General features: G+C 46.5%; 2 protein-coding genes across 3 annotated transcripts in view; both read right to left on the reverse strand.

Annotated features, from left to right (window-relative positions):
- FBXO41 (F-box protein 41) overlaps positions 1 to 6,268 on the reverse strand; it is a 12,630-nt gene extending 6,362 nt beyond the window's left edge. The window contains exons 1-8 of the mRNA XM_081833691.1: positions 5,364 to 6,268; positions 3,476 to 3,701; positions 2,924 to 2,997; positions 2,299 to 2,657; positions 1,212 to 1,453; positions 900 to 1,015; positions 619 to 771; positions 365 to 460 (exon numbers count right to left, since the gene is read on the reverse strand). Coding sequence (XP_081689817.1) covers positions 365 to 460; positions 619 to 771; positions 900 to 1,015; positions 1,212 to 1,453; positions 2,299 to 2,657; positions 2,924 to 2,997; positions 3,476 to 3,701; positions 5,364 to 6,268 — 2,171 coding nt within the window. The remainder of the gene's footprint in view (positions 1 to 364; positions 461 to 618; positions 772 to 899; positions 1,016 to 1,211; positions 1,454 to 2,298; positions 2,658 to 2,923; positions 2,998 to 3,475; positions 3,702 to 5,363) is intronic.
- A 19,625-nt stretch (positions 6,269 to 25,893) lies between these two features.
- On the reverse strand, positions 25,894 to 28,690 carry EGR4 (early growth response 4). 2 transcript variants are annotated; one of them, XM_081833693.1, is made up of 2 exons: positions 28,141 to 28,690; positions 25,894 to 27,740 (listed from the first exon to the last, which is right to left on the reverse strand). In XM_081833693.1, exons 1-2 carry the CDS (start codon positions 28,583 to 28,585, stop codon positions 26,422 to 26,424), a joined length of 1,764 nt encoding a protein of 587 aa, XP_081689819.1. In that variant the 5' UTR covers positions 28,586 to 28,690; the 3' UTR covers positions 25,894 to 26,421. The 2 variants fall into 2 exon arrangements, with proteins under 2 accessions (XP_081689819.1, XP_081689820.1); XM_081833694.1 differs by having other exon boundaries at positions 25,894 to 27,737; positions 28,141 to 28,342.
- Positions 28,691 to 71,349: the final 42,659 nt, after the last annotated feature.

Consider the following 71,349-nt stretch of genomic DNA (forward strand, 5'->3'; position numbering starts at 1 on the left):
TTTCATGTGCCAAACGAACGTGGCTATTTCTAACTAGTGTTGACTGAACACTTATATATACTCTTTATAGACACATCTCATCTGAGCCAGCTACGGTCCCACTAAGGCTGAAAGATCTCGAATATCACCTTCACTTTGCAGTAGAGAAACTGAGGCATGACTGGATTGCCCTCCGTCACACTGCCAGTGAGCCAGGACGTCACCCCAGGCCTGATTTTGAAGCTCTGCTCCCAACAGCTAAATACACAGACTGATGAATGTGAATCTGTCTCCCCAGCCAGCTTTTGGAATGGCCCAGATCTGCTCAGTCCTCAGCCAGCCCCGGCTCAACCCCCTGCCCCTCCCAACCCCTGCTGGGGCTCACCAAGGGTGAAGTGGCGCCACCTGGAGGGAGACAATCTCTCTGCAGCCTGCGCCCAGGGCCCAAATGACCTCATGGCCCACGGGGTCTGTGGCGCTCCTGTTGAAAAGACAGAGCTGGGACCGCCCACCCTGGTGGCTTCTGCTCCCTGCCCTTGGACCAGAGGACTCTCCGGTCCCCTTGCATGAAAGCCCTGGGGGAAGAGTATGCAGACCCCAGGGACCCGCTCGGCCAGAGGTCCGAAGGGTGTGGACTACCTGTAGGTGACGGCCTGCAGGGCGCGGCAGTAGCAGCTGGCCAGCCAGAGGGAGCGGTCAGTGAGGATGTTGGGACAGTGGGAGATGCGCAGGATCAGCAGATTCCCCCCCGCCGCCTTCAACAGGGACTCCAGCCCCGCCTCCAGGCAGCCCCTGGGGATGGCCAAGAGGTCAGGGCACCGCTTGTGGCCACTCCTTCCCCGGGGAAGCACCGCCCCCCCAAAACTCCAGGTGTGCACGCAGTAACACCCCCCCCCCCCGCCCACCCACCACCGCCTCACCGGGTGCTCCGCGCGTACTCTTCCTTGCTCTCCTTCTTGCCCCGCTGCCGGGGCTTCAAGTTCTGCAGGGTCAGCGAGTGCGCCTGGGTGCACCACTGAGCCAGCATGGCCAGGAACTGCAGGGAGAGAGGGGTTGCCTGCCGATGAAGGGGCCCGAGCTTGGCTGCCTGGAGGGAGACCCCATGAGAGCATTTGGGGGAGCGAGGCTGAAGCTAGGGTGCTGGAAGGGTCGCAAGGGCCAGACCTCGAGGGCCCAGATTCTGCTGGGAGAAAGGTGGGTTCACAGCAGGGGCGGTGGGCGGGGACAGGCACCTTGGAACAGACGCGGGCGTTCTCGAGCAGCACCCGTGTCCAGACCGCGGGGTGGCGAGCCACGAAGCGCCAGTCTCGGCAGACCTCGGCCGCGTGCAGCAGCGTGCGCGTGTCCAGGTAGGTGAAGATGCAGAACAGGGCGGCTCGCATCTTGAGGATCTCCGGGCTGATGACCTCGTTGGAGCGGGAGGGGCTGCCCCTCTCCGCTCGCCGACCCCGCCCACTGCCTCCCTCAGGGCGGGCTGCACGGTACCAGAGGGTCAGAGATCAGTGTGGAGGGTCAAAGGCCAATGTGGGGGTGTGGGTGGGGAGGTGGGGTGGGGTAGGAGCTACAGAAGGGACAAGCATGAAAGACCCATGCTGGGGGACTGGTGACTTGGGAGGAAGGCAAGGGGCCTCTGCTTCCCCCTCCTCTGCACACCCCATCTCTAATAATACACATTAGGAAAAGGTGTGGCTTCCTCAAGTAAACTGTCTTTTTAAGATCATACATCCTCACATTGTTCAAACTCAGCCCCTAGGCAAAGCAACTGAGTCAAGTCTAGGAAAGGCAAGGGTTTGGAGAGTGAGGGTACAGATGGACAGAAACCCAGCCTCTGTGAACAGAAGGCCAGGGCGAGGCTGCCCAGAACAGTCACTCAAGAGCAGCCATGCACCCGACCTGAGCCCTCTAACCTCCTGACCCTGACCCTGACCCTGACCCACCCACATATGCACATGGCCTTGTGCATATATAGAAGGGGGCTCTCCCTGCTGTTCCAGGGACTTCAGTCTGCAGTTAACACTCAGCTACTCTCCCGTAAATGTCAACAACGAGCCATGTGAATGGACCCCCTGAGATGTGGCATCCTTGTGCAGTCCCCAACATGAGCACCCCTGTGCTGCTGCACTGCTCTGTCTCATGAGTTCCTTGCCCAGGCTCCCAGGGCACTTGTAGGAGAGTTTGTCATCCTCATTGCAGGAAGTCTGGGACAAGGGGAAACACGTGCGGGAGCCCAAGAGATCTACTGCCTCAGCCCTGTGTCCCCTTAGAGGGCCCAGCGCCAAAGAAAGACTGGCCCCTCTGGCCTACCCTTCCAGGACTCACCTGAGAGCCGGCAGCTGCTCAGTGGCCCAGCCAGAGCAGGCCCAGGACGGGGGGCATCTGAGGGGCCCTCAGCCTCTGACTCCGTGGTTCGGGAGCCCACATCCGAGACATCACCCTCCTCCCCCTCCGTGCTGTGTCGGCGGGGTCTGCGCTGCCAGTTCTGGATGGCCTGGCGCCGCAGGCCTGAGCTGCGAGGGGCCTGGGTGCGCTCCGAGCCGCCGTTGGCAGCCTGGGCCCGTGTGCCCAAGCCCCCAGGGCCACTGTCCTCGGGGGCCCCCTCTTCTGGCCGGGGTAGCTCCAGACTGTCACTGTCATAGCAGCCTGAGCTCTGGGATGCAGCGGGGACACGGCTGGAGGCCCTGGGGTGGGGTGGACCAGACGGTGAGGAGTGAGGGGCACCAGGTCTGCCCAAAGTCTCCATGCCACTCCTACCGAGGGCAACCCCCCCCGCCCTACTTTCCAAGAGCCCCCTTCCAAGAGTGTGGAAAGGCAGACGGAGGTGACCCAAGGAGTATGGGGAAAGGAGAAGGAGCCAAGGCCCCAGATGGGCCAGCCATCCAGGGGGCCGGTGGATCTTTCCAGGGTGAGGGTGGGCTGTGTGGGACGGGCCAGGCCCGAGGCTTACCCTGTGCTGGGAGAGGAGCCATGCCTCGACACGGCGTATGTGCTAGGCATGGCCGGGCCCGCGTGGTGTTCTCGCTGTGGGCCCCCAGAGCGGGAGGGAAAGGCGGGGGATGGGGGGGGAGCAGAGGAGTTAAGAGGATGAGAAGGAGCAGGAGAAACAGGGCACAAGATGGAGAGAAGAGAGGAGGGAGAGGAGAGAGAAGGAAAAAAGTTGGGAAAGATGGACAAATAGACAGACAGACGGCCCAGAAAGGCAGGCTCACCACCCCCCTCCCCACACCCACCCAGCACCCCAGACCCCGGCTCGTGGTTCCTGGGCTCTCAGTTGGGCAGAGAAGGGCCCCCGAGCACCAGGGCGGCTGGATCGCACCTCACTGGCTCACAGCCTCAGGGGCCCTTCTGCCCAACCGGAGGGGCACCCCTGTTCCTGGACCCCTCCTTCAGGCCTGGAGTCTGCTCGTGGGGAAGAGCCCAAGAAGGGAAGCATGGAGCATAACAGGGGGACGCCAGGCCGTGTGCGCGGTGGGACTGGAGGGGGCAGGTGGGCGCTCACCATTCTGCCAGGGCCCCGGGTACCGGGCCCAGCGCCACTTCCTCCCCCTCCGCGGCCCAGGCTGGCGCTCGGGGTGCTGCCACAGCTGCTGCTGATGACCTGCAGCTGCCGCTCGGCGCGGTCCGCGCGCTCCAGCAGCTCCTCGATGAACTGCTGCAGCCGCAGCTTGGCGCTGGCCTCCCGCGCCGCCGTCTCCTTCAGGAACTGGTCGATCTGCACCACCTCCCTGGGCCCGGAGCAGTCTCTCAGCCCCGTGCCTCGGCCTGGCTGCCCGCCCACCCTCTGGAGGAGACCCCGAGCGGGAGGGAGAGACACGGGCACAGCTGCCCGCGCTGTCTGCTCACGCTCACGCGGCTGCCCGCTGATGTACAGGCCTGGGCACAAGGCCCCCTCCGCCAAGGCACACACAGAAATGCAACCATATACCCACCCCGAGTCACATACTCATGCCCCACTGACCCAGCCCCGACGCTCCTGCCAGGCGCCCCTACTCCCCACGGAAACACTCTGTCATACGCAGTCACACTCAGAGCCGCCTCCTCCGTCCGGATACACTCTTGGGCACACAGCCACACACACTCACGTACACGTGCTCCTGTCATGTTCACTTGCAGGCATACACGCAGTGTGAGCCAGGTACAGTACCGCTCACACATTCCAACACACACACACTTTCAGAAACATTCTCAGATGCAGAAGGCTCGGGCAAGTACACACAGCACACTTCAGAGTCACTTGAGCATTTACTCCCAAGTGTATTCACATTCAACATTCACTGAGCACCTTCCAGGTGTCAGGCACTGTTCTAGGTATTTAGGGATACAGCTGTGGACAGACTGAGAAGAGCTCCTGCCCCCATGGGGCTTATATCACAATGGGGGGTAGATAAATACCATCCATATATTTTACCATTCTACATTTAAAGACAAGGGAAATAGGAAGCCAGCAAAGAACACTGAGAAGGAGCAGACAAAAAGGAGAGTATCCTGGAAGCCCAGTGAAGAAAGTGTTTCAGGGATCAGCTGTGTCAAATGCTGCTGATAGGCTGAGGTGTTGATGAGTGGGCCTCGGCGACATGAAGATCGTTGGTGACGCGGAGGACAGTGGTGGTGGTGGACATCTATCTGATCAGAGGGAATTCAAGAGAGAAAGTGGAGAAGGAAATTGGAGACAAGGAGTATACATTTTCAAGGAGTTGTTCTGAAAGGAGAGAAAAGGGGCAGTAGCCCAAGGGGGCACTGGGGTTACGGTGGATGGGAGAAACGCCCTCCTGTTTGGTCGCTTTCAGGAATGATACAGTTGGGGCACCTGGGTGGCTCAGTTGTTAAGCATCTGCCTTCTGCTCAGGTCAGGGTCCTGGGATCGAGCCCCACATCCGGCTTCCTGCTCAGCGGGAAGCCTGCTTCTCCCTCTCCCACTCCCCCTGCTTGTGTTCCCTCTCTCGCTGTGTCTCTGTCAAATAAACAAATAAAATCTTAAAAAAAAAAAAAAAAAGGAATGATACAGCTGACAAGGAAAATCTGATGATGGCAAAGGGAGAGAGCAGAATTGTGCCACGTCTTTGAGTAGGCAAAAGAGAAGAGGATCTGCTGCCACAATGCAGGGGCTGGCCTTGGCTAGGGACATAGAAAAGGAAGAGAAAGAGTTTTCACGGGCAGGCATGCGGGCATACTTGCATGTCCTCACAGTCCCAAACACATACCGTCATGACGCTCTTGGCCCCACACACACCACCGTCACATGCTTGTGGCCACAGATGCCACAGTACAAAGCCACGGCCACACAGACACACACACTCAAGGTGGGGGAAGCGGCAGCGACACACAGGGTCACTCAATCGGGAACATTCACCGGCACACCCGCCCACAGGGCCCTGCGGGCCACTCACTGCTGCTTGCGGCTCAGCTCCTGTTCCTTGTGCACCAGGTCCTGCTTGAGCGACGCCAGCAGCTCCACGCTCACGTCCACCTGGCGCGAGAGCTCGGACGCCCGCTCCTCCAGCTCCTCCTTCTCGCGCCCCAGCCGCGCGCTCTCCTGCCGCGCCGTCTCCAGCTCGGCCGCCTTGCGCTCCAGCTCGGCCTGCAGCCGACCCACCTGGCCCGCGATCTTCTGCTCCACCTCCTCGCTCAGCCGCTCCAGCCGCCGGTCCACCTCCAGCTTCTCCAGCGCGCGGATCTTGAGGCGCGCCAGGCCCTCCTCGTAAGCCACATCGGCGGGCGAGGGGGACGCGGGCGAGGCGGAGGCGGGCCCGGGGCCCGGCCCTGGCGGCGGCGTCGAGCACGCCGAGGAGGCCACGGACTTGCGGGCGAACAGCTCCCCCAGCGGGATCTCGATCTCGCGCAGCGCGTAGCGCGCGGCGGCGGCGGCGGCGGCGGGCACGAGGCCCGGCTCGGCCAGCTCCTCGCACGGCAGGCTGGCGGGCACCAGGTCGCCGGCGAAGTGGGCGAGGGGCGCGTGGTGGTGATGGTGGTGCAGCAGGTGCGGCGCGGCGGGCGACGGCCCGGCCGCCTGCTCCTTGCCCTGGAAGGACGTACTCTCGAAGACCTCGCGCCGGGCGCCGGGCACGGCCAGCAGGGCGGCGGGCTCGGGCGTCAGCGGGAAGCCCGAGGCGGCGGCGGCGGCGGCGGCAGCCGCGGCCGCGGCGCCGTCGCAGATGCTGTTGGTCTTGGAGAGGATGTAGAGCGTCTCGTACGTGTGGCTGTACTCCAGGTGAGCACGCAGTGACGACAGGCTCCGGAAGCGCTTGTGCTCCCCGCAGCGGGGGCAGCGGTACGGCAGGTCCAGCGAGGCCATGGCCCCGCCGCCCCCGCGGCGCCCGGGCTCCACCGCGGCCGCCCCCACCGGTTAGCCGGGCGCGCTCATGGGGGGCCGCGGGCGAGCCCCCCTGCGCGGTCAGGAAGGCTCAGGGCGCCAGCGGCCAGGGGCGAGGAGTCTGGAAGAGAGGGAGTAAGCCTTAGGAGGGTGGTCTCCCCCACGCGTGAGGAAACTGACTTCCCCAGGAAACACGCGCCCATAATGGAGGGGCGAGGGAATCCCAATGGCTTGACGTCCCAGAGGGGGCTGGCCTGCTCTGGTACCTGCGGGAGGGCCTGTACATGTACGACAGTGAGAAAGAATGAGAGTTCTTTAAGGGGGGGGGGGGGGAAGGCATTCGTTATAATACTTCCAACCTATATTCCAACTAGACATAACCCAAGTGCCCATCACCAGTAGACTGGATGAATTGTGATATGTCTGTAGTGGAATTTTATCCAGCAATAGGGAAAGGAAGCACTGGGACATGCAACAACATGGATGAATCCATTCAATATTACGCTGCATAAAAGAAGCCAGAGCAGAGTGCACACTGTAGCATTCCATACATAGGGAGTCCAAGAACAGACGAAATTGGTCATGACAGAAGTCAGAATAGAGGTTACCCCCTGGAGACTATAAACTGAGAAGGGACAGGAGGGAACCTTATGTGATGCTGAAAATGTTCTAGATCTTGATATGAGTGGTGGTTATACATGTGAATACATATGTAAACAATCAAGCTATATACTTAAGGCTAGTGCACCATATGTATTTGGCTGTATGTATCTTACATCTGAAAAAAATCCTTAAAGGAAGATGCTTATTTCCAGATCATGCAAACCATACCCATCAGACAGGCTGGACTGTTGGTACCATGTTGCAGTGACTGAGTTGTCACCTCACCTGACGATACTTGTGTGCATGTCACCGTTTATTCCTGTCCTGCTTCTGTACCCTCCCATCACTGCCACTCTAGGCAGATAGGTCCTTTTTTAGAGTCCTTTGCTAGGTCGGTCTCCAAAAAGTGCCCTGCCCTGCCCTTTGTTCCAAGGGCCACCATATTTGTCCTCTTCAGGCCCATTCTAGCACAAACCACCACCCTTCCTGACATCCTACTCCCGGTCACCCTCAACTCCCACTGCCCCTCCTCCCTCATCTCTGGCTTCTGGTCACACCTCCTCTGCCTCGTGGAATCTCTACCCCATTCATCACTACCCTCCTCGTCCTAACTGCCAGCCACCCTCCGATGTCACTGTGCTCCTCTGGGTCACAGACCACCTGCTTATCAATCCAGTTGTCGTCAAGGATCTTCATCCACTTGGTCGCTTGGCTGATACTGCTGACCACTCCATCTTCCCAGGCTGCCATGAAGCCGCCCGTTTGGGTTCTCCAACCTCCTCTTCCTACTGCCTTCTGAATCTTCCTGATGAGAGGTCCACCTTCACACCCTCTTTGCATCTGCCCTCTCCCCGGCAGTCTGGTTTGCTCCCACATGTTCACTCCCAGCTTTAAGCCGTTGACTCTCAGCTCTGCCTCCCCATCCTGACCTGCTCTGGAGTTTCCTTTGCCTTCAGGCATTTCCACGTGGAGGTATGGGTGACTATTTGTTCCCTTTACCAGCCCAGCACCCAGTCCTTCTCCTGGTAAAATCACTCTGCTTTGACCTTGGAGATCCATTCTTCCTTCCCCACTTTCTCAGTCCACATGGTCTGAGTGGGGGTTGATGGTCCACCCCGGCTCCAGGGGTAAGAAAGTGATATAGATCTGGCCAAACAGAGTCCCGGGATGGGCAGAGATCGCCCAAGTTGAGTCCTTGAGGCATTCCTCCCTCCAGGACTTCTCTGAACCACTGGGGAAAAGCATCCTCTTTGGGCTCAGGTTTCTAAGCTAATGGGGAAGGCTAGAGCTGCAAGGGCTATCTTTGCCTCTTTGGGGAGGAACCTCCTGGGAATGAAGCCAACGCAGAGAAGCAGAACTGATATGGAGACAGAGATTTCTCACAGACACTGTTTGAGATCCTGGTCGGTTGGGTGAACCAATTTGTTCCCTTCATTGCTTAAGCCATTTGGAGTTGGGTCTATGGTACCTGCACTAGAAAAAAGTCCTAACCCAGAAATTAGAATAAGAAATGGACTTTTTTAAAGGACTAGACCCTAAGGAGGAATAAGCTGAACTAAGAGGGGAAGTAAGATGGTACCACCTCCCCCCTCAGAAGTTGGTGACCCCTGCTACCCAGCAGCAAAGCAGCCGATGAAACTCTCCCCCGGTCTCTGGAGCTCAGATGATGTTCCTACCTGGAACTTTAGGGGGCCTGTAGAAAAATGTCACCATGTTGGGGTGTGGCCTCTCCCATGGTCTCAGTAAGGCCCAACAAGAAAGAGACACACTCCGGCTGAAAGGGGCACCTCTGAAAGCAGAGAGGAAGAAAATGCTGCTTGGCTTAGAGAGGCGCTTTCTGCCTGAGGCCAGTAATCCAATATGGCTGAGAGTCAGATAATTAAGAGCCAGTTCTCTGCTTCTAGCTAAAAGTCAGCTCAAGCAAAGACAGGGAGGCTGGAAACACAGAGAGAGACAAACCTGGGCCCTGACAGGCTCTTGAGTCCTCAGGCCCTTCAGGAACCCCTCCTGCTATGCTAGCCCTCCCAGCTCGACAGAAGCTTTCACCAAAACAGCCTTCCACTGGGGTGCAGCTTGAGTGGGAAGGGGCAATGAACTCTGCCTCCCGCCCTAGATGAGGGGTTTGCATTGCCGTGCGGCAGAGGCCTAGCCAGAAGCAACAGAACCGTGCGCTCCTGGGATGGGCAGAGCACCAAGGGCTGTTGCTAAGAGACAACCCCTGCTCCTCCCCTAACACTATCACCAGGGACTTGATTCAAGAATTACAACTTCCAGTGAGGTCTCTAGTTTGGTTAATGGCTCTGGGGACAACTGAACGTAAATTGACTGAAAGCTTCCTAATGATTAAGGGGATTGTATTGCCAGAAAAACCAACGAACCTAGAAAACAAAGGCCAGGGATTACTCAGCTCCTAATGTTCCCCACCCCTTAAACTTGCACCAGTGGGAGGTGAGCCCCCAGTGCCCCTTTTCTGCGTGGCACAGAGCATGAAAGACAAGGGAGGCTCTTGGAAATGGCAGAACCAAAGCAGCCAAAAACAGGAGTCAGGGAACCCCGTCCTCACCAACTGGTCAAGCATGTGGACCACATATGGGTCTGTGACCACTGACTGTTTTTCCTCATCTCCCCTCTTCAGCTGGGAGGGTTTTGTACTTTCAGCTATCCGATCCTTCCTCCATCATAGTCTGGCCATAAGCTGAAAGACCATGAGGGACTGGCTCAGTACCCTGCCAAAGAGACAGCCCATCACCAAGATCTTGAATTGGGGCTGGACGTGCTAAGTGGATGAGCAGTTGGAACATCTCCTTCCGGAGATGGGACAAGTGTATTTTAAGTTTTGTGAGGGACAGTTGTGTTAGTACAAACAGAAACATTTTAAAAATTGTATAAGGAGCAGGATCTGTGTAGATCTTGTTCAGAGGTGGGAGGCAGTAGACATTTATTCTTTTTTGCTGTTCAGCTCCAGTCCCCCTTTGTGGCTAGACTCTGTTTTCCTTTGAAGAACCATTCCCCCCACTTTGGGTTGGGCTCGGACGGGAGTGTCTATAACCTTAGCCTGTTCATCAGTCACAGCGATCATTCATCCTGGGCACGTTTCCTACTCCAGGCCAAAACAGCCACTCCCAGGACCTGGGCCCAGCTGGTAGAAGGTGAGCCTGGGCCTCCTTGTGGCCATTTCTGTCCTCCTCCATGGGCCTTACTGAGACCGTGGGAGAGGCCACACCCCAACATGGTGACATTTTTCTACAGGCCCCCTAAAGAACACAGACTCCTGATGACCTCCCTTGAGCATCCAGATCCAGATGTGCCTGACACTTTAATCCAGGACTTGTCACTTGTGAGAGGCAGCAAATTCTTTTTGTAGCCCAAGTCGTTTGACTCGGGTGCCAGTCACTAGTATTGAAACTCTAGCCTAACACAATGACCCCCGATGTCAAAAAGCAAATCTTGGACTTCCCCTCACCCACTCCCCAGGATCCATCCCTGTTTCCTTCAATGGTGCCACTGTCCTCCCAGTCACACCACACCACCGGCCATCCTGACTTTGCTCTCTGCTCACCATCAAGACCTGTTGATTTTTTTCTTCAGCGGTTCTCTTCTCCTGCTCTGTGCTCTTCCTCACAACCAGACAGCTGGCCCAGGCTTCAGCTCGGGGCCCTCTTCTGTCCCCTATTAGGCACCAGACTCCTCTGTCTACAGACAACTCCTGTTCATGCTCTTTCAGTGGCTCTCAGCATCTACCAACTGCAGCCAAACTCAGCTTCACCTTTGGCCTCACTGTACTCTTGCCAAGTTGAGAGTAAAAAGTGTCCTGGCTGTTTTACTGGCCTTTCTCTGATTACTATAGCTGGATATATTTTTTACACATTTAGCAGTCGTTTACATTTCTTTGGTGACTTTGCCTATGCACTATTTTGCTCATTTTTATACTGAACATTCATATTTTCTTATTGACTTTCAAAGGCTTTTCCTAATATTGATCCCTTGTCCTCTATATACTACAAATGGTTTTCTCCAGTGTGTTGATTGCCTTGTTTATGGTCTTTACTGGTATAATAAAGCTGATAATTTGCTTCAGTAAAAATCTTTAGGATTTCTGATTTTGTTATCATGCTTAGTAAGTCCAGCCCTACCTGAAGACTATATAAACGGTTATATATGTATTCTTTTTGTACCTTGCAATTACCTTTTTTAAAAAGTCTAGAACAATTTTTTAAATTAAGGGCCTTAAACAAATAACCATAACACCATAAAGTGGCAGTGACTTGGTAGCATGCAAATACTTCAAGCTGTATGGTTTCCTTTTATACGGTGGAGTCTTAAAATCCAAAAATTTTTGGTATGCATGCAGACAAGGATTTAAAAAACATAACTTTTTGTTATGGACATTTTCACACATACTCAAAAATGCAATATGATGCTAAACTCCTATGTACCCATCATCCAACTTCAACAGTGACCAACTTACGACAATTCTGTTTCATCTGTACACCTGCCGCCCTGCCTTGCACTTCCCCCACCCCCACCACTGGATAATTTTGAGCAAATCCAAAATTTTATATTATTTTACCCAAAAAGTACTTTAATACCTATAAGAAAGGACTTAAATTTCTTTTTTAAAAAATAGTCACTATTTTAACATCACCATCATTTAGGTATATTAAAACCAAAAAGTAGCCTCAAGAGGTAAATCCAGAAGACAGTTCTCTGAAAAGACCAACAAAAAACAGTCTTCTGGCAAATCTATTCAAAGTGCAAAAAAAAAAAACAAGAAAGAAAGAAAGAAAACAAATACATAACACTATGAATGAGAAAAGGGATACAACCACTCACAGAGATTTTTTTTTTAATTACTAGAATGTGACCAGATACAACTCTTGGCCCAAATTTTTGAAAATCTGGATGAACTGAATATTTTTCTAGGAAAATGTGAATTATCAAAATTGACTCAAGAAGAAATGGAAAACCTGAATAGATTAATAACTATAGATAAAATTGAAGAAGTTGGCAAAGTGGCCAGAGATGTTACAAATAGAATTCCGCTCACACACACATAACTGTTCGGGAACTGTTCTGTAACGTATGGTCAGCCTGGTATCAGGGCACCCGTGTGTACCTGCCCATTCCAACTAAGTGCTGGTCCCTTTTGTGGGGGCACTTTCAGGGCATCAGAACCGGCCAGCTTTCCCCCTCCCCTCCCCATAATACTTTTGAAGCATCCTTTTCCTGCACAGCACCCTGCTAGCCAGGCTCTGAGAAAGAGGAAAGTCTGAGGGTGAGGCCTGTGTGTAGATGTGCAAGGTAGAAGAAGGAAGGGGCTTCTCAGGTCCAGGTGGCTCTTCACCTGAGGCCAGCCTGCCCCACAGTTTCCCTCCATAGGCTGGAGCAGAGGAATGACTATGATTCATTCTTAGGAATATTTTTGCCTAGATGTATACACTTACTCAGCATGAGCATAAGCATTGCCCGAATGCAGGCAAGAAGGTGATAGAGGGAAGGGGAGGCAGAAGAGGAAGAAAAAGAAAAATAGAAGTGTTGCCTGTTCAAATTCGATCACAGTCCTGTATTATTAGTATCATGATAGAACAGTTGGTGATTTTCCTTTGCATTCTAGTCTCCCCAAATCAGCAACCTCTAAGACCAGCCCTAAGACCAGCTTCCTTTTTCAGCCAGGACCTTCCCCCTTCTGAAATGCCTATCTCAAGTCTCCTTTCGTCTAAGTCCAGCTGAAGGTTTTCATTGGGTAGAAGGATTCTCCAGGCTGAACCAGAGGTATTGACTTTTTTTTTTTTTTTTAAGGTTTTCAGGTGTGTGAGTCTCATCTCCTCAAACAAGGCCAACCATCCCAAGATGTGTGTCTTCTCTGGCTCCTGTCTACTGTCACATTCTGATGGACTCTGCCAGAAACACAGAGAATCTTGCACTTTCATGGTTTCCACTACCACATAGGCCCTGAGAATTCCTGCAGTGGACATTCGTATTTTTATCTGCTCGGCAAGCCTTCTTCACCTTCCGGTGATACAATATCTCGTTCTTTCTCTGGTAAGCTGCCCCTCCCCACTCCCTGTTTCTGACAGGGCTGCATGACCCAAGCCTGGCCAATCCTGGCGCCCCCATCTCTTTGGCCACAATGAATGACCCCGGAAGGGACACATTCCTCAAGCTGAGCCAACAGAGTCCTTCCCTGGGAATGTAAGTGAAAGATTGAGGAGTCTCTTGTTCCTCTGGGATCACATGCTAGGATGATGAAGCTGTCTATGGCTTTGTGTAACCTCCATCTACCACATGGAGAAAGCCCATGCATGGTGGGGGAGAAATTATGGCAACAGAGTGAAGCTGAGCCAAGAGCTAGAAAGAGTCCTCACCACATTTTTGAGAACCCAGGTACGGTCATGTCCCCAACCCACGCATCCCCCTTCTTTCCAGTTATTTGAGTTGGTATACATCCCTTTTTGCATGAAGTAATTTGGGATTTCTGTCCCTTGTGATCAAAAGTCCTAACATTCTCGCAAATTGGTATTTCTAGCCTAGAATTCTCCCCTGAGCTTTATTAAAGCATGAATTCATTCATGTTCTATTTATTGAGTCCCTGATCTGTGCCATGAACTGTATCAGGTGCCATGCTGGGTATGTTGAGGACACCCAGACCAACAAGATCCAGATCTTGCCTTCAAACAGCTTGTGGTCTCCCGGGACAGACTGAGGTATCAGATGATACAGTCATGAAATTAATGCTATGTAAGAACATGGGATTCGACGCTCAGCTTGAGGAATTGGGGGACTGGGGAACCCCCAGAGGTGGTAGCATCTAGGATGACTCTGGAAGAGCAAAGTAGAGTCAGGTGAGGAAGTGTAATTATGAGGTTGGGGGAGGGGAAGAAAGGCATTCTGAGCATGGAGAACAGGATCCACAAAGACAAAAAAGCATGCCTCCCTCTGGGAACTAAAACGTAAGCTCTGTCCCAGTCACTGCTACTTTCCCAGCATTTCCAACACTGTGTGGCATGGGGTAGCTGCTCAGGTAAGTGTTTGTGGAATGAAGGAACGGCCAGGACTTAATCAGAGGTACAGTTGAGAGAACGGCCTACCGAGGGTCAACGTCAGGAAGAAGGCTGTTGGAAATAGAAACTGTTAGCCAAGGCAGTAGGAGCACAATGAGGAGAAGGACGGACATGGGAGCAGCATAGGAAGGAGAGTCGAGAAGGCTTGGTGACAGAATGATTGTGGCTGGTATTAAGTGGAGTGAGGATCAAACTCAGGTTTGGGTTTTGAGCATCTAAGTAAATGGGGCTGTGGTTCAGTTAGGAGGGAAAGTGAAGCAAGGCAAGTTTGGGGGAGAGATCAATTTGGTTGTAGATTCCATGAGTTTGAGGTTCCAGTGGGCCCTGGAAGTAGAGACAGTCAGTACATAGTTTGTGACACGGAGCCAAAAATACAGTTTTGGCACCTTAAGCATAAAAGTGGATGAGTAGGATCAGGGAGAGGGTGCAGAGAAAGGAGAGCAGGGGAGAGGTGAATCCTCAGAGAGGTGGAAGAAGAAGAACCAATAAGTTCCTAAGAACCAGCAGAAGCAATGGCAATTGTGGTGGGAAACCTTTGGGAAGAGGGATGTCAAGGAGGGAAGGAGTGGGCCGTAGTGTAAACAACAGGAGTTGACAACACAAGTCAGAGAAGAGGAGCAAAGAATCCACTGGGGACTTCAGGGAGCCCCGCTTTGATGAGCCTGGCCGATGGGGTTGAGGGGAGAGTGAGGTAGAGACAGTGAGTGGACACAGGAAGCTCAATTGTGAAGTGGGAAGAGGCAGCGTGAGAGATTCCAAAAGGAGCTTTCAAGATGAGAGACACCTGCACATATTTAAATGCTTCTTAGAGATAACCTAATTCTAATCTATACCATCACTTCCGCTAGCTCGAGGCACACATAACCCAATGCCTTAGACCTGACATTTAGAGCAATTCTTTTTTTTTTTTTTTAAGTGCTCCTAACAAGCAGCCTGTAGAGAGGGAGAGGATGAAAAGGTTGATATTTTAATGTAGGTGGCTCAGAGCTTAATATGGCTAATAATGAACTCACAATACCACGATATTCACCTTCAAGCCTGCTTCTTTCTCCTGTTTCCCATCTTGACCAACATCTTCATTATCTACTCTGCACTTCGGATGCAACCCCCCACGGCATCTCTGAATTCTCAAAGTCCCCCTCAGACTTCATCAATCACTAGTTTTTGTAATACTACCTTCTAAATATTTGATTCTATTTCCTCTAGTCCCTGCCCCAGACCATAATTACCCCCTTCTATCTGGTCTGCTGATATTATTGCTAACTGTAGTTTCTAACTCCGCCAGCTTTCAATTCTCATGTTTTCTGCAAATACAGATCCAGTTTATCACTCTTCTCCTCAAATAAATCTCTGAGGGCAGGCCATGTTCAGGGAGGTAAAGTCCACCGTGCTTTGACTGCCTCCAAGGTGGGCCAGGACCCAACCACCACTCGGCCTTGCCAGCCTAGCGTTTGCATCTGCTTCCCATGTGCGTCCTTAATGGGCCCTGTGGGGCTTAGCTTCCCTGAGAAGTGCCATGTGCTGTCACACCCTTAAGTCTTGGCTCATGCTGGTCCCTCTTACTGGGATTCCCTTCTCCGAACGGTGAATTCTGCAGGCCCAGCTCAAATGCTAGCCATTCCATGAAGCCTTCTTCTACTCCCTCCTTCAGCTCAAATCACATCCCAGCATGAATCACTCCTTACCATAGCTCTTCACATATGGTAACAGGTGTCACATGCTGGATGGTCGTGGACCTGTTTGCACATCAGATCCCACCCTATGCAGACACTGGAGGGCAAGGACAATGCAAATGATTCACCCTCACACCTTCCTCCCACACAGAAGACATCAGTATATCATTCTTAGAGGAATCACACTGAATAGTGGATGAACTGATTGATTTCATGTAGCCCAAGTGATTTCTACCACTCATTGTCATGGAACTGGATGAATCTGGTTATAATTAAGTCAATCTAAGAATCAGCTGGAATAACAAGTGCTTCCCTGGCTCTGCTTACTTCCCACCCACTGGAAAGTAAGAACTGCTGTGTCTTCTTGACTCTGTCACTCTAGCAGACCAACACGGTTTAGGGCTTCTCTGCTTCATTCTAGTTTATCCACCCAACAAAAAGATGTCAAACAGGGGCACCTGGGTGGCTCAGTCTGTTACGACTTGATTTTGGCACAGGTCATGATGTCAGGGTCGTGAGACCAAGCCCCTCTATGGGCTCCGCTCAGCGGGGAATCTGCTTGAGATTCTCTCCCTCTCCCTCTGCTGCTCCCCCTGCTTGTGCACGCACTCTCTCTCTCACAAATAAATAAATAAGATCTTAAAAAAAAAAAAAAAAAGATGTCAAACACAAGGGCCATGCCAGCCACTGGAGACACAAAGATGAATAAGGCAGTCACACCCTCAAGATGCTTACAGTCTAATAATCTGAACGGTGAACGTTTACCTACCAATTATTCTGGTCAGATACCACGTTTCTCATTTAATCCTCATGACAGTGCTGCCATGTAGGTGGTATTGTCTCTATTTTAGAAGGAGGAAAGTGAGGCTCAGAGTGGCCAAATCACTTGCCCAAGGCCATGAAGTGACTGTAACAGACTGTTACTTTGATGGCGCCCTTGGAACCATGCCTCCCAGGATTCTTGCCCTTATGGGGTCCCCTTCCATATTGACTCAGAGCTTGGCCGTGGGACTTGTTTTGGCCAACGGGACATTAGCAAGCCTGATGCAGGCAGAGGCTTGATAAGCAATTGTACCAGAGGGCTTGTCCTCTTGGAATACTTCCATTTGGGATCCAGCTGCCATATAAAAAACAGGCTAAATTACTGACTGATTAGATGCCACATGTAGAGAGACCCTGGAGGTTGAAAGGCCACCTTGATGTTCCTTTTCAGCCAGTCCCTCAACTGAATGCTGCTGAGAGCTGCCATGTGAGCCCACAGCCACAGCCACAGTCATGACCAACCCACAGACCATGAAAAATAATAAATCACTGTTGTCTTAAGCCCCTAAACTCTGGGGTGGTTTGTTACACACCAGTGAATGAGTGGATAGGCTAGGATTTGAACCAAGTACTACCTGACTGACTTCAAAACCCATGCTCTCAGTCTTAACATATGTTCCTTCCGTTTGGGAGTAGAATGTCACACCAGCTCTACTCTCTGGCCCACAGTAGCGCTCAATAAATATTTGTTGAATGAATGAATAAAGGGAGTGGTGGGCTTCCAGGGAGGCAGGAAAAGTCCAGGGAACTCAAAGGCAGGATGGTAATTACCTTTCAACAACTATCACCCCCTTCCAGCCACAAATATTCCAAAAACAAAAATATGCTAGGCATCCCTAAATCCAGAAACAAGTGTGTGGATATCACCAAACTTCCTCTCTGTGTCTCTCTCTCTTTCTCTATTAAATTCAGGTCAGGCAAAATTGAGAAGTTAGCAGAGTTTGGTTTTTGATGGTCATTCTCCCTGCCTCTCAGATCCTCCTCTACCTCTCACTTGGCCTTCTGGGACCAACAGCTCTTTCTCCCTCTTTGCATAAAAAACCACATGTAGGAAAGGAGCAGAGAAGGTGGAACTTACAGAAATGGGGGAGAAAGATTTGGATGTTAATAGATGGCTTTACAGGCAAAAGAAATGAAGCTCTAAGCTCAGTGCTTTCAGGAGACATCTACCAGCAGGTGGAGGAGGTGTTCTAAGGATGGGGAGACAGCTGGAAGTGTCCCTGTGGATGGAGAATAAAGGAATGCCCCTGACTCTCTAAATCCCTCCAAATCCCCCAAGAAGGAGGGGGTTCTGGCTCTCCACACCTGGGGTTGTGGTCACCACATGTGTACCTCCCAGAGCAGTCACTATAGCCTAGTGAAGACCCACAGGGGTCAATGTATCCAGTCCCCTGCTTCCTGGCAGCCCTGACTGCCTTTTCTGTTCTAAGCTCCCCTTCACTCTTGTACTCCTGCAAACGTGCACACACCTCCCAAGGTCACACACACATGGCTCCAGCACCTGGATCCCACACCCAGAAAACCATCTGGGCCCCTGCTCACTGCACATTCGACCTAAGGAGAGAGCAGGCCCCACTCCTACTCACAGGCACTCCATGGCAAGTGCACACGGGCGCCGTGTCACACACACATGCAAAGCAATGCAGTGAGGAGCACACATCCAGCTCACTGTGGACAGTCACCAACGGAGGCACTGGGAGATGAGGAGAGAGAAACATGTGTGCACACACATGCACACCTCCTGATCGTCCAGACTATCACACGTGCACACCGGCACGCACACAGACACCCAAAGCCTCCCACCCTCAGACTCCCGCACAGGTGCCCAGCCAGGCCTCAACACCAAGCCCCTCCCCCACCCCTTTTCAGAAGCAGGTGGAGAGGGCTGGGTTTGAGGGCGCTCCCCTTCCTCCTCCCTCCCTCTGGCCCTGCTCTCTAAGGTCCAGAGTCCCAGGGGGGTCTGGAGCCCGCCCCCGCCCCCCAACCTGGCTCGGGGAGCGACTGGCGAGAAGGGGGCGGGGGATGGGAAGCCTGGTCTCAAAACGTTCTGATTTTAATTCCTTAAATTAACCCCTTCCTTGCCTCTGGCCTGGCCTGCCCAGAATCCCTCCCGGTCCGGCAGCGTCGTGGGCCTCCCGAGGACTGTGGGGGAGAAGCAAGAGGAGGAGGCAGCGGCTGGGGTCCTCCCTGCCTTCTCTCTTCAGGAGCGGTCCCGCAGCGCGCCCATGACTCTGCCCTTACCTCCTCCACCCCGCGGCGAGGCCAGGCCCCGCAGCCCTCGGCTGGGGGTGCACAGGCAGCCCCCGCGTGCCGGGTCCAGATGCAGGGCCGCCCTGGGGCCTCGGATCTCGTTCCCCTCCGCAGCCTCGGGTGGCAGCCGCGGCTTGCGCCCCCGCCTCCCTCTCGGGGCGGGGGCGGCCGAGCCTCCCAGCCAGTCGCAGCGGGAGGGGCACACAAACCGGGTGGGGGAAGGATGGAGGAGGAGGAGGGAGGAGGAGGGGGCTCGCGGCCCGAGGAAAGGAAGAGAAGGGGGAGGGAGGCAGCGAGGAGGTGGGGCGGAGCCGGCCCCTCCTTCGGGGCGGGCTCTCCTGCGAGCTGGGGAGCGGCAGATGCAGCCAGAAGCGGCTGCGCCGGGACCCCACGTTTTCCGCTGAAGGTGGCTTCGGTGGGGGAGGGGTCCGCGGCGCCGCCCTGGGGGTGCAGGGACCGCTGGGCCGCGCTCCTCCTGGGTCCGGGTCTTCCAGACTCCCGGCACCGCCCAGTGCACTCTCCCTGCCCCAGGCACCTCTTCTGCCCACCTTTAATTCAAATCTCTCCGCCCTAGCCCTACCACCCTTGCTGGGCCTGCTTCCACTCAGGGCAGATCCCGGGGGCGTGTGGGGGAGGGGGCGGTTCTGTGGGTCAGGAAGAGGGCGGGGGCGCTGCACTGCTCCTGGGATATGCGCCACGGTCACTAAGCAGCCTCGTGGGCCGCGCCCTAGGTTGTGCACTCAGCGACCTCCAGCCAGATGCTTGGTCTCCGCCGAGATTGCTTGAGTCAATCCCCTCTGGGCATCCCTAGGGAACCAGGAAAGCTGCGAGTGCTTGCTTTCTCAGGACCCAATTTTGCCCTTGGGGATACCATCGAGGAGAACTTGTCCCCATCACAAATCCCATCCCGGACCTAGAGAGGGAGAAAAGAGGCAGAGAGACAGTGGCCTGCAGCTTTGGTTCCTTCCCACCCACGCCACCCCCCACCCCCACCACACCCCGACTCCCTCCTCCCAACCCCCCCACCCCGCCTTGAACTTGGTTAGGAGAGAAGCCTAGCTCCCTAGGACTTGAGCATCTAGAGGGCCCTTGACTTAAGGCCTATCCAGCCACTGATGCAGGAACAATCTAGCTGTCCGAGGCTTGGAGGAAGTTCACAGGGCTGCAGTGGGGCCTGAGAAATCAGACATGGTGTTAGGGCTATCAAGCCCAGGGCTGAGCTGGGCTTTGGAGGAGGAAAAGGGGAGATGGAATTTCAGGCTGTGGGTAGTACTTGGGCAAAGGCACAGAGATGAGCTTGGGCAGGGCCTGAGCGCCAAGGCTATGAGGGGCAGTCTGGCTGCCACAGCACAGAAATCCAACATAACTCGAGGATTCTCCAATAAATGAAGCTGACAGGGACTTTTCTTGACCCCATTCTCCTACAGCAAAGGCATTGAACATTTAATATCAGAAAAGATAATTTGTAGACTTGTCTGGTGGCTTTGGGGGACAGGGAAATTTAATAAGGACTGAGGCGGGCACCTGGGTGGCTCAGTTGGTTAAGCGACTGCCTTCGGCTCAGGTCATGATCCCAGAGTCCTGGGATGGAGTCCCACATCAGGCTCCCCCTGCTCTGTGGGGAGCCTGCTTCTCCCTCTGCCTCTGCCTGCCACTCCCCCTGCTTGTGCTCTCTCTCTGTCAAATAAATAAATAAAATCTTAAAAAAAAAAAAAAAAGGACAGGCAAAATAAGCCAGTCAGGTCAAACTACCCTTCTCCCAACATCTTCTCTTCTGTCCTGTCCCCAAGCTCCTGAATTTTTTTCCTCCTCCAGAAAGTCTTCTTTGATTGAGCAAGTGAGAAATCAATTCCTCTAAGACCTAAATGATAACAGCTTCTATTAGCCAAGTGCCAAGCATCATACTAATCATTTAATGCATATCATTCAGTTGTCCTAATAAATCTATCAAGTGCATATTACGATTATTCCTACTTTACAGATGAGGAAGCTAAAGTTCAGAGCCCAATGAATGGCACAGTCAGGATGTGAACTCAAGTCAATGAACTCCAAAGTCTGCACTTCAACACAGTGCCCTCCTGCAACCCCTTTGCTGTATTAAGCCTACTGAACCCTCCTCTGCCAAAGGACAGATTCCCCAAATCCACCTGCTTTTGCAGAGAACCAAAAATGTCCATATATTGTCTTGATTCTACCTTTGTTCAGATGATGTTTGTCTGTCCTCACTCTATGCTTCCTATGAATATGAGAAAACAATCCAGGGCAGGCCTGTGTATGTATGTATGTATGTGCTTTTGTGCATATGTGTATGCATGCAGGTATGTAGCTGTGCATATGCACATGTGTGCGTGTGAGTACATGCATAGGTGAATGCATGCATGTGTACACATGTGGGTGTATGTGTGCATGTATGAATGTGTCTATTAGTGAATACACATGTGTATGTATGTGGGTGTGTATACATGTGGGGGGGATATGCACGTGTTATGTGCACATGCGCATATGTGTGTATGCATGTGTGCATGTGCGCATGTGTGCTCATGCTACATTTCACAGACAACAGTTCCTGCTTGGTTGTTATGGGAACCACAGTTCTAAAAATGTTAAACTGAATCCCACTCCATGTGGGCCAGAGAAACCAAAAGAGAGAGAGAACTGAGTGGCAGACACATCTGGGGGCCCAGAGCTGAGGTACAGAATCATGGGCTCAGCAAGAATTGGACAGGCACAGACCAGCCAGACGTGTGGTCCCACTCAGGAGACCCCCATGGCTTGGATCAGGACCTCAGTCCTGCTTCTGCCCATCTCTCCCTCCTGATCTTTTCTCAGCTTCATGCTCTCCAAACACCTTCCTTCCTTCCTCTTTCCCCCTTTCTTTTCCTTTCTCCTTTTAGCACTTTAGACCTTTATGGGGGGCCAACCAACTAATGGAGATCAGTCAATAATAATTAAGCACTTAAGTGTGCTGGGCAGTAGGCATGATGATATGGAGCCCACACACATGGATCATACATGGTCAAGGGTGGGAGGATTTGGATAATACACAAGGAGAGAGGAGAGGAGAGAGGAAAGGGAGAGAAGGCAGAGGAGGGTGAAAGATGAATCCGGATCAGATACGGAAGGCTTTAATGGCAGTGCATATTTTTTTGTAGGAAAGTGGAAGCTCTGGTCATTTTGGGATACAACACTATGAATAATGTTTTAGGGAAGTTGTATCAGTAGTGATGCACAATGTGGAACGGAGGGAGAGAGACCACAGGAAGCAGTTTGGTACAGTGCAGGCTTGTCTCAAATAGGGCACAGGGTTTGGGGGGAAGAGGGAAGAAATAGCAGGCATTCTGGGTTGCTTTGTCAAACTCTCCCCTGTATCCCACTTCATCAAGATTCTTACTACTCTTCCCTGTATCTCCACGGTCAAAGTCAGGACTAGGGTGACCTTTGTTACTGATGTATGTGTTGAATTCTTCAAGTATACTGGAAAGGAAACAAGTTGGGAACCACTGGCCTAGCATATGGTAGGTGCTCAATAACACTTGTGGAACAACTAGATATGGGGATATATCCTGGTCTTGGAACTGGAAGGCCCAGGTTCAAGGCCCACTTTAGTCTCTCATTCTCTGTGTGCCCTTAAGAAAATCCCCAAATCTCTGGGGCCTCAGTTTCTTTCTCTGTACATTGAGGGGTCAGAAAGGATGTTCTTATAAATTCCTTCCAACTACATGTTATATGATTCTATGTGATCGTCATAGCCATGGTGTTTGTGTACGTGCAGGGAGCGGCACGGACTGAGGTGCTGGCAATAGGCACAGAGAAGATAAACATGGGAAATATTTTAAGAGAGGAACCAACATGTTCTAACTTCATTTTTTTTTAAAGATTTTATTTATTTATTTGACCGAGAGAGACACAGCGAGAGAGAGAACACAAGCAGGGGGAATGGAAGAGGGAGAAGCGGGCTTCCCGCTGAGCAGGGAGCCCAATGCAGGGCTCGATCCCAGGACCCCGGGATCATGACGTGAGCCTAAGGCAGATGGTTAACCGACTGAGCCACGCAAGCACCCCGTTCTGGCTTCATTTTTAATTAGTATTGTGGAATAGATAAACCAAAGACCCTCCTGCTACAGAATATGTGCACTGATTCACAAAATGTAACAGACCTCTGAAATGCTTAACCAAAAATGCAATAAAGGAAAGAAAATCTGGGGCACCTGGGTGGCTCAGTCGTTAAGCATCTGCCTTCGGCTCAGGTCATGATCCCAGGGTCCTGGGATTGAGCCACGCATCGGGCTCCCTGCTCAGTTGGAAGCCTGCTTCTCCCTCTCCCGCTCCCCCTGCTTGTGTTCCCTCTCTCACTGTCTCTCTCTCTCTCGGTCAATAAATAAATAAAATCTTTAAAAAAAAAAAAAAGGAAAGAAAATCTATATGGGCCAAAACTGGGCATAGAACTGGGAGACCAAGAAACGTAAGCATGGGATGTGCTGTGACTAACCCCAGGAGGTATGGGGAGGGAGGCTTATTGCTTGTCTGTGTTGACCTGGGCCCTGGTTGGGTGAGTTCCCTCGAGAATGTATAACTATATGAGTTAGAGTTTGAACTACATGATACAAGAAACCCAGGTTAAGAAATTAACATGGAGAATGATCTCCATTAGTTGGTACTCTTGAGATGCACGGCACAAGCAAACACAACACTGCTCAGGAAAAACATACCCTCAACCCAGGCCATAGAGTATTATTGCCCAGGTAAACCCCCACTGAAGTTGAGCTCACAGGCTAAAAATTACAATACATAAAAGGAAACAATGTACCATAGATGAGAGTAGATAAGATCCTGAAGAACTTCAGTAAGATCCAACCGTTCTGAGTGAAGCCTGGATATAGGGGAAGGAAGGGTCAAGGGTGAATCCCACAGAAGAACTGTAAGTTATTTAGGTGAGTCTAGGGGCCCAAACAAATGACAGTCATCATTAGCAGAAATTGAGCATATAGAAGAATGATACGGTTTTAGACAGATGGTATTTTATATGGCAGTGAGACACCCATATGGAGGTGTTCATTTATCTGACCAAGGAAGGAGCTACAGCTGGGGCAGATACTCGGGCTGGCTGGCTTAGAAGTCATTTATGCAGCAGTGATCGCTAAAGGCCTGGAAATGAATGTGCTTTCCAAGAAGAGTGTTGAAATAGGGAAGGTGAGAGCTAGGAACCATGTCTGGGAAAACACCCCCATTTTGAGGGCCAGATGAAAAAGAGGAGCAAGGAAGGAGCTCTCTCTTTGTCCCTGATTCTGCGTGGGTCTTGGGTTTGGGTAGATTTTCTGATTATTTGCTTTAAATTCTTTCCATCTCTGGCCTAACATTCTCTTCCCTCACAATCCCTAGGGGAAGCTCCAGTAAATGGAACAATTTCCTGTGGGAGTACTACGAGGGACTTTTCAGCTGTGAGTTCTAGAACTAGGCTGGGCTCTGGCACCAACACCATGACTAAGTCACTTCTGTTCAATTTTCCCGTCTGTGATATTTAGGCCGAGGTGTGTGTGTGAGGACAAGATGGGGCACGATAGAGCTGACAGTACTTGATAGAATGATGTTAAAGGGGGTAAGGGTGGCATGGTTATACACCACCTACCCACAGCCTGTCTGCCCTTCTTTCTTTGCTTAGGTTGTATGGTTTGCAACCAGTTGCTCGAAATCTGGGCCTTTGTGCTCTTTCTTACCCTACTCTGCATGGAAAGTGAAGTCAGGTGGTTCATGCCTATAAATGAAAGGTGTGGTCATTTAAATAGTAAGCTAATGAAAATCATCATTATCTTGTGTCTCTGTGAATCTACTGCTTACCTATTATGCCTGATGGCCCATCATTTGAGCCTCTTTACAGGGTTAAACATTGCCCTCTGCAGGCTACTCTGAAAATGTTAACTCTTCTAGAAGAGGTAATGTGGAGTCCTTTACCACAAATTGGTTTATTAGATAGAAGATACTCAATCACATGAAAGCACTTAACACCTGGGGAGAGAAATGGGTGGAATTCTCTGACTTGATAATTTTGTCTCTGGTCAATCGGACTGTGGGGTGGAGGGTGAGCCTGTCTGACAGTGAAGGAACAAAGAGGCCAAAGGATCAGAAGCCAGGTTGATCTGGCATCATAGGGCTGTAAGGCACTTTTAGCTCAAGAACAGCTCAGCCTGAAAGCGAAAAGAATGAAGCCTGCAGACAGGTCCTATCCTTTCCTTAGCAGAGAGAAGTTACTGGGGAGGAGAGAGATAGGGCGCACAGCAGTCGGCTTGAGTCTGCTCAAGGTGGCCAGAAAAGCTTTTGAGTTGGGAGTTCAGGGAGTAAAGGGGGACCAAGTTGCATCCATTCCCCATCTTCCCCATCCCAAGATCATGCCTTCTTCCCTTCTAGCTCCAAACCCCCTCCCCAAGCCATGAAGGGTTCACCTGGAAGGAGAGCTAGGGAAAAGCGACTGTGGCAGGTGCATGGCTAGATGGTAAATGGGCTGCTGCCACCTGAACAAGATCCTTTGTGGGCAACTAACATGACTGTGAGAATCTGGCAAGCACCTTGCATGGCTTGGCTCTGCCCATCCATGGTCTAGCTGAATGTTGAGTCCCATTTGGCCATGACAGCTTGTGCTCATAAAGATGCATGGGCACTGGCTGGAGCCTCTGTGATACCCAATACTCTGGGTGTTCCACAAACAACACTGCCATACTGCAGTCTTCTATTGCCATGGCTACTGCCTGGGGCTCCCTCTAGTTGCCGAACCTATTTCACTTCTTGATAGGAAGCCTTTCCAAACAGTGCTATTAAGCTGAGGTGCCAACATTCTGGGGTTGGTAAAAGAGTACTGGCTTTGGAGCCAGACAGATCTGAGTTTGACCTTGTCTGTTCCTGGCCAGGTTATCCAACAAGTTACCTATTTTGCTTCCTCATCTTTGGAAATGGAATATACACTGCTGTTTAGGATTGTGAGGATTAAGGATAATATATGCCCAATGTTTAACACTTAGTTTCAGAAACACTTTGAGCTTTTAGGTCAGTTGTGATTAAATGCATTTGTTAATTCAGTACATATTTATTGAATGTCTACTATGTGCCACAGTGCCTGACAGTAGCTGCGTAGTGATTTCTTCTGGCACATATTCCCCTGGGGGAGTGGTTGGGGGGAATGGGTCAGAAGCTTAGATGGCAGATTCAGTAAGCTTTTAGCACAATAATTTTAATTGCAAAAATAAACAGTTTTGTCAACTGCTCGAGAGTAGCGTCTGCTTTACAAAAATTAACAACAACAAAAGGAAATAACCCCAAAGCAAAACGATACATCCAATGGCTGCTGGAAACGACATTGCTGTACAAAATCCCGCGCGAGACCGGCTCGGCGCTGCCCCAGCCTGCCTCTGGGGGAGGGTCTAATGAGGGGCGTGGGGCGTGCGCCAAGCCAGTTACAAAAGACTATCTTGAGTCCCAAGGAAGGGCCTACTCAGTGGGTGGCCTGAGAGGACTTCCCTCAAAGCGCGGCTGACGCGGGAGTCAGCTCCGGGGACCGCAGGAGCTGTCCACGGAGCTGGTGCTGAACGAGGCGTGAACGGCGGGCACTTCAAGGGAACTGGAAGCGGGGCCAGAGGCCGGCCCCGGGACGTGCCGGGAAGGGGGGTGGGGGGGGGCGGGCCAGGTCGCCTCTTTCGTGCCAGGCGGCGGCGCCTCAATCTACAAACGCATCTCCCTCTCACAGGGCGGCGAAAGAGAGGCCCAAAGAGTAAAAGCCAAGGCCCTTGAGCCGCTCCTCGGCGCGCGCCTTCTGCTTGAGGTGCACCTTGCTGTGCCTTTTCTTCTCATCACTGCGCGCGAAGCGGCGGCCGCACACGTCGCAGGCAAAGGGTTTCTCACCCGTGTGAGTGCGCACGTGTGTGGTAAGGTGGTCGCTTCGGCTGAAGTTGCGGAGGCAGATGCGGCACTGGAAGGGCTTGTGGCCCGTGTGGATGCGCAGGTGGCGGTTGAGCTCGTCGGAGCGCGCAAAGCTGCGCACACAGCTCTCCACTGGGCAAGCAAAGGCCTTGGCATGCGGCCGCGGGCAGAAGCAACGCGCGCTGCACTTGCCGCCCCGGCGCCCCTTGCGCCGCGCCTTGGTCGGGGGGAATGGGGCCGGCGGCGGTGGCCCGGGAGGCTCAGGCACGCCACTGCTCCCAGGGATGTCTGCCACCAGAGGTTTCGGGAAGTCCGCCGCGGTGCTGCGGAGACCCAGGGGAGAAACCTGAGCCTGAGTACCGGCCAGAAACTCTCCGCCGTCGCCGCTACTCCCCCCATCCCCACTAGGAGGGGTCAGGAGACCCGGGAGGCCCTCGGCCACCTCCCCTAAGTCACCTGCGGCCAACGGGAAAGCGTCGTAAGACCCCGTGGGGTAGAGTCTGTTGGCGGGACCGGCCGGCAGCTCCGCTGGGCAGCTGATGGACAGCAGGTCTTCAATCTTGGCCCCCATCGAGGGGAAACGGGCGTCGGGGGCGGTCTGGTAACCTCCCTGTGACCCACAGCTCCCTGGGGCTCCAGCTGAGAGCAACTCCCAGGAAGCGTAGGGGCCTTTGAAGGCCGAGGCAGTGTCCAGCGCGGGAGAGGCCGGAGGCGCCCGGAGGCCTGGCTTGACGTCGGGCGGGGAGAGCTGAGGCTCATACAGGCACTGTGAGGGGGCGCCTGCCGAGGGTGAGACCTCCCAGAACGCGTCTGGGAAGGCGGCAGCGCCCAGATCCGGGGAGTAAAGGTCCGGTGGACCCGGCAGCAAGGCGTCGGGGCCTGCGGGAAAAGAGGCGTCCAGCGGAGACCGGGATGCTGCCGCCTCAGGGCCGGGGAAAGGTGCCAGACCCAGGATGCCCGACATGAGGTTGAAGAGTGCCTCCGGGTCGTGCGGGTGTTCGGGTACTGCTTGGATGAAGAAGCTACCGCTGTAGCTGAGGCCAGGAGGGGGCGTGGGTGCAGGCCCCTCCAGGAAGCAGGAATCGGCTAAGTCCCCCCCGGCGCCGCAGCTGCTCAAAGCCCAGCTCAAGAAGTCGCCTGCTGAGGAGGGAGCAGGAATCAGCTCCGGGCACATCAAAGGGCGCGCCTCGGAGTCTGCAAGCCCCTACCCACGAAACCCTTGGGACGCACTGACACATAAAAGGTGCCTTTTGCACATTCTGATCCAGCCGGAGCCCGCATACGCCCCAAGACACACACACAAACATGCACACGCAAAACACACGTGCACAGGCAAAAGGACGCCCTGATAAACCCACAGGTTCCTGCGGAGGCGCTGGCGGCACAGTGGGGCTGGGAATGGGGGTGCGCACCCCAGGACCCCAGAGCCTCCTACCACCCCTACCCCCACAGCTCTATAGTCCCAGTCCCTGCCTGTTCTCAGGCACCATGCGCCCCCGCGCTGCGCCGCCGTCTGAGCACCCTCGGCCGCTCTCCTTACCTCCAGGGTAGCCGGCAGCAGCCGGCGCGTCCCTGCCGGGCAGCCGGGACAATTCGGTGCTGGGTTCCGCGCAACAGCCCTCGGTGGACTTGACCAGGAGCGCGTCGGGGCCGGAAAACTCGCTAAGGTGGAGCATGGCGCGGCGGCGGCTGCGGGGCGCCGGGGGCCTCGCCCGCTGAGCTTGGCTGCGAGCGGGTGACGGGGAGGCCAGCAGTTGGGGTGCCCTGCGCCTCACAGACCCAAGCACCCGGGCTCCTGGCTCCAGGCGCTCACCTCTGGGAAATGGGTCCGGGGGCCGAGGCGCCCTTGCTCGCCGGGACCGGCCTCGGGCGGCGGCTCCTCGCTTCTCCAAAGCGCAGCCGGGCTCCCCCGCTCCGCGGCCCCCCCACTTATATAGCAGCGGCCGCGCTGGCTCCGGGCTTCCGACTCCCCGGGCCACTGCCATTTCGGGAGGCCCCGGCCCTGCCGCCGTGACGTAAATGCCCAAACATGGACACAGGATGTGTGCCGGGGACTCCCGAAAAGGAAAGCTCGGGCTGTGACGTCGCCGCCGCCGCCGCCGCCGCCGCCGGGCCCGCGCCGCTGCGTGCGCGCGCGCTCCCTGAGCGTGGAACCCCGTGCGCGCCGGGGCCGCCGGTGCACCTGGCTGGGGTGCGCCGCTGCGTGGGGCCGGGCGTTGGGTTAGCGCCCTTCCCGCCTGCAGGCAGAGGCCCGCGGTCGGCGAGGAAAAGCCCCGTGGGCATTGGGAGTCCACAGTTAGGGATTTGAATCTGCTCTGGGCCACTTACTACCTGTGTCACTTGATCTCCCTGGTCAATTTCCTCACCTGTGAAATGGAGCCATGTATATCTAACTTCATAAGTTTACTGTAAAGAGTAATTGGGTTAGCGCATATTAAATTCTATGCATGAGCACACAGTAAACTACAGAGATTCTTGCCATTATTCACTATTTGCTCCCACTTGTGTTTTGTGTTTTTTTTTTTTTCATTTTCTTGATAGTTTTTTTTCTCTAGTTTGTTCCAGGAAAAATAACTTAATTCAATAAAAAAGGACCATAACGTTTGCTACTGATGAGAGAAAAAGTCAGTACAGAAGGGTATATTCTAAACCGAAAAGTAAGTTTCTTTTTCCTACCCATCTACGTCTTGAGGTAGCAACATCTAAGTTTCTTGTGTATTCTTTCAGAAAAATAATGCATATGCAAGCATACACTCTGTCTTGCAATATAATTTTTTCCCATTTATAATAGTTGAGAGATTGCTCCATGTCTGAACATAAAGAGCTGGGCCATTCTTTTCTAAGGCTACAAAGTACTCCACTGTGAGGAAGGTCAGTTTGTCCCCTATCCATGAGCATGTAGAAAGTTTCCAACCTCTGGTTTTTACCAATGTTGTTGTAGTCAGCGTTCTTAATTCTATAAATGTGAATATATCTGTGGGATAAATTCCAATGAGTGTAATTCTCGGTCAAGGGTATGTAAAATTTTGAGAGGCAACTGGCAAATTGTCCTCCATAGAAGTAGGGGCCAATTCCTGCTCCTTCCTCCCTCGCCTACAGGGTATGAGATGCTTCTGTAGACTTTCTTTCTGCCTTTATATAAATGGCTTTTACTCTAAGGATGTTGTTCCCAGCAACACACAGAGAATCCACAGGATATATTTCCCTGGAATCAGCACCTGGAATAATTGGGCTTCTTATGGGGAAAAAAAAATCCCTTTTCTTAAGGAGGCTGTGAATCTTGGCTGCAGCAGGTCTGTCGGTTCCAGCAAAGAAGACTGCCTGCTCTCCTGATCTCATCTCTCTTCCTCTGTGGTTTTCACTCTGTCTTATTTTCTCATTCTCTTTAAAAATCTTCCGTTCAATTTTGTGTTATAGCTCATTTGCCTCCTTTCTGGAACAAAATTAGGGGATTAAATAAATACATGGGATAGCACGTTTTTCTTTACAAAGAGCATCAATTCTTGGGAGCTGGAAAGTGGGGAGGGCAGGGCTGGGGTTCCCTTTTCTTTCTCTGCTTTCCTAGGAATGGAAACAAAGCCATTCAGGAGTGATGGGCTACAGCATGATTTGCAGTGTATCTCCCAGCCTCCCTTGCCCACTGGTACTCTCCTTTTAGAGAGAGTGCCAAGAATGTCCCAACCCCACCAAATTCTCAGTTCTTTTACCCTGTGTCCATTATCCAAAAATTCATTCATTCATTTTCTCAGTGTTCATTCACACAGTATTCATTCCTTAAGTGCTTACTAAAGGTCAGAAGGTAGATTTTGGTTTTGAGTCTACCAGGACCCTAAGACCCATCTCCATCCCTAGCTGTCCCAACCCTACCCTACGATGACCCTGTGTGTTCACAGAATATGTCATCACATAATCACCTGCAAAACCTGTGCTGATACGCTTTTGTTCATCTTCTCCCCATGTCTGGAAATCATACAAAGCTTTTCAAGAGTCATGCATGTGCAGCATGTTCTAACAAATGCCACAGATATAATAATTCTGTGTTCTCTACACATATGTTTACATGTAGGAAATGAAGAAACCCAGCACATGTCTGTAAGGATGAAGCACACAGAGCACTATTTCCATTATACTCTAATTCAGAACTTGGGATTGATTGTACTCCAAATGCATTGCTGAGGCCAGGTGAGCCCACACCAGACACGCAGGGCACACATGTCTCAAATCCATTCTGGCATCTTGCTGCCTGGGAGGGAGGAGGAGTGGAGGGCTTTGGCTAGGCTGGTGTCCAGGGCTCCCCATGTTGCCCCGTCGGGCCAGATTGGCCAGCCCCAGGTTCCCCATCCCTTCTGCTGTTCTTCCCTCTGCCACAGCATTCCTCCTCCTTCTTAGTCATAGATAATTCCCCTACTCCTTTGGCAAGTACCCAGGCCTTTGTTGCTCTCTGCCAAGGGCTATTGGGCTAGGTCTGTGTTAAGACGAGGGTCCAAGTCACCCCAACTTCTTGTTATAGGCCAGGCCTGGGGGCAGAGCTGCAGAGGGAAGACTGAGTAGGAGAGGAAATGGGGAACACAGCTTGTGCTCTGGGTGTGGGCTGACCCACACCCCCATCTCTGAGCCACTCACCTTCACTGGACACACATACACACTCTCTCCCATGTGGGATGGTTACCTCTGGAGGGTAATTGCATCTGCATTTGGTTCCTTGAGGAGGGGGAGGGAATGTAAAGAGAAAGGGCATTTTGTAGCCCTTCCCAGCTCAGTCCCTCTTACCCCTAAATTTTAACAGCTCTAAAAGATAGAATAAAGGTCTTTGGGAGGGGATGGAAGAAAGAGGAGCTTAGACCTGTGAGTTCTATTTTAATTCATGCTTTAAATATAAAAACACAAACTGGAAGGGAAAAAAGGAAAATCACACACTTTGAGCACTTTACAAACTTACCATTTAATCATCCCGAAGCTCTATGGAATAAGGAATTGGAGACCTATTTCACAGATGAAAAAAACAGACTAGATAAGGTTAAATAACTTGCTCAAAGCCACATTTTTTTTTAAAGATTCGGTTTTTTCTTTTTTTTCTTTTTAAGGTTTTATTTATTTATTTGACAGAGAGAGAGCACAAGCAGGGGGAGTGGCAGGCAGAGAGAGCGAGAAGCAGGCTCCCTGGCTGAGCAGGGAGCCCCATGCGGGCAGACGCTTAATGACTGAGCCACCCAGGTGTCCGTAAGGGCCACACTTGTGTGTGTGTGTGTGTGTCCACGCACGCCTGTGGCCTTGGGGAAGGTGAGAGGAAATTTCTGATTTCCATGGGAAAAGGCTGGGGAAGGAGAGTTTACCTTCTGGACAAGCATGGAACAATTACTGAATGAATTAATGAATGAAAAAATTCATTCATCAAATGTTCATTGAGCACAGCCCTGTGCCAGGTGCTGCGCAGGCCCTCGGGACACTGATGCTGATGCTGCAGTGGGGAGGACTGGAAGCTCTGGATCCAGGGCGGGAGGAGGGAGGAGAGGGGGATGGGGAGGAGTAAGCCTCCCTTTTCTCTCTTCTGGGAAGGGCCCAGCCCCTGTCATCATTTTGGTAATGCTACTGCCCCCTCCTCCACCCCCCACCTTGATCTTTCTGCTCTAAATATCATTGTGTTCAAATAATAGTGTATATATTTAAAAAGACTCCAAGAAGACAGCTGCCTCAGAGTATTAATCATGAAGAGGCCAGCACTCAGTCTCCATGGCGACTCCTGACAGAGCTGAGGAGCAGCTCCACGTCCCACTTCCTGGGGCCATGGAGATGCGGGGACACAGCATCTCTCACCCTTCCCTTTCCTCTCTGCCTCTCCTCTCTCCCTCCTTCCTCCCCTTTCTTCTCTCCTCACCCTCCCTCTCCACTGGCTCCCTCTTTCCCTTCCTAAAAGATTTATTTAAAAGCAGGGACAGAGCAGGATCCAGCCATCAGACTAACAAGGAAAAGGCCAATGAGGCTGCAGCGGAGATGAACTTTGCCTCCAACTACCACCTCTGCAGAACACATGTCCCCTCCCCAAGGCCCCTGCAGCGCCCCTTAGGCTACACTGACCACGAGGACAGAAGGAGTCTGGTCATCTGTCCCTGAGGCAAGGGACCCGCTGTCAGGGTCCTTCTCTGTCCCCTCCCTCTTCCCTGCCCTTGGCCAGTCATTGGTTTATGGTTTCTGTCTTTATTATTTTTTTAATGCCCACAAAGTAACATAGGCTCATTGGAAAAAGATAAACATGTTAAAATGAAAGTATCTCTCCCAATTCTATACCCAGATATATACATTTAAAGAGTTTCAAGTTGGGGCGCCTGGGTGGCTCAGATGGTTAAGCGTCTGCCTTCGGCTCAGGTCATGATCCCAGGGTCCTGGGATCAAGCCCCACATCGGGCTCCTGGCTCAGCGGGGAGCCTGCTTCTCCCTCTCCCTCTGCCTCTCTCCCTGCTCATGTTCTCTCTCTCTGTATCTCTGTGTCTCAAATGAATAAATAAAAAATTAAAAAAAAAAATAAAGAGTTTCAAGTTGATTCCTATAGATTTTTCTTCATTCAACATTCATCTATTCAACCATAGCACTACGGTCATCATCATCATTCATACCAATGTTGTCACACTATACATACTCTTGTAATCAACATTATCCCTTGAATGGTTTTTGTTTTCCCCATCATGATACAGATTAGTCTATAGTGTTGTTAACAACTGTTCCAGGGTATTCCATCATGTACATGTATATAAGCTTTTAACTCTATAGTTTCCTGTTTTTCACTATGATATAAAGAATCTGGCTGTGCACAGCCAGAGTCTATATTCCTCTCACCTGACTTCATCTCATTGTCTTTTATAGTGAAAAACAGGAAATGTGTGTGCTTGGTGCACTGATGGGGCTAATAATGATAAGTATGCTAGTTAACATTTGTATAGCACTGACTATGGGCACTATTCATCAGGTATTGAGAGTTTTACATACACTCACCATTTAATCCTCACAACTTGATGAGTACTATTATTATCTCTGTTTCATAGATAGGGAAATTGAGGCCCCCATGCTTCAGCCCAAGGTCAAGAAACTTGCCCAAGCTTACAAGGCTAGTAAATGTTGGTGCCAGAGTCTGAACCTACAGTAAAACCACAGGCTGGATTCCAAAGCCTGGAATCCCTAGGTCAAAGGTACAAACATTCAAAATTATATAATGTCTAATGTTCCTCTAAGAAAATTGTTTCGATTTTGGAGCCAGACAGCAGCATGAGAGTCAACTGGTAAGCACAAAGAGGCATCCCAGTGACATTTTAATTTTCATTGTAAATTTAATTTGCATTGTAAACATTATTGGAATCTTTCTGTGATCCAGGGGAACCTTCCTAATATTCTTCACATCCTCACAATGGGCAGTGGAGATGAGGCTGTTCTGTTCTGACATTGACCAGAGTAGGGTGTGGGGTGTGGGGGCTTCTGTACCCTCCTTCCTTTTGTTCTTTCTAGTTTGGGTCATGGGGGAGGTAGAGAAGAGGAGAACAAGGTGACTGTGAACCTTTTAGGGAAAGCTTCCTAACTCTTCCAAGGCAGCTTCTAGCTGTTCTCTCATGGGAGAGAGGGAGGTTATCTTTCTCCTGTCTTCCATTCTACATCCTTCCTTAGGCGAAGTCAACTTTGGACAGAGCTGAGAGGTAGATGATCACAGAAAAGGTGTGACTGGGATGGGTTCCAGGAGGGTCAGAGGCAAGACAGGCGGGGGGCACTCAGTGACTTCTCCACACTGCTACCCACCTTGGGATTTGGAATCATCCTTCCACCACCCCTTTATATCTAAGTCTGGTCCCCCCTTTGTGGGTACTGGTGGCCTTGAACCTTGATAGATGTTTTTATTTGATTAGGTAATGGTGTTCAGAGCATTGATTTTCAATTCATGAGTCAAGAAGGAGAAAAAGAGGCTGACAGCGTGGACTGAGAGGCTGTAGCTCTAGAACAGAATTAGAATCAGAAACAGGCCTGCTACACCTTCCTGGTTTATTTCTCTCCTCCCTGGCCTCTCCTGATTCCTCTCACCTGACTTCATCTCATTGTCTTCTATCCTCTCTCCTCCTCCATCTCACGATAGTTCTCTTTAAAGTAGATTGGTCAATGAACCGGGATCTGACAGCAAAACTCCAAAATACCCAGGCAGTTTAGCCACAGATGGGCCGTCGAGCCATAGTCCTAGTCCTCTGTGTGTCCCCAAACCCTGACGACCACCAGTAGGCCAGGCTTCTGGTTGCAAGTGACAGAAATGCAACCTGAATTAGTTTAGGCCAAATAAATTAATTACCCCCCTAATTGAAATCTGCCAGCTCACAGAATCCAAAAGAGTGTCAATCAATCAACCAACTAACCAACTGACAAGGGGGTAGAGATACAGCCGCATATCATGAACTAGTAGAATCAGGGGCTAAGAATTCTTCAAATGCTCTCAGCTCTTTTTCCTTTCACTGATGACTGAAAACCTGGCCATGAGCAAATTTGGTGTTCTCCATGTCAGCCTGCTGTGATAAATGGATTCTTGTTCTCAGTCCCAGGTAAGAAATCCCAGGAAAGATCTCTGCTATCCTCCCTAGGAAATTTATCTGGCTAGGGGGCAGGGTAATAGACGGCTGATAAGACCACAAGGAGCTTGTGCTTGTGTTTTGAGGGCCTTTTCCAAAGAAGAGGAAACCACTGGGAGCCAGAAAGTCTTCCAAGAGACCTGCGCCTCAGGCCCTGAGGGCAGGAGCGAGGCAGCAATGGACTCTGGCATGTTCTCATAACAGGGGCAGAAATGGATAGTTCCCTCGGCTTCACAGTGCCCCTGGAGCAAGTCGCCTACTCCATCTGTCTGCCGGCTCCAAGGAACACTGCCCAAAATAAAAATCCCTAATTAGCAATTCCTGCAATCCAGAGCAAAACAATGTATTTATTTCCTAGAATAATCTGGAGCCATATTCGGCTTGGCAACCAGTGGGTCCCACACATTCATGCGGTGCGCCATGTGAAGACTCCAGCAGGGGCCTGTACTCAGTCAGGGTCTGAGGGGGAGGGCTGCAGGGGTCCCCTGCCCAGGCAGCAGCAAGCAGGGGCCCAGAACAGAACTGGCTTTGTCAATGATCTACAGCAGGTTTCTGGTACAGGGAGGGAGGGAATGAAAGGAGCTTCAACAGGATTTCTAAACACCAGTTCCCATAAAGGGCAGACTGGGGACACATGACTTACAGGGTCACAGAGAATCCCATTATGGAGTAGTGACCTCAAGCCTGGGAGTCTGGGGAACCGAGTCCAACCCAGCTCTGCCGTTAGCTTGTCCTGTGACTTTGAGCAAATTACCAATGCCTTCTGTGCTTGCATTTTTCTCACCTGTGAAATGGGGGTATGTTATTTGCTCACCTACAGTCTGAAGATTAAGAGCTAGAATCAACAAATTCGGCAGTTGAAGGATGAGCACTTACTATCAAATTGAGAGATGATATCCAGTTAAGAAATAGTGGTAACGCTGCCTACCCCAAATGTGCTCCCTGTTTTCTAAGGACCTCTTCATATGGGGGTGGGATTGGTCACCGTGACCAGAATTTTGTGACTAGCTTCCCCCCCCGCCAGTCTTTGCTCTCATTCATTCACTTATTCGTTCATTTAAATCTTTATTGAGGAATTAATGAATCAGCCACTTCAAGAAATTATTACAGAAAGGTGTGATGCATGTGACAGGGGGAAGGACAGGATGGTTTGAGATCATACAGTGAGGCAGCAGATAGTTATCTAGTTAAGAATTTCAGGGTACAGCCAACTGGGTGGCTCAGCTGGTTAAGCATCTGACTCTTGATTTCAGCTCCGGTCATGATCTCAGGATTGTAGGATAGAGCTGGACGTCAGGCTCCATGCTCAGTGGGGAGCCTGCTTGTCCCTCTCCTTCTGTTCCTCCCCATTTGCGCACATGCACTCTCTCTCTCTCTCTCGAATAAATAAATAAATAAAATCTTAAATAAATTTAAAAAAACCCAGAATTTCAGGGGAAGCTTCCCTTGAGGAAGCAACATTTCATTCAAGACCAGAAGGTTGAGTAAAAGCCATGAAGAAAGGACAGGTTGAGTGGGGACAATGTTCTAGGCTGAAAAGAGGGGGGGGATTGGGGGAGAGAGAGGATTCAGGGAACTGCAGGAAGTCCATGATGGCTGGAGCATAAGGAGTAAAAGAAGCTAGAAAGGAAGGAGAAGTGGAGCCAAGCGGGTGAGAAGGGCAAGCTCAGGGTCATGGAGGACCTTTTAAAGCATGTTCAGGCATCTGGACTGTATCCTTAGGGTGGCAATAAGATGTCTTTGAAGAGGTTTAAGCTGTGTAGGACATGCAGTTTTTAATTTAGGAAGACCAGTCTGTCTACTGTATGGAAGGTGACCCTGAGGGGAGATCAGTTAGGATACTGCAGCAAATCAGGTGAGAGAAGATCCTGAGGCCTGAGCCCGCATGGTAGTTACAGGAAAGGAGAAGCTTTCAGAGTCAACAGCCAGTTAGGAGCGAGTATATAATGGACATACATGGGTGATTAGGTATGCATAGGGCAGAAGGGAGAGAAGGAATCAGGGCTGACTCTCAGATTCTGGGTTTGACATTGGGGTAATCATTTATTTAGGTGGAGAACCAGCAGAAAAAGCAGAGTCTTCCAACCAAACACACTGTGTTTTATTTCTGGAGCTATAATTTACATACAGTAAAAGGAGCAAATCTTAAGTGTACAGTTTGATGACTTTTTACCCAAATCAAGATAGAGAACATTTACATCCCCCAGAAAGTTCCCTTGTGCCCATTTCTAGTCAACAGACACCCCTCTTTGAAGTAACTACTTTTCTTTTTTAACTAATTAAAATTAAGTAGAGAGACAGAGTGAGGAGGGGGAGAGAGAGGAAGGGGGAAAGAATCCCAAGCAGACTCCACACTGAGCAGGAAACCCCATGTGGGGTTCGATCTCACAACCCTGAGATCATGACCTGAGCCAAAACTGAGAGTAGAATGCCCAACCAACTGAGCCTCCCAGGCGCCCCGAGGTAACCACATTTTTCAGTGTTATCCCTATTGATTAGTTTTGCCTGTTTTTGAACTTCATATACATGGAATAATTCAGTATGTACTTTTTGTGTCTGGCTTCTTTGGCTCAACACAAAGTCTGTAAGTTTATTCGCTCCATAGTTTGCATGTGTCAGTAGTTTGTTCTTTTTTTTTAAATCACTGATTAATATTCCATTGTTTGAATATACCATAGTTTAGTTATCCATTCTCCTAGTGGTGGAAATAGGTTTTTGTTGTTGTTGTTTGCCTTTATGTTTGTTTGTTTTGAGAAAGCCAAAAGAAAAATGATTAAGGTGCAGTCGTTCAAGCATCTGACTCTTGGTTTTGGCTCAGGTCGTGATCTCAGGGTTGTGAGATCCAGCTCCGCATCAGTCTCCACGCTCAGTGCAGAGTCTGCTTAAGATTCTCTTCTCCCGGGCGCCTGGGTGGCTCAGTTGGTTAAGCGACTGCCTTCGGCTCGGGTCATGATCCTGGAGTCCTGGGATCGAGTCCCGCATCGGGCTCCCAGCTCAGCGGCGAGCCTGCTTCTCCCTCTGACTTTCTCCCCTCTCATGCTGTTTCTCTCTCTCTCGCTCTCTAATACATAAATAAATAAAATCTTTAAAAAAAAAAAAGATTCTCTTCTCCCTCTACCCCTTCCCCCCACTCTCTCACTCTCTCTCTCTTTAAGATAAATAAAACCTTAAAAAAAGAAGAAAAGAAAAATGACTTAGAAATGAATGATAATGAAAAGACGTAACAGTTATAAACCCTTATGACCTACTACATAGTTTTAAAATATATAGAGTATGAATAAGAGCTCTCATTTACTTAAGCAAAAAAAAAAGAAAAGCTTTAAACAATTTAGTAATAAACTGAAAACTGTGCAAGATGAATAAGAAGAAAACTATAACATTTTCCTGAAGAACATTAAAAAATATGACTAAGTGGGGAGATATGTTTTCTTGGATGGAAAGGCTCACTATTATAAATACGTCAATGTTTCAGTGTCAGTGGATTTTCTGTGAAGCAGACATTGAGATGGAGTCAGGGGTACAAGGGGCTTATTTGGGAGTGATACATGTGAGAGATAAAAGCAGGATTGGGCAGGAGAGCCTTAGCCTGCAATGCACATCTGATAAAGTCTTGGGCAACCCAGTGATGAATTTCAGAGCAAAAATTGCCCATTAGAAAAATCTTGCACTGAGAAGAAATGGCCTGTCCCATAGTACCCCCTCTGTACTCAGTCATTGCTAAGGGCCTTCCTGGAAAAAACATGGCATTGGCTTGAAAGCTGAGGTGAGCCTGAAGGGTGCTAACAGCTGGAGGCTCTGTTCTAACTGCATGCCTTGCAGCTGGATGGCACTTCCTGTCTTGAAGGGGGGCTCCACAGCTGCTAGTCAGTTCTCTCCAAATTAATCTGGAAGTTTAATGTAATTCCAATAAAAATGCACAGATGATATGATTATGTACAGGGAAAAATCTAAAGGAAGAAACAGATTATGAGAAATCGTAAGAGAGTTTGTAAAAGTTTCTTGATGCGAAGTCAACATATAAAAATATATTTTTTCTATATGTCAGCAACAATGAGTCAGAAAATGAAATATAAAAGAAAAAGAAAACAAAGCAGAATCTTAAAAATTCTATCATTTTGGGGCACCTGGTTGGTGCAGTGGGTTAAGCGTCTGACTCTTGATTTTGGCTCAGGTCATGATCTCAGGGTCATGAGATCCAGGCCTGCGTTGGGCTCGGTCCTCAGTGGGGAGTCTGCTTTGGATTCTCTTCCTCTCCCTCCTCCCTCTGTCACTCCCCCTGCTCACGAGGATGCTTGTGTTCTCTCTCTCTCTCTCTCAAATAAATAAATAAAATCTTTTAAAAAAAGATTGGAAAGTTTATGTGAAAATTAAAAAAAATTTTTTTTAAGATTTTATTTATTTGACTGAGAGAGAGAGACAGAGAGAAGGGGGGAACACAAGCAGGGGGAGCAGGAGAGGGAGATGCAGGCTCCCTGTTGAGCAGGGAGCCCGAAGCGGAGCTCGATCCCAGGACCCTGGGATCATGACCTGAGCCGAAGGCAGACACTTAATGACTGAGCCACCCAGGCACCCCAAAAATTTTAAATGTTTTTTTTAAGATTTTATTTATTTTATTTTATTTATTTATTTGACATAGAGAGCACAAACAAGGGGAGCGGCAGAGGGAGAAGGAGAAGCAGGCTTCCCTCTGAAGCGCTGAATCCCAGGACCCCAGGATCATGACCTGAGCCACATGCAGAGGCTTAACCCACTGCGCCACCCAGGCACCCCTTAAATGTTGTTTGACAAAAGCCATAATAAAATTTAAAACAAAGTACAATTTAGGAGGAAAAAAAATCTCTCTACATATAATAGACATGGCTTAATACTGAAAGAGTATCTACAAATAACTTGAGAAAAGAGTTGTTTATGATAATGCTTATTATTACACATTTTATTTTATTATACTGTTAGGTTTAAAAGCGACACAGAACAATAAACATAAAATCCCATTTTTTGAAAAACAAACAATTATATGTGTACTTGTCTATGTATAGACGAAGGCCTTGAAGGACATACATTAAACTGTTGAGTGTTTAACCCTGGGGAAGTGTATGTGGAGGGATTTCTGTATTTCACTTTACATAACCCCTTGTTTGAATTTTTAAACAATATGAATGCACTTAAACATAAAGAAAAACAATAAGAATTCCCTTTGATTCAACAGCTACACTTCCAGAATCTATTCCAAAAAAACTTCCCACAATGTAGTTGTGAATGAAGATTCTTTATAGCATTGATTATAATAGAAAAACATTTGAAACAAATTATATGTCAATCAGGAGAAGATTAGTTAAATAATTACAGTAATTCTTGCCATTGAAAAAACTTGTAGCTGTTAAAAATGAGATAGTATAGCTCAGATATATACTGTTATATATAATACATATCTCATGTATACTGTTAGAAATGTGTTTTGATACATTGCAACATAACAAAAATTGCAGAACAGTATAGATGCCGAGCCCATTACATTTTTGTGAGGATAAAAATATTGCTGTTATTAATTAGGAGAGGCCAGATGGGTCCTGTAAGGGCACCTGGGTGCAGAAGGCTCGGATCCCCTGCGTGGAGGATGCACGCTCCTCAGTGCGATCATTATTTAAATCCATTAACTCTGCTAGCTAGTATAAAAACAAATAATGATAATGAAGAGCAAGGTGATAAAGATGGAGAAGAGAAGAAAAGGAGGTGAAAATGAAGTAAAAAGTTTGAAGAGATAAACATTGTTGTCATCAGTTGGGCAGGTGGTCGATGTGGCTACCTTGGGCTGATTCCTCAGTCTCTACTTCCCCTTGTTTCTAAGGGCTTCCCTACACTGCAGAGGCTACGAAGCTGAAAACTACAGTTCTGAGACTCCTTTGCAGCTAGAATTCAGAATGCAAATTAGGTACTGCCAAGTAGTGTTGTGAGATTTGGAAGGCGGGAGTGTGGCAGAAGTCCTCTTCCTGCCTCTTTGGGTTGTTTCTCTGCTGCCAAGTCACGTCAAGGAGACACAAGGTTTTCCCACAACAGTGCTCCAGGGTCCGCTCCCTCCCTGGCCTCTCAGGTGTTGAAAGGGGGTTGTGTTGGCCAGGTGACACTTCTAGTTCCTTCCTAGATTCCATCTATTGCAGTGTGCTTTGGAGCTCAATAATTTACATTCTGAGGCTCATTCCAACCCTTCTGAACATCTTGTAAGTACCCAATACCCTCTAATAAGCCTCTTCCTCTTTAAAATATGTAAGGTCATTTCTATGTCTTTGTTTCGGTTATTTTATTGCTACATAACAAACCACCCAAAACTTAGTGGTTTAAAATGGCAACAATCATTTATTTGGCTCACAGATCTGTGATTTGGGCAAGGCTGGGCAGGGAAAGCTCATCTCTGTTCCATACCTTACAAATTGGAGGGGCTCTCCTGACGGCTGGACATCTAGTTCCAGAAGGGTAAAGTGATGCTGGCTGTCAGCTGATTTGCTTGCTTCCCAGCCTCTCCTCACTGCATAGTGGCTGGGTTCCAAGGTCGAGTTTGTGTGTGTGTGTGTGTGTGTGTGTGTGTGTGTGATCATCTTTATTACTTCCCTTCAGAAGTCCGGTGGCATCACTTCTACCATACTACCATAGACAGTCACAAAGACTCACCCAGGTTCAAGGCAAGGGGACTTAGATGCCTCCTCTTGATGGAAGAGCAGCAAAGTTCTGGAAGAGCATGTGGGATGAAAATATTGTGGCCTTTTTTAGGAAGTACAATCTGCCACATTCCTGCTCTGAAACATAATTGATACAGTTAATAATAGCTTTTTTAAAAAAGCTTTAAGAATAAAACATTGAGCTAAAACTAAATGCAATAGAAAGTATTAAATCTGTAAATATCTAAATAAGTAACGTTTTAAAGGAATATACAAAAAATAAAGAAAAGGCAGATTTTTTTAAAGATTCAAAAGTGTGAATAGAAAAGCTACAATATAGAAGCAAAGAATTTTCTAAAGAATAAAGTTTAATACCTAGGATGTGAAGGTAAGGGGAAGTAATAGAGAGAAGGTAGAAAGAGAAGACTGAAAATTAGAAAAAGAAGCAATAAAATAAGGATAAGGGTAGAAAAAGAAGAGCCCACACCAAGACAACAAAATATGTTTCAATAGCACTGACACAAAAGTCTATTAAATCAAATATATCTTTGTTAAAATGAGAAGAAAACAAAGTGACCGGAGGTCAGTTCAAGGTGGGTTCTGGCCCTAGACAGAGTCTCTCTCTTCAGGGGCCCTGTGTGACCAGGATTACCTTTCAGGGCTGGCGCTGGTAACCCTGCCCCATCCTGGCTTTGGAGGTCCCATCTCTTTGGCCAATCTCTCTCCCTCTTGTTCTCTCTCTCTTTCTCTTGATAGGTCTCTCTTAACCATTCCTTTTGCATGCTAATTTTAGACTTCTTTCAAAGCAAATCTTTTTGGACTTGGCTGCCTATATCCAGGTCTTTCCTGGTTCTTGTGGCCATCACAACAGGGTCCCCATCCTGGAGAGGAGAGAACAGAGCCCCACTGAGGGACTTCTTGTGGGCAGGTTTTTGTGAGGACCCAAGAGCCCAATGTAGCTTCGTAAATGCATCCTGTCAGTACATGCATTCATTAATTGATCTTGTTTAAGCTACCATTTGTCTTATGATTGCTTTGTTTTAATGACAGTGATTAAGAGGAGAGCCAGTCCTCGTCCCAAGCGCACGGTTTCCATTCCCATACGGGATAATCTGGGCCGATTCTCTTCCCTGGATGGTGCCTTTGTGCTGTCTCCTTCCACTCTCATGTCCCTGTCTCCACTGGGTGGCTATTATTTCCACCACCCCCCACCCCCGTGGAAGACCCAGGTTTCCTCCAGGGCTGTTTGGGAAACACACGTGAGCAGAATTCACCCAGCTATTGGGCACCAGCCGCAAATCCTCCAAAGCAGCCCCACACAGAGCAGGAGCTGGGCTGGGGGTGGAGGTGTGAGAGGTGAGCCTGGCAGGCTTCAATTACGTTGCTAAGTTCTGAGTTGCTCGTTTCCTGCACGGCTGTGTCAACTCACCCTGGAAACAGTCATTTCCCTGGCAGCTCCATATTTAGGCTGCAGGCTGCGTGCGGCCGGCACCTTTGCTTAGGAGCTCCTGAGCTGCCTAGGCTCTGCTGCCTTCGAGAAGAGCCTCGTGTCTCTTGTGTTATCAGAGGCTGAGCCTTTCTCCAGAGCAGTAGGAGTGTCAAGACTCTCTTCTTTGGGGTGTCAGATTTCCGGGAGGGGCTGGAGGAGATGGGAAGGTGGGTGGGAAAAAAAGGGACTGAAACCTGTGATTGAAAGTATTTCTTCTCTCCCTATCTTAGAGAATTAGAGAATGGTGGGAATGGTGGGGTCCAGAGTGATTGTTCAATGGGGAGATAAGGTCCCTGCTCACTCCTGCTCTCCTACAGGGTCCCTTATGACCAAGGGCACCTGCTTTCCAATGGCTGACCCCCCCACCACCTGCCAGGATGGGGTCAGTGCTGGGGTGTGCTTCATCTTTGGTATAGAACTAAGAAGCATTAATGGATCCATAGAGAGAGACTGAGCTCCAGGCTCTCCACTGGCCTCAGTAGTCCACATTTTGGCCAATTGAATGAATTGGCCCTGAATTAAAATGGAATGGATTTTTGAAAAAAAAAAATCAGTAAGGATAGAGAAGATAAGGTGGGCACTCATGTCAAATGACTAGAGAATAATCCTAGCTAACATCAATGATTGCTAACTATGTGCTATTCTTTATACTTGTCAACTCATTTCCTGCTCGTCACAGCTTTGAGAGGTGGGTGATTTTATCGTGCACATTTTACAGATGAGCAATCTGAGAACAGAGTTTATGTTTTTTTAAATTTTTAAAAAGATTTTATTTATTTAAAGAAAGAGGGGGTGCAGGGGGAGGGGCAGAGGGAGAGGGAGAGAGAATCCCAAGCAGATTCCATGCCTAGCACAGAGCCAGAGGCAGGTCTAGATCCCATGATCCCGAGACCAGACCCGGAGATCAGACCCAAGCCAAAAATCTAAGAATCTGCATCCCAACTGACTGAGCCACCCAGGTACCCCAAGCGTTTATGTTTCAACCCAAGATTAAGGGACTAAAAGTGGGGATCTACCCTTCCTTGTGCCCCTTGTCCTTGCTCCTTCTCACGCCCCCTTTCTGAGCCGTCAAGCATACAGTATCCCTGTCTCTTCTCTAAGCCTGTTGTCACTGAGCGACGTGTCCAGGGATGCTCTGCCTGGCTCTTCCTCCAGGTCCCAGCACAAGGTGACGCAAAGTCCCAGACTATTCAAATCTTCCCTTTCTTGACATTCTTGGCTCACCCCTTTCCCCTGCTATTTTTGAAATCTAAGTCAGATTTTGTGTTTTTGTATAAAATAGCTACTGGCGTACAGGCCTATCTCCCCGAGGAGACTCCCAACTCCTTGAGGGCAGGCACCAGTCCTTACTCCTTGTGCAGACCTTTGAGCACCCAGCCGGGGGCTCGGTGCTCAATGCACAGGGACGCAGCGCATGTCTGTCCACACCACCTGCTGGCGGTGCCCAGAATACGTCTGGCCCCACAGTTTACTCACCACCCATTAAATGTCCTTCACCTTTTTCTTTCTTTTCTTTTTTCTTTTCTTTTCTTTTCTCTTCTCTTCTTTTCCTTTTCACTCATTCTTTCTCCTTTCCTTCTTTTTTTTTAAGATTATTTATTTATTTATTTATTTATTTATTTGAGAGAGAGCAAGAGAGATGACAGAGGGAGAGGGAGAAGCAGACTCTCCACTGAGCAGGGAGCCTGACACAGGACTCAATCCCCGGACCCCGAGATCATGACCTGAGCCAAAGGCAGATGCTTAACCGACTGAACCACCCAAGTGCCCGTCTTTCTTTCTCTTTCTTTCTTTCTTTCTTTCACTTGAACCAAATGAAAGTGACCTTCTTTACCTCTGTGTATTTATTTAATAACTGGTGTTCCAGTCTTTCCTAATCATATCTAGATTGCAAGCTCATGGAAGTTCCAGATTCTGGATCTATTCACTTTGATCATCACTTAAACTCATACCATGGCAAGTCTATATGTGTAAACACTTTTTAAGATTTTAAAGGGAGGGCGCCCGGTGGGCTCAGTTGGCAGAGCATGTGACTTTTGATCTTGGAGTTGTGGGTTTGAGCCGCATGTTGGGTTGTAGAGATTACTTAAAAATAAAATCTTTAAAAAAGAGAGAGATTTTAAAGAGATATTTTCACCAAGTGGACTGACAGAGTTGAGGAAGCTGAAGGTCTCCCTATTATATGGTCATTTTATAAGTTAGGAAGTACCTGCCCCAAACCTACTGAGAACTCCCAGACTTGCAGGGGTGGGGGAGAGATATGTATAATCTCCATATACCAAACATGATAAGATAATGGAGATATTTACTCTTCTGTGAATCCAGTATTTTCTAAGCATTAAAAAAAAAATCCCACTTAAAAGATAGGAACCTGGAACTGCTAAGGACTCTTCCGTCTCATCCCCATCCTCATTTATAACTTACTTTTATTTAGTTGCTTTTAATAATGTAATAGCACCCAAAAACTCACCACTCAGAACAAAACTAGGCCCTTGGCAGTAATTCATATTTAATTGTGTGGTCCCCTTTGTCATCCCTTCATCTTACTCCCCCCAAGATGACTTCCCATGCTGTACCCAGATCAGGTTTGGAGTCAGAAGCCTGTCCTGTTATATCACTTTCTCATCTGCCCTCATTGTCGCTGATAGGGCCAATCTGCATTGGTGGGCTTAACATTTTCAAAACATCCTTAAATGGCCTCACTTGGCAGAGACTAAAGCTCAGATTAAATGCTATTTCTTGCAGCATAACTTTCTATGTTTAAGAGGAGCTCAAATATAGTTGAGATATTATTCATCTTGAAGCCATCCCCCACCAATTTGGATATAACTTCCTTTGTCACATTCCAGAAATTCTTTCTTCTAGGATAGGATCAGGGTGGCTGACTAAGAGATCCCCACCCCACACTCTCTACCCACCTCCTCTCCAATACTGATTAGTGTTTTTCCCTCAGCCTCTGCCATGAAGCAGAATGGCTGGTGAGTGACATTCTCCTTCGAGGCTCATAATTTAGAGGCTGCTGCGTGGAGTGACACATGCTGCCATTATTCACTCCTCCCAGCGGAGTTGGTATCTGTGTCTCCCAGTTCCAGATAGCGAGTAGGAGTCATAAGACACTTGCCCAGACTTGGGGATAAAAAGCAAAATGTGCTGTGGAAACCCCTTAGTCCCTCTCCCCCCTTGTTGGGGAGAGGGTCCCTAGAATAAAAATGAATTGTGGGAAGCAAGTTGAATTAGCAGAACAAAGGTCTGTCTTGTAAATGTTTTACTCTGAAGAATCTGCAAGATCTATGGTTATTCGGACTTCAGGTACTATACGAAGGCTTCACCTGTCACCAAGACAATGTAGTCTCTAAGACACTGACCACCAGTGCCTCTGTCAGAATGGAACCTGGAGTCTGAAGCCTCGGGTAGGGTGAAGGCATGGACGGGGTGGGCAGGTGTGAGTAGAAGAATAGAAATGAGGAGGAAGCCAGGGAAGAAGGACTTGGGACTTCTCACCAAAGGCTGATTTGGTCTACAGGAGGAGACCTGGTCCAGGCTGGGCCAGTTGTATTCTGTCTTCTAGGAGGGTCTAGAATATGGAACCAAAAGAATATGGGTCATTCAGTTGGTTCAGCAACTGCCTTTGGCTTGGGTCATGATCCCAGGGTCCTGGGTTGGAGTCCCACATCAGGCTCCCTGCTCAGCGGGGAGTCTGCCTCTCCCTCTCCCTCTGCCTCTCCCCACTGCTCATGCTCTCTCTCTCTCAAGTACATAAATAAAATCTTTTAATAAATAAATAAATAAACAAACAAATAAATTATGGAACCAAAACACACATGGACTGAAGTCCCTAGAATGGCGTCTTATCAATGTTGATGTTCTGGAGGGAAGTGGACCCTCCAGCCTCAGTCAGGCTTTCAGGCCAACATCTTGACTTTAACTTCATGAGGCTTTCGTCAGAGCCAGAACAACCCACTTAAGCTGGATTCCCAACCCATAGAAACTGTATGAGATAAATGGTTTTTTGTTGTTGTTGTTTTAAGTTGCTAAGTTTTGGGAGTTATTTGTTATACAGTAATAAATAACTTACACTAATGTATATACATCTCAGGGATAGCAATTAGCAATGTTTTTGGCAGTAAGGAACAGAACACCTGGCCACAGTCATAAATCTTGAGGACAGTTAGTGCTATATTAGTTTCCTAGGGCTGCCATCACAAAGTGGAGGCCAGAGTCTGAAATCGAGGTGTCAGCAGGGCCGTATTCCCTCTGAAGGAAGTAGGGAAGGATCTGTCCAGGCCTTTCTTCTAGCTTCTGGTAGCCTCAGGCATCCCTTGGCTTGTAGGTGGCTGTATTCTCCCTGTGTTCTCTTCATATTGTCTTACCCCCATGCATATGTCTGTCTCTATGTCCAAATTTTCCCTTTTTATAAGGACAACAGTCAAATTGGATTAGGGCTCACCCTGATGACCTGACAGTCTCCTAAGAACTAAGTATTTGTACGTGCTTTCCAGATGAGAAATGGACACAGAGAAGTTAAGGATTTAAGGTCCCCTGGCTGATGAGTTAGGAGCAGAGCTGGCCAAGAATCCAGGGCACCTGACTTCCAGCCAAGGGCTATTTACTTAGAAATGGAGAGGGTTCTGGAGGAGAAGATAGTGTGGCTCAAAGGGGGAAGCAGAATACGGAAGGAAGCACTCTTGAAGTAGGACTCAAAGGAGGAGAGAAGAGGTGGTTTCCCTGCCCTGCCTCTTATTCACTGCTGCGCAATCGGAAAATGGGCCTCTTTTTTTTCAATCACAACCTTTTTACGGTCGAAGCCGCATGGGCTCATCATAACTGATTTAATCAGAACAGATGGGTAGAGAGTAACATGAAAACCCCCCTGCTCTGGCCCATCTCAAGAACTCTCTCAGAATGTCTCAAGAGTGTCTGGATTAGTGCTGTCATCCTTTCCATAGTCCCTAGCAGGGATCATGTAAATGCTCATGAGGGTAGCCCCCATATCCCCTATTTCAATTCGGGGGTGGGATTTTGGTGTCTGAATTATAGTATGTGTTCCCTATCTATTTTGAGGTTCCCTCAGCTATACATAGAAGTGGGAAATACAGCATCACGTTATTAATAGTCCACAAGTAGAGGTCACCTGCCAAAGGTAGGGTTTCTCTGGGCTGGAGCATGAGGCTTAGTTCTGAAAGTCTAGGAGGTGTTTCCTATGCCATCTCTTCTGAACGGAGGATAACCCCCGCAGAGTCTACACATACCCCTCTCTCCCATAGGTCCAGGCAGGGAAGACAGAACAGGGGAGTTGACCAGAAGGACAGTCAAACCTGCTCTACTCACTGCAGGGAGGCAGGGAGTAAAAGAACAGAACTCAAACTCTTACCTGGTACAAGTTCCAGTGGCTCTATCCACCCGTGCAACATGGTTCAGGAATGTTCTAGGCTTTGAGCAACTCCTCCTCTCTCAGAAAGGACCAATAATGTGGTACTCCCTTCCTTAGGGGGAAAAATGGACCTACGAGTAAAGTAGTAGAAATATCCCTGCCTTACATATAACTGAAGTGTCCCCGATTAGAGTCACACCTTTTGTTGAGGGCACAGTCCTTCCAACAGCCCCACTTAAACATACAAATACCCTTTGAGCAGAATGGATTAATACCTACTGAGTTAGGGATTGGGACTCAGAGATGACAAAGCTGTGGTCCCTGCTCTCAAGGAGCTTACCATCCAGCATGGCAGGCAGACCCCCACCCAACAGTGGAAATGAAGTTCTATTAGAATAACAACAACAATAGCTACACATCCACAGAACAATGACTATGTGCAGGTGTGACCCTGACCATGGGAGTGCTTTACCTTGTTTAGTCCTCCTGACCGTCAGGCTCGGGTAATTTTAGTATTCCCCACTTTCAGATGAGGGGGCTGAGGCTTAGAGGGGTTGAGTGCCCGGCCTGAGGTCACACAAAGCAAGAGGCAGAGCCCGGAGCTGCGCCGAATCTGCCTGAAGTCTCCATGTGTGGCCGCTACATTCTCTTCCTGCAATGGGGGACAACATGGGGTGCCACGGGGAGCCCAGAGCAGGGCAGTCACCCAGACCACCGAGGTCAGGGCAGGATCACAGAGAAGCTCACACACCACCGTGCCAGTGCTTGAGGACATATTAGGGGCCAGCCAGGTAAATGGAGGAAGAAAGAGGGAGCATTAGTAGGTCAGGTCCTCCCAGGACACCTCAGTGGGGGAGGGAGGGGGGGAGGCTCCTGAAAGGGGCAAGGGGCACCTGCAAAGGGGAGAAATGAAGGCTGCACCCCACAAGTGTACATGACTGAGCTCATTCACCTCTAGGGTAACACGGAAATGTTCAATAATGACCACGATTGAGGCTGGTTGACATAAAAATATTTATCTCTGAGGAGAACACAAATGAAAATATCTAAGAGGGGAGGGAGGGGGAGACATCAGGGCATCAGGAGCCGGAATCTCAACCATCTGGAATCCTACTGAGATTTGGCGGCCCATTCCAGAGTCTCAGGTATCTTGCCAAGATATTTTTTAACGGAGAAAAAAACAATAATGTTGCCTGCTATAATAATGCACCAGAAACTCCTCACATTGACATTTACAGATTTCCTGCCAATGGCCCGGAGAGCATGTAATGGATGGATAGCAAAGGCAGCTGGGGGTGGGGGAGAAAAGCAACTGAGTGATTGAGCTGTGCCTCCTTGGGTTTTTATTATCATTGCTGCCTTTAGCCATATGCTTTTCAAAGGCACTGACAAGCCTGGACCGATTTCAAAGGAATTCCTAAACCCAGATTTCAAAATCGTCATTACATCTCCGGATTGTCAGTGCTCTGTACAGGAAACACAAATTTATGGAAGTTCCTAAATGTTTTTCCATAAATGTTGATCAGCCTCTCCTGTCGTTACATGAGATGCCTGGGATGTTAAAATAGATGCTAATAAATTGCCAATCCAGCTTATCACCAAGTAATGAAAAGCATTTCTCTTCCTTGGAATAGGATGTCTTACCACTTGAGTGGGTTCCAGAAGCTGCATAAAAAAGGGAATAAGATGGTTTCTTTTTTAGTCTGTTTGCTTGTTCCTTACCACCCCCACCCCCATTGCCACTTTTTAAAACTGAATATAAACAGATTCAATCTGCTGGGAACGCCGGGTTTTATGTACAGCGTGGACCCTGGTTGTGGCTGCACCTGTCATCCAAGACTTTCGTCATTCTTTGACACCACTTGATATCCCATACTCTTCTGACTCTCCGCCCCTTCCAGGTCTTTCCCCAACCTTTCTCTTGGCCTCTTCCACGAAGCAACCTTGTCCGATTTCACAGGCAGAAAAAACTAAGCCAGAGGCTGGTAAGTCAGGTGGCTGATGAATCAGGAACAGAGCCTGGGAGCCCCCACAACCAAATGGGGCTCTGGAACTCTGCAGTGTCCCTGACTCCATCTCCATTCCAAAGGACAGTATGCTGCTTTGTAAGAATGATGGCATCATAGCAAAGGCTCTGGAGAACTAAAAGCCACAAGTACACAGGGTACTTTGTGAAGTTTCCCATGAAGGGAGCAAAGCAAAGAGATAATTCTGTGAAATACAGGCGCCTTCCATTCTAGAGAAATTATCGGACGGATGGAGTGTGAAAAGATCTGGGGTATTTTGGGAAACTCCATCCAAAATTTGAAAGGCAAGTTGTTTCACCTTGTGCCTCATCACTAAGAAGAATACCAATGTTTCAGGGACACCTTTGAATGCTGGAGGCAGTATAACATATTTAAGGGTCTGTTCCATACCGCTAACTGGAAAACATGAAATGCTTCCCAGGAACCAATACACAGTCATGTTCGGCACCTTGAGATAAAAGCATGGGACCATTAATTTTTTTCTTGAGCACATACTGTGTGGCAGGCATTTTTCTAAGTACTTTATTTTTTTTCTTTTTAAAGATTTTATTTATTTATTTGAGAGAGAGAATGAGAGAGAGCACATGAGAGGGGGGAGGGTCAGAGAGAGAAGCAGACTCCCCGCTGAGCAGGGAGCCCGACGTGGGACTCGATCCCGGGACTCCAGGATCATGACCTGAGCCGAAGGCAGTCGCTTAACCGACTGAGCCACCCAGGCGCCCTCTAAATACTTTAGATGTATTAACTTAATCCTCATAGCGGTGCCTAGGTTGTATGGCAGAGCCTGCATTTGAACCTGAGCTTCTGGTTCCCAAGTCCATTGTTCTTAATCACCATGCTTTACTGTTTTCATTTTAGGATTGTTAGTTAGTCTTGGAGATTGCAATTTCCAGGTGGTGCCCATTCCTCATCCAGTCTATCATCATTCCAGTATTCTTCGACCTATGGAATGAATGATGAATTTAACTACCACCTACACACCCACTTACAATAGTGAGAGGTGGGAATGAGTAAGAGGAATAACTTTGCCATAACTAGTATTTTAAAGAAAAGTAAAAGGAGAAGGTAATTATCCAATCTTCAAATACCCCAGAAGCAGTACAGAAAGATGCAATTAATTAAGAATATGGCAATACACACAAATGAATTTTGTGCCTGTTTCTTCACTACCACAACTGGGGAAGTATGTAAGCTCCAGGATTTGGGGATGATTCCAATTACCAATAATTTTTAAAACAACATTTTTTTAGCCTCTTCCTTCAGAATTACAACTTCACATAAAACAATCCTTGTTCATTGCTCACCCAGACTTGAGTACTTTAAAGTTCTAGTATGATCTTCCTTTGGCTACACTGATATCCTACCCATGTAAGAAAACACCTTACTTCCAGCCCTGAGCTACCTCAAGCTCTCCTTTCACCCTTTGGTAAATGGAGGGTCTCAAAAGTCAGTTTTTCAGGGCTTATTTTGTGGAACTCCCAAGTGTGGTAGAACAAAATTTTGCTATTATTAAAAAAAATTGCTATTATCTTTAATCTCCCACTGCCCTCTAAGGATGATGGGGTCTTTTGTTTGCCAAATTCAAATGAAGACATTGTCCTTGGTATAATAACCTTCTATATTCTTGACGATAGAATTTAAATGCTGGGGTGGTGGGGTGTAGATAAGCAATTTTATTTTATTTCACTTTTAAGATTTTATTTATTTATTTGACAGAGAGAGACACAGCGAGAGAGGGAACACAAGCAGGGGGAGTGGGAGAGGGAGAAGCAGGCTTCCTGTGGGACAGGGAGCCCAATGCAGGACTCGATCCCAGGACCCTGGGGTCATGACCTGAGCCGAAGGCAGACGCTTAATGACTGAGCCACCCAGGCACCCCTAGATAAGCAATTTTAGATACAGAAACTAGAAGAGAGCAAAATTACTGTGTTTAAGGAATAAGTAACTATAAAATAGAGATAATAATAGTTTCAAGACAGGGTTGTTTTGAGGCTAAATGAGATAATTTAAAGTATCTGGGCACAGTTCTCAGCACATAGCGAGGGCTGAACCAATGTTAAAATTGTTTTGCACTGCCGACTCTGTTGTTGTAGCTGTTGTTATATAAGCCTTTCTTGAAAAAAGTATTTTAATGATAGAAATAGAATCAAGAAGAGAATCAAAATAAAGAACTAGAAATGATGTTTGGAAGTGTTATTTGCAATACCAATTCAAACATAGAGCTAGGAATAAACACTAGGGAAACTAATGTTATAGAACGAAATGTCTATGTTATAAACTTCCACAATGGAAAATAAAATAGCATCCACTAAAAGTCAGGCAGTGTGAGGAAGTATGAGAGTGCCAATTTGTTTTGGGTGTGTCTCTAGACTATAACACATAGTTGCCTTTTGCTTTGTGAGCCAATTTGAAAGTCTTTTTGTCTGAAAACCTAAATCTTGCTCATTTACATTAATTAATATGAGGTTTGGGGCTCTATTTCTGTAATACTTTGGGTCTTTACTGCTTTTTAGCTTTAAAATATTTTTGCACTGTTTGCTTTGTTGTCTTTTTCATTGTAATTTTATTGAGTAATTGCAGGCACATGCACTTATAAGACATAATACAGAGAAATCTGGCATACCCTTTACCCAGTTTCCCCGAATTGGTAACATTTCACAAAATTCTAGTATAATGTTACAACCAGGATATTGTCATTGATACAACCACCAATCTTATTCAGATTTCTCCAGCAGTTTGTTTTGAGTATACGTTTCTTCTAATAATTTGGAAATTTTAAATTTGTATTCTAATTTTTAGCTTTGTAATTTTATGTAACTATCTTTTTTAAAATGAGATACAATGGATATATAACATTTTATTAGTTTTAGGTGCACAACATAATTTGATTTGATATATGCATATATTGCTAAATGATTATCAGAATAAGTTTAGTTAATATCCATCACCACATATAACTTTTTTAAAGATTTATCTATTTGAGAAGAGAGAGAGAGCGTGAGCGAGCATGGGGGGAGGGGCTGAGGAAGAGGGAGAGAGAGTCTTAAGCCGACTCTGTGCTGAGCATGGAGCCCAACCCCAGGCTAAATCTCATGACCCTGAGATCACGACCTGAGCCGAAACCAAGAGTCTGATGCTCAACCAACTGCATCACCCAGCTGCTGCCATCACCACATATAATTACAAATTTTTTTTCTTGTGATGATAACTTTTTTTTTTAAGATTTTTTATTTATTTATTTGAGAGAGAGAATGAGATAGAGAGCATGAGAGGGGGGAGGGTCAGAGGGAGAAGCAGACTCCCTGCCGAGCAGGGAGCCCGATGCGGGACTCGATCCCGGGACTCCAGGATCATGACCTGAGCCGAAGGCAGTCGCTTAACCAACTGAGCCACCCAGGCACCCCGTGATGATAACTTTTAAGATCTAACTCTCCTAGCAACTTTCAAATATACAATACAATATTGTTAACTATAGTCACCATGCAGTGCATTATACCCCCAGGATTTATTCATCTTATAACTGGAAGTTTATACATTTTGACCACCTTCACCCATTTTGCGCCCCCCACCCCCCAGCAACCACCAATCTGTTCTCTGTATCTAGGAGTTTCATTTTTTAGGTTCCACATAAAAGTGAGATCATATAGTATTTGTCCTCTGTCTGACTTACTTTGTTTAGCATAATTCCCTCAAGGCCCATTGATATTGTTATAAGTGGCAAGATTTCTTCTTTTTTATGACCAAATAATATTCCATTACACACACACACACACACACACATTTTCTTTGTCCATTCCTCCATTAATGGACACATGTTGTTTCTATATCTTGGCTATTGTAAATAATGCTTCAATGAACATGGGGGTGTAGATAACTATCTTTCTGAGATAGATAGTGATTTCATTTCCTTTGGATAAATACCCAGAAGTGGAATGGCTGGATCGTATGCCAGATCATATGCTAGTTCTATTTTTAATTGTTGGAGGAACCTCCATACTGTTTTCCATAATGATCGTACCAATTTATATTACACCAACCATGCAAAAGGGTCTCCTTTTTCCCACATCCTCACCAACACTTGTTATTTCTTGTTTTTTTGATATTTATGTAACTATCTTAATCTTGTATTTCTTCAGGTAGAGTCTATGAATTCCCCACTATGAGCCATGATAAAATTAGAATATTTCTACTTCCTTCCCCTTTTCTTTACCCTCACTTAATTTTAATTGATAGTTTTATTTTCTTAGAGTTAAACTTTGCATTATTAAATGTCTTTCTCTCACTTGCTTTGGCAGCTCTATAGACCAAGCTATTGAAGATGAGGAAACACATTTATGCCACAACATATTTATACCTTATCCTGTCTTTGTGCCCCTTTCCCCTCTGATTTTTGTCAGTTATGTCCTTTCTAGATCATTTCTAATCTCTTCTTCCACCACAGTCACTGCATGTGCTCGGTTTTGGTTCCGCAGTAATGGGCATCCAACACTCTCTGCCAGTTCTTTTGTTGCAGCTTCTCCAGTCATCTTCAGGTAGGCCTAAATTTATCTTCTAATAGAATCCTCCATTTGAACTCACAGGAATTCTCAGAATTCTTTTGTGTTCAAAGCTGCTTATCTGTTGCCTATGTATTTGAATGACAGTTTGGCTTGGAATAAAATATCATGTTTATTTCCCCTGAGGTTTTTGTGATTCTTTCTTCAGTATCTTACAGCATTTATAAAGTTGCTGTGATTATTTTTAATGGCAATAAAGTTATTATTTTCAAGGAGACAGGGAGAAGAGATGAGGAAAGAAAGACTGAGAAAAATAGAAGAGATTATTACTATGAATAAAGAAAAAGGATTCATTAAAAAGAATACAGTGGAAAAGCTGTAAAAACTACTTGAAATAACAGATGGGATATAATATATATAATATATAGTTGAATTATATTTATATTTATGTATAAAAATAGATGGGAGAAATAGCAGCATGGATTCGCCCAAGGGACAAATTAGTGACTCAAAAGATCACATTAAAAACTTCTCCCAGGAGGTAGCAGAAAATGTAACATAAAATGCAAGCTAGGAGAGATGAATCATTGAGGTAGAAGTGTTAACATCCAGATAGCCAGAGTCCCAGAATAAGAGAAGAATAAAATTATTGGTAAGTTATGTTTGAAATAATAATGATGATAAAGTTCTCAGAATTGGAAAGTTTTATTACATGTCAAGCCAGGTAGGTGAGAAAAAAAAATCACATTTATACCCAAAGAATCTCCAGAGTAAATGAGCTACAAAGGAACAAGAATAATATTGACATCACCTTTTCCCACAGAAAAAGTGAATCCATGTCAATGGCATAATAATTTTAGAGTATTAAAGAAAAAGAGCTACTATGTATTATAATCTAAATGTGAGACTGTATTAAAGATATTCTCTGGCACAAAAGGCCTGAGAAGTTACCACATAAAGAACACTGGAAATACTCTTAAGGGAAGTGTTTAAATAAGAGGAGAAATAAACCAAGAGAATGCTGCCAGGTAAATGGGAGGTACAAGGGCAATTAAATAACTTAGCAAATGTTATCATTGTCTGGAACCTAAATAAAGTATATCTATAACAACCCAGAATGAATTTTCTAGACAATACCAAATTGGTCATGGTCCCAACGGGCGTAAAATATGTTAAAGTCATCGCTTTGTTTGGAAGATAATATGTGGTAAATTAAATAAATTAATAGGAGTAAATAAATGTAAGTGTCAAACTTAAGGGTAATCATATAACAAAAATAAAAAGCATTAAATTTTATTCCTCCAGTAGAAAACAAGAAATCTTAAATTCTACTCTTAAAATTGATTGTACTTATTTGTTTTTGTTGCACTTGACTAAACTACATGAGCTCCTATTAAAGATCTGAAATCCGGGGCGCCTGGGTGGCTCAGTCGTTAAGCGTCTGCCTTCGGCTCAGGTCATGATCCCAGGGTCCTGGGATCAAGCCCCGCATCGGGCTCCCTGCTCGGCGGGAAGCCTGCTTCTCCCTCTCCCACTCTCCCTGCTTGTGTTCCCTCTCTCGCTGTGTCTCTCTCTGTCAAATAAATAAATAAAATCTTTAAAAAAAAAAAAAAAGATCTGAAATCCATCCGTAGCAAATGAAACTGTTCTTGAGAATTCTTTGTTTGTTTGTTTGTTTTTGAGAATTCTTTAAAAATAGATTTGTCTCAAGGGGCACCTGGGTGGCTCAGTCTGTTAAGTGTCTGCCTTTGGCTCAGGTCATGATCCCAGGGTCCTGGGATCGAGCCCTGCATCGGGCTCCCTGCTCTGCGGGAAGCCTCCCTCTTCCTCTCCCATGCACCCTGCTTGTGTTTCCTCTCTCGCTGTCTCTCTCTCTGTCAGATAAATAAATAAAATCTTTAAAAAAAAATAGATTTGTCTCGAGAGTTGAACTTACTACCTATCCCAGCCTCGGGGAAAGGATATCAGATTTGTAGGGCAAATACCATAAGACAAGTACTATATACATGTTATTTCTTTTTTAAAAAGTTTTTAATTCTAGTTAATATACTGTGTCATATGAGTTTCAGGTGTACAATATAGTGATTCAACACTTCCATACATCACCCAGTTCTCAATTTATATGTGTTATTCCAAGTGATCCTTATAAGTCTTTATTTTATTTTATTTTTTTAAGATTTATCTATTTATTTTAGAGAGGTGGGAGAGGTTGGGAAGGGCAGAGGGAAAGAATCTCAAGCCGACTCCCAGCTGAGTGTGGAGCCTGAGGTGGAACTGGATCTCATGACCCTGAGATCATGACCTGAGACGCAATCAAGAGTCAGAGGCTTAACTGACTGAGCCACCCAGCAGCCCCCTTACAAGTCTTTAAATTAGGCAGTATAATCCCATTTTACAGATGGAGAAACTAAGGTCCAGATAAAACAAGTAATTTGCCCAAGGTCTCATAGCTAGTAAGGAGCGGTGTTAGAATCTAGTAATTGATTCCATGTGTATATGTCCAGAATAGGCAAATCCATAGAGACAGAAAGTAGATTTATGGTTTCCGGGGGCTGGAAGTAGAGGAAAATGGAGAGTGATTGCTAATGGATATTAGGTTTCTTTCTGGGGTGTTGAAAATGTTCTAAAATTAGATAGTTGTAGTGATTGCACAATTCTGTCAAAATACTAAAAATGACAATTTGTACACTTAGAAAGGGTGAATTGTATGGCCTGTGAGTTATATTTTCATAAAACTGTTATGAAAACCTGCTTATATTCATAGAAATCGATCTAGAATGATGTTCACCAAATGTGTGCAATGTAGGGTAATTTGTTGCTTTTATATATTACTTGGATTTAAAAGTAAGGAACATTATTTTTATGAAAATAAATCAGTGAGGGGCGCCTGGGTGGCTCAGTTGGTTAAGTGGCCGACTCTTGATTGCAGCTCAGACCATGATCTTGGGGTCATGAGATGGAACCCCAGGTCCGGCTTTGTGCTCAGCATAGAGTCTGCTTGAGATTCTCTCTTTCCCTCTCCCTCTGCCACTCCCACTTGTGCTCTCTCTCCCTCCAAAATAAATTAATTAAAACATAAATAAATTAGGGGCGCCTGGGTGGCTCAGTCGTTAAGCATCTGCCTTCGGCTCAAGTCATGATCCCAGGGTCCTGGGATCGAGCCCCACATCGGGCTCCCTGCTCTGTGGGAAGCCTGCTTCTCCCTCTCCCACTCCCCCTGCTTGTGTTCCTGCTCTCGCTATGTCTCTCTCTGTCAAATAAATAAATAAAATCTTTAAAAAAAAAACATAAATAAATTAAAAAAATAAAAATATATCATTGCTTTCAAAGAAATAATGGGACAAATGAATCCAGATGTAGTGGTCTCAGAACTAATGGAAGTTCAGGGGTAAGAGGAGCAGATTTTGGAGAGAAAAATCTTGTTTTCAGTGGCTCTTACCTGCTGTGCCTATGCTTGCTGAAGAAATGCAGACTTCCTTAGTGTGATGACAATTACTAACACAACTTCATTTTTAGGTTCTCTGAAGCTGAGTAATTTTCAAATTAAAAAAAAAAACTCCTCATGATGCAATTTTACTGAACTCACAGAGAATCTCTTGGGACAGATAATTTAGGGACAGAAAAGCCACTTTCAGAGAGGCAAGAACAGAAATATCTCCTTTCCATGGTGTGCCTCTGATTTAAGCATGGAAAAGTGTGCCTACAAGCATTATCTCAGCAGGGCAATGCATAATTAGAGCTCTAATTTTCCTCCAGGCGCTTTCTCTTCAATTGTCCAAGGGACCCAAAGAGAGGTGCCCATGAAACCATGATAATAGTTCTAAACATTTTCAGTGCCAGCATTACTACAGAGCTGGTGCGTGGGAAGTGGGAAGTTGCATTATGCTATAGTAGAAAAGCAACCATATGACCATAAATAAGGCTTGCATCCAAAGTCTCCCTTCTCACAAAGGTTAGCTGGGAAGACCCACAGATCTCCCATAATCACTTTCTTTGAAGACACTTTTCTTCGAAGCACCCATCCTAGAGAACATTTGCTTTAGTCCCCAGTGTATCGGTAAAGATACTGATAATCAGTAGAAACAAACGTGACCTGAGCAGCTTTGGGAAACTTCATTTGCTACAAGAATGATAGAAGCTAGTAACCAGTGACAGGTCAAAGTACAAATGTCTAAATATCAGTCATCATTGGCTTCTGTGCACCTCCAACGCCTCGATTTCAAGCACCTCTTTCTTTGACTACCCCCTCTTATCCTTACAGTGTGCTTGCTCTGGTAACCCATTCCAGCAATTCTTAACCACACTGACACTGGAATCCTTCAATTCTCACTATTGATCAACCCCTTCATGATCTCACTGTAGTTCTTACCCAGCTCATAAGCATATAAGACACAGGGAAGTTATGGAAGCTAGATGTTTATTTATTTTTAGTTGATTCCTTACAATTCACCTACTTCCAAAACCAGTTTGAGATGGATTGAAATAGCAAAACACTTATGACAGAACAGAGTACAGATTTAGAAAAGGAAATAAAAATTATTTAAAATGTCAGTCAAGAAGAAATTGGTTATGTAATTTGAAGAGGAAACACCCTTTCTCACCCTCTCTTTCACTGTCAGAGAGAGAGGGAAGATAGGTCTTGGCTGATAATTTGATTTGGTTGAAGGTTAAGAGAAAGGGCAAGTCCAAAGACAGTTCTTTGTGTGGCTAGGCAGTGGCTAGGAAGAGGCATAGAGTTTAATAATGGGCCCTAATCTTGGGCCCAGCACACTAGCAGTTTGCAGAGAGTGAGGAAAGGTTGAGGGAGGGAGAGTGCTCAGGTACTCTCGAGCAAAGGGCTGTCATTCAATGTATGTGGCACTAAGGAAAATTTTTTTCTTCTGCAATATAAATTTAGACTGTGCTATCTCCAAGAAATTAGTACTTGTCTTTGGTAAATGTGTGTGTGTGTGTGTGTGTGTGTGTGTGCGTGTATGTGTTTGATCAATAGTTATCTGTTGGACATCAGGAAGACAAAAAGGAATAGCTATAACCCTCTCCATGTGGTTCCCATGATTTCCACCTCTTGGCAGAACTGTCCCGGCCTTTCCTCTGCTCTGTCTGAACCAGTTCAGTGCCCCTAAAATCTCCCTCTTCCTTCTGGCCATGAAGGAAAGGGCTGCCATTATGAGCTAAGAAAACCAGACAGCTGTGGTCTAGTGTACCAATTTCTTTGGCCGATGGTTCTCAAAGCATGGTCCTGCGTGCTCGCTTCAGCAGCACATATACTAAAATCAAAGTGTGGTCCTGGACCAGCTGCCTCAGTATCAGCTGGGAACTTGTGAAAATGTAAATCACTGGGTCCCACCTCAGACCTACTAAATCAGAAACTGTTGGGATGAAGGTCAGCAAACTGTGTTTTGCCAAGTTCTCCAAATGCTTCTGATGCAAGCTCAAGTTTGAGACCCATTACCATAGGCCTCTGACTTCTAGCTTTCCACTCTCGATTCAAGTAACCATTTAATATTTGGTGACCTCTCTTGGGGTACTTCCACCTCATATTTGAATGGCTCTGCCACAGTGCCTAAATGTTTAGGCAAAGCCTTGGACATTTTCTGGCACTTACTGGTCAGCATCTTGAATGTTCCTGGTACTCTGGATGATAGCCTGATGCAGTCATCCAAACTGACATCTCAGTCCTCACTGCCTGCTAAATGCTCCCTCTGGACCAACCCAGAGGAAGGAGAAATGGGAGGCTGGCAAGTAGTAGTTAAAGTGGGGAGGGGCTGTCTTGGTAGTTCAAAGCAGAGTTTTCAGGATCTCATCCTGTCCAGTCAAGAGGTGGGCACCCTTTGATGTGGAGTGGGGCCTCCAGTGTCAAAGACAACTAGAGACTCCCAGAGACTCCAGATTCTTCCAATGATTCATTCCTGACATTTTTACCCTCACTGTCCCAATATCGGATTTCCATAGGAAGGGACTGTCAGGTGCTGAAGATTTGTACAGCCAAGGTGTTTACTATGAGTCTTTATCCTGGACAGTTTTACAGGTCCATCCTCCTCCATGGCCTTTACCCTTTTGGATCTTGGCTTTGCCCCTTACTAACCAGGTGACCTTGGCCAAGTTGCTTAACATTTTTTAGCTTCAGTTACTTCATCTGTAAAATAGATATAAAGAAACCTACTTCTGGGCGCCTGGGTAGCTCAGATGGTTGAGCGTCTGCCTTCGGCTCAGGTCATGATCCCAGGGTCCTGGGATCGAGCCCCGCATCAGGCTCCCTGCTCCTTGGGGGTCTGCTTCTCCCTCTGCCTCTCTCTCTCTCTCTCTGTCTCTACTGAACAGATAAATAAAATCTTTAAAAAAAAAAAAAAGAAACCTACTTCTTAGGGTTGTAAGGATTTGTTCATGTTAAACATTCAGCACTGTATCTAACAAATAGTAGGTAGTTCATACATGAGGTCTAGTGTGATTATTATTACTTTTTTAAGAATAGGCCACCTACCCTGGTTTATGTCTGGAGATTTTGTTGGCTGTGTTTCTAATAGAAAAAAACCCAAAAATCCAAACACCTAGAAAATATGCAGAGAAATGGAAAAATTTTATTCATTTTTATTTATTTTTTTAAAGATTTTATTTATTTATTTGAGAGAAAGACAGAGCGAGCGAGCGAAAGCATGAATGGGGGGGTGGGAGGGAGGCAGAGGGAGAGGGAGAAGCAGGCTCCCCACTGAGCAGGGAGCCCAACTCGGGGCTGGATCCCAGGACCCTGACATCATGACCTGAGTCGTAGGCAGACGCTTAACTGACTGAGCCACCCAGGTGCCCCCAAACAACAATTTTAAATCTAAGTTCCAGCAAGACACTGGGAGGAGAATATTGAATTTGGAAAGATTAGGTGGGAGAAACAAGATCACACAACAGGAAAGTTCTAACCAAAGCCATTCCAGATTTTTAGTTTAATGTTTTACATAGCAGATTGATTTTGCCATTCTGCCTGATTCAGATACCATGGGGAGAATAAAAGATTACTTTGATAGAATCAGGGAATATATAAAAGAATATTTAATGGAATGCAAACAAAGCTCTGAATAGATTTTTTTCTTTTTTAAAAAACATTTTAAAATCATTAATAGAACATGTTTATTGTAGAAAAGTCAAAGAATTCAGCAAGTTTAAAAAAACCTGTAATTTCACTACTCAGAGACAACTGTTATTAATATTTTGGAGTGAATCCTTCCGGGATTTAGTTTGAGAGCATACACACACACACACACACACACACCAGAAACACATATACATGCATTTTTTTAACCAAATGGATATGTACTGAATATACTTTTTTTAACCTGCTTTTTCCACTGAGTAGAATGTCCTGAAAGTCTTCCATAGACATTATTTTATTTTTTTTAAAAGATTTTATTTATTCATTTGAGACACAGAGATACAGAGAGAGAGAGAGAGAGAGAGAGAGCATGAGGAGGGGGAGAGGCAGAGGGAGAGGGAGAAGCAGGCTCCCTGCTGAGCCAGGAGCCCGATGTGGGGCTCGATCCCAGGACCCTGGGATCATGACCTGAGCCGAAGGCAGACGCTTAACCATCTGGGCCACCCAGGCGCCCCATAGACATTTTTATTTTTATTTTTTAATTTTTTAATTTTTAATTTATTTATTTGACAGAGAGAGACACAGTGAGAGAGGGAACACAAGCAGGGGGAGTTTGAGAGGGAGAAGCAGGCTTCCCGCCGAGCAGGGAGCCCGATGCGGGCCTCGAACCCAGGACCCTGGGATCATGACCTGAGCCGAAGGCAGACGTTTAACAACTGAGCCACCCAGGCGCCCCCATAGACATTATTTTAAATGACAACAAAGTATTTCATTTCATGGATGTACCCTAATTTATTTAACTAATGCCATAATTGATGAATCCAATAACATTACGGACGATGCAATGATGAACATTGTTGCACATACATGTTTTTCATTAAGAAAATTGTAACTGAGGTAAAACATACATACAAAATGCAGAAATTATAAATATATAGCTTGATAAAAAAATAAATATACCCAGGAAATACTTCCCACCTCAAGAAATAGAACAATAGCAGCATCACTGAAACCCCCTTTTGTCCCTCCAATCACCACTACTCTTTCCCTCTTCCCCGGTCTTAATGGCTGTCCTGATATCTAGCACCATAGATTATTATTGCCCGTGTTTGCACTTTATATTCATGGAATCCTACAGTATGTATTATTTTATTTTGTTTTATTTTTCTATCTTGATTTTTTAAATTTTATTATGTTATGTTAGCCACCTTACAATACATCATTAGTTTTTGATGTAGTGTTCCATGATTCATTGTTTGCATATAACACCCAGTGCTCCATGCAGAACGTACCCTCTTTAATACCCATCACCAGGCTAACCCATCCCCCACTAGAACCCTCAGTTTGTTTCTCAGAGTCCATAGTCTGTCATGGTTCGTCTCCCCCTCCAATTTCCCCCCCTTCATTCTTTCCTTCCTGCTATCTTCTTCTTCTTCTTCTTTTTTTTTTTTTTTTAACATATAATGTATTATTTGTTTCAGAGGTACAGGTCTGTGATTCAGTATGTATTATTTTATGGATGACTTCATTCAACATTATGAGATTGAGTCATTGTTGTAGTGTTGGTTTTTTCATATTAATTCTTGTGTACTATTCCATTGCACGAGTATGCCATAACTTATTTGTTGATTTTATTAACGGACAGTTATTTCCATTCTTGTCTATTAAGAAAAATATTGTTCATGAACATTCTTTGACATGTTTTTTGGAGCACAGATGTATGCCTTTCTGGAATATAGGCACAGGAGTAAAATTGCTGAGTCATGGTATATTTTCAACTTCCAATTTATTTTCACTTCTAAAGGGACTGTATCAATTTATATGTGTGAGAGTTCTCATTGCTCCATATTCTCTCCGACCCTATATTGTATGTCAGTCATTTTAATTTTATCTGTGCTGGTGGGTGTGAGGTAATATCTCATTGTTATATTTTGCAAGAGATTGTACCCTTTTTAACATTTGAATATTTTTGACTATTTGGATATTTTCTTTTGTGAAGTGCTTGATCAAGTCTCTTGATTAATGTCCCACTGGATTACTATCTTTTTCACTCTAAGGGTTCTTTCTGTAACCCGGGTAAGAGTCCTTTGTCAGTTATATGTGTGTTATGACCTGAATGTTTGTGTCCTCCCTAAATTTATATGTGGAAATCCTAACCCCCAACATGATGGTGGAGCCTCTGGAGGTGAATAGGTCATGAGGAAGGCTCTGTCATGAATGGGATTCGAGTACTTATAAAAGAAGCCCCAGAGAGTTCTCTCCCCCACTTCTGCCAAATGAAGACACAGCAAGAAGATATGAAGCACTGGGTGTTATACACAAACAATGAATCATGGAAACTACATCAAAGAAAAAATTAATTAAAAAAAAAAAAAAAAGGAAGACAGGCAGTGTGTTAACCAGGAAGCGGACCCTCACCAGACAGCAAATCTGCAGTTACCTTGATCTTGGACTACCCGCTCTCCAGAACTGTGAGAAATAAATGTTTATTGTTTGAGCCACCTAGTGTCTGGTATTTTGTTACAGCAGTCTGAGCTGAGACAATGTGTTACAAGTATCTTTCCTGGTATGTGCTGTACACTACTGTAATTTTTATTGTGTCATTTAGTGAACAACAATCCCCAATTTTAATGGAATCCAATTTATTAATATTTTCCTTCTTAGCTAAAGTGCTTTTTGTGTCCTGTTTAAGAATTTTTCCAAGGTTTTGCTTGCTTTCTTTTCAATCTTTATTGTCTCACCTTTCACATGTACCTCTGCAAGCCACCTGAAAATGATTCTTGGGTATGGTGTGAGGTGGGGTCAAGTTTCTTTTCCTGGGTAGGCATATTCCACTGACTTAGTATCATCTACTGAAAAGACTCCCTCTTTTCTACTGCTCTGCAATGCTACCTTCATCATTAATTCAGTGTTTTAAATATATGTGTGGGATGTTTCTAGACTCTCTATTCTTCTCATTGGTTGATTTTTCAATCCTTTCACCGAGACCACACTGTCTCAATCACCATAGTTTTATAATAAATGTTTATATCTAATTGTATAGATCCTCCCATTTTGTCTTTCTTCCTCAGCAGATGTTGATGAGACTATGGAGCAAAAGGAATTTTTACATACTGTTAGTAAGAATGTAAATTGGTACATGCACTTTGAAAAACGGTTTGGCAGTCCACGTTGAAGATTCATATGTGCTACGACCCAGCAATTCCACTCCTACATGTATATCCAACAGAAAGTCAAGTACATGTTCATCAAGAAGCATGTCTGAGAATATTCTTAGCAACATTATTTATGAGAATGAAAATTTGCAAATAACTCAAGTAACAGTAGAATGGACAAATGCACTGTGGTCTAGGCATCCACACAGCTACACAGTAGAACGGACCCAGGGTCAAAGGCTCTGTCCTCGCACAACCACAGCTTCAGCTCTTGCTGGGCTCCAGGAAACCTTTATTCTTCTTGTCCTTCAGGTTCAGTGTGGTGGGGTAACAGCTCTTCACTGCTGTGAGTCTGAGTACCGTAATCCTGCCCACGCGTCTGTGTACCGCTCCTTCATTAAATCTCTTCATTAAACCATCTATGGTGAATTCTTTCTCACGCCAGGACTCTAAACACACTCACACACGCACACACACATGTTTCTCATATGGATGCATAGGTGAGAGCGTATCATATACACAACTGTTAGAAGGTTTATACCATTAAATGGTTCAAATACAATTTGTTTCTTTTTATTTAGATCATTAGGCTCTAGAACTCAAAGGGACTTAAAAAATCAGCCTGTCCAATCCTGATTTTTGATAAGTAAACTGTGTTCACCATACAACATACAGACCAGCTCCTATGGTCCAGAGAGTTTAGAACACTTGCTCCAGCTCACACCACCGTATTGGTGGCTATGTGGAGACTGGAACCCAGGCCCCTGGTACTGAGCACAGTGAAGTGCCATTCCTCTTACACACTGCTTTTCAAACTTGGCTACATTTTAGAATCACCAGGGAGCTTTAAAGAATACTGATGCCTGGGTCTCACCTCCAGAGAACGTGATTTAATTGGTCTGAGGTGTGACTGGGGTATAAGACATTTTTTAAATATATATTTTTATTGTAAGATAAAACATCATTGCAGGACACCACACAAATAAAACACATAACTTACTGAATTATTTAAAGATGCACACCATCCAGATAAAAAAGTAGAGCTTTGCCAGTTATTCTAGAAACCCCTTCCATGTACCCCATCCCAATCACATGTGCCCTCCTCTCCCAAGTAACCGCTTGTTAGACCTGACTTTTTTTTCTAAAATTTTATTTATTTATTTGAGATAGAGTGAGAGCAAGCAAGAGAGCATGAGTTGGAGGGAGAACAGAGGGAGAGGGAGGAGCAGACTCCCCACTGAGCAGGGAGCCTGACGCAGGGCTCGATCCCAGGACCCTGAGATCATGACCTGAGCTGAAGGCGGATGCTTAACTGACTGAGCCACCCAGGCGCCTCATAAACCTGACTTTTATAGTGACCACTTCCTTGCATTTTTCTTCTTTATAGTTTTATTACCCAAATGTGCATTCCTAGACACCATAGTATACTCTTGCCCATTTAAGTATATATCATGTAAGTATCTTTTAATCTGTAGGCTCTTCCTGCATCCTTATTTTTGCTTATAGGCCTTTTGACCCACAGGCTGGATTTTGTTACTTAAATATTCTTGGTGCAGTTCAGTGTGTTCCTCTGTTTTCTGTAGTTCTTGCAAATAGACAGCTGATCCAGATGATGGATTAAACAACAGGTACAATCTCTTTGGCAAAACGCTAAATATTATATAGCAAGGTGATAGGAAGTACACATTGTCTGGTTGTCATTTTTTTGTGATCTTAGCAGATGCATAATGACATATCTATTATTCACTGGGGAGCTGCCAAATGCTGATATTCTACCATGATATTGTATCATTTCTATTTCATTTTTTGTGGGAATACTTTATAAAAACACATTTCTTCCTCATCCACTGTTTTGTTATACAGCTGTGAAGTTCATATAAAAGGCAGGGTGAATGTTATAGTTATTCCATTTATTTATTAGTTTCAAGATAATAAATTGGATCCCTATGATCCTCTCAAGGTGACCAATTCTTGTTTTTAAAATTATCATTATGAACTCCTGGATTTAGACAGATTTGATGAGCTTCAAATTGTTGCAATCACTATCATTATTGAAGCTCACATGGTCCTATGGCCAGTGGGAACCTCCTCAAGTTAGCTCCTGACTCCTTTTGACATCATCCTAGTCGTCTTCAGTAGCTACCTTGCAAGCTTCCTTGCTTCCTTGCAATCCTTCCTTTGGATGCTCTGGGTTCATCTTGTGCATTTCTTGCGCCAGACTTGGGATCAGCCATCTGGTCAAAAATACTGTTTTCTTTTAGTGAGAAAGGATATTTCAAGACCACAGTCTGGGTGCTAAGGGGTACTCATTGCTACATAGTTGGTCATTGTCTTTAGTTTTTTTCCAGTGGCTAGAGTAAATAATTCATGAGTTCATATTAATATTTATAACTCTAATCCAGGACTACGGAACATTTACTTAACCTCTTCTCTATTATGACTGCCTTCTTTAATTTTATGTTGAGAATCTGGTTTTCAAAATTTACAGGTGATGAAAATTACTCATTTGTTTTATCCTCTATTACACATCAAGAGAGTCAGAATAACAATTCTAATACTACAACCAATATGATTGCTGAAAACGTAAAAATTTGCCGATGCTTTCTCGGTTCTCTCTCACCATCTAAAAACAATAGTTGTGCTGTCAGGACAACTGGATATCCACATGCAAAGCAATGAGGTTGGACCCTTACTTTACACCATAGATAAAAATTAACTCCACACGATTCAAAGGCCAAAGTGTAAAAGCTAAAATAGTTAAACTCTTAGAAGAAAATATGGGTACAAATCTTTGTGAACTTGGATTGGGCAGCAGTTTCTTAGATACAACATCAAGAGTACAAGCAACAAAAGAAAAATATAAACAGGACATCATAAAAATGGAAAACTTTTGTGTTTCAAAGAATACCATCAAAAAAGTGAAAAGATAATCCACAGGATGGGAGAAAACATATGCAAATCACATATTTGATAAGGGACTTGTATCTAGAATATATAAAGAACAATTACAACTCAATGATAGGCAGACAAATAATCCAGTTTAAAAATAGACAAAAGAGGGACGCCTGGGTGGCTCAGCTGGTTAAGCGGCTGCCTTCGGCCCGGGTCATGATCCCAGGGTCTTGGGATCGAGTCCCACATCGGGCTCCTTGCTCGGCGGGGAGCCTGCTTCTCCCTCTCTCTCCTTCTGCTTGTGCTCTCTCTGTCAAATAAATAAAATCTTTAAAAAAAAATAGACAAAAGATATGAGTAGACATTTCTCCAAAGAAGATCTATAAATGGAGGGGCGCCTGGGTGGCTCAGTCGGTTAAGCAGCTGCCTTCACCTCAGGTCATGATCTCAGGGTTCTGGGATTGAGCCCCACATCGGGCTCCTGCTCGGCAGATAGCCTGCTTCTCCCTCTCCCTCTGCCTGCCTCTCTGCCTACTTGTGCTCTCTATCTCTCTGTCAGGTAAATAAATAAAATCTTTAAAATATATATATATATATATATTTTAGAAGATCTATAAATGGAGAATAAGCACCTGAAAAATGTTCAACATCATTAGCCATCAGAGAAATGTAAATGAAAATCACAATGGGCTATCACTTCACACCTGCTAGGATGGCTATTATCAAAGAGGATGTGGACAAATTGGAACTCTCATACATTGCTAGTGGGATCACATATTGTGTAATTCCATTTATATGAAATACAGAATAGGCAAATCTATAGAGTCAGAAAGCAGATCTAGGGCTGGGGGTGGGGAGGTTAGAAATGACAGCTTAAGGGTATGAGATGTCATTTGGGGGATAATGAAAATGTTCTAAAATTGAGTGTGGTGATAGATGCATATTTCTGTAAATATACTAAAAGCCACTGAATTGTACACTTTAAATGAGTGAACTATATGGCCTGTGAATTATATCTCAACAAAACTGCTTTTAAAAAATAAAGTAAAAATAAAGAAGATAGTTGTACCCCATTTATTTGTCAGAGTACATATCCAATATATGTAATATTCTATCTCTTAGCTCTCATTTATTTGTAGTCTGACAGGTAATTATATATTGAATGTTCACCACCTGTCCTTTTATCAATGTCTCTCTAGTTATTTTGGTGGCCTGAAGCTGATTTCTCTCTGATAGATTTTTCAGGAAGGGCTCATGAGAATAATATTCCTCAGTTTTTATATATCATTAATAGTTTGTTGGTGTCCTTTATATTTGAAAGTTATTTTTGCTGGATATAAAATCCTTGTTTCATACTTGCTTTTCCTTGCTTATATTATTATTTTTCTCTTTTTTTGCTGGCATAAAGTGTTTTTATCAAGAATTCTGATGATACAAGAAACAAACTGAGGGTTGCTGGAAGGGAGGAGGATAGGGGATGGGGTAACTGGGTGATGGGCATTAAGGAGGGCACATGATGTAATGAGCACTGGGTATTACGTAAGACTGATGAATCACTGAACTCTACCTCTGAAACTAGTAATACATTATATGTTAATTAATTGAACTTAAATAAAAAAATAAAAATAAAAAAAATTCTGATGATAATCTAATTTTCTTTTCCTTAAAAGTCACATGCTTTTTTTTTTTCTGGATGTCAGAGAATTTTAATTTTTCTTTTAAGACCAATAATGTTACTAGAATATGTTGGGGTCTTCATTGTTCTAGGTCAATAATCTCAGCTATGTGGTATGCTCTTTCAATATGCAGTTTTAAGTCTTTTCAGGAAATTTTCAGGAAAATTTTGTTTGTTGCTGTTTGTTTTGTTTGATTTTTAATCTATAGGGTGTAGCATTTGTTCTATGTCCTTGCTTTGATTTTCTCCCTTAAGCATTCCCATTACCTTTGTGTTTGATCTCCTTTACCTTTCTTCCTTCCTTTTTATTTCTCTCATTTCTTGTTGATTTTAAATTTTTTCTTTTTTACTTTCTATTTTTCTTCAGTAGCATTGACTTGCTCGTGTATTCTTTGTAGTTTAGCCTTCATTTCTGAAATGATTTCTTCCTTTTGATTCTTGTTCTTTATTGAATTCCGTAACCTCATTTCTGAATTTTTCAATTCTGATTTAAATTGGACTTTTTTGGTGTGTGTGTCATTTCTTTTCTTTTCTTTTCTTTTTTAAAGATTTTATTTATTTATTTGAGAGAGAGAGAGTGAGAGAGAGAGCGCAAGAGGGGGTAGGGGTAGAGGGAGAAGCAGACTCCCCGCCGAGCAGGGAGCCCGATGCGGGACTCGATCCCGGGACTCCGGGATCATGACCTGAGCTGAAGGCAGTCGCTTAACCAACTGAGCCACCCAGGCACCCTCTTTTCTTTTTAAGTAGGCTCCACAGTCATTGTGGAGCCCAATGAGGGGCTTGAACTCACCACCCCGAGACTGAGACCTGAGCTGAGATCAGGAGTTGGATGCTTAACCGACTGAACTACCCAGGCACCCCTGTGTGTGTGTTTTCTATCATTTTCTTAATGATTTTCATTTTGAAGTAGTACGTTACAATTTTTACCTGTTTTTTTTTTTTTACCTGTTTTCTACCTTTTTGGCAGGCTTTCATTGTCTTTTGGGATGTTATTCTGCTCCTTATTCTCTTTTTTCTTATAGTAATTTTGTGTGGGATTTGACTTTGATACTATTCTCTTTCTTATTTTTATGTGAAATTAGTTTTCCTGGACTTAGAAAAAAAAAAAAAAGATGGAGTTCAGGAAAGCTTTTCTAATTTCATAGAGCTCCCTCTTCTGTTGTTTTTGTATAGTGTTCAAAAACATGGTAGCTTGCTTTCTGGGATTTTTCTGGCACAGTTCCCCTCCCCCATTTAGGTCTCATCTGTTTATTTTTTTATGCCATATTTGGGACATACTTATACTAAAAAAATTATTCATTGTTTATCTGAAATTCAAATTT

The sequence above is a fragment of the Leptonychotes weddellii genome, chromosome 10, assembly GCF_054177405.1.
Source record: "Leptonychotes weddellii isolate Sample4059 chromosome 10, ASM5417740v2, whole genome shotgun sequence".
Lineage (NCBI taxonomy): Eukaryota > Metazoa > Chordata > Mammalia > Carnivora > Phocidae > Leptonychotes > Leptonychotes weddellii.

What these genes read in the sequence shown, in the direction of transcription:
- EGR4 (XM_081833693.1), bottom strand. Translation starts at nt 28,585, where the DNA reads ATGGCAGTGGCCCGGGGAGTCGGAAGCCCGGAGCCAGCGCGGCCGCTG. An exon ending in TGCTGCCGGCTACCCTGGAG is followed by an intron (nt 27,741 to 28,140) that starts GTAAGGAGAGCG and finishes CTCCCTCCTCAG; the next exon opens with CAGGCGACTTCTTGAGCTGG.